The sequence below is a fragment of the Caretta caretta genome, chromosome 2, assembly GCF_965140235.1.
Source record: "Caretta caretta isolate rCarCar2 chromosome 2, rCarCar1.hap1, whole genome shotgun sequence".
Lineage (NCBI taxonomy): Eukaryota > Metazoa > Chordata > Testudines > Cheloniidae > Caretta > Caretta caretta.
The window spans coordinates 78,558,410-78,630,498 of record NC_134207.1 but is presented as its reverse complement, the minus strand read 5'-3'; positions in this window follow the sequence as shown (position 1 = coordinate 78,630,498).

Here is a 72,089-nt window from a genome sequence, read left to right as displayed (position 1 = left end):
CTTCAAGACTTTGCATACAATCTAGGTCAAACTAATGGGCCTGTAGTTTTTTAGATCACTTTTTTCCCTTTCTTAAATATAGATACTTTATTTGCACTTTTCCACTCTTAGGGTTAGACTACAAATTTAAGGATTCATTAAAAATCCTTGCTAGTGGGCTTGTAATTTCACTTACTTAATTATGTGTCCTAGAAAAAGATGTGGGGGAAGGGAATCATATTCTGTCAGCATAATTCTGTGCAGGAAAAACTTTTAGTGAACGAAATGATGAGTGAAGAAATGTCCTTATGGTTATTGCACTATGCTGGGGCTCAGGAGATCCAGGTTCAGGTTCCATTCATGCCACAGATTTCCTATGTGACCTTGGGAAAGTCACTTTTTCTCATGCCTCAGTTCCCCATCTGTTAAATGTTGGTATTACTTCCTTTCTTTCTCCCTTTGTCTACTTAGATATCAGAAAGCAGTGCTCGCAGCAGAAGCCAGTCTCTGGGCAACCTGTAGTAGGCTGCCTAATTGGTACACTGCTTGTTGGTAGGAAGCAGAAAAGTTTTTAACCCACGCAGCAACAGCTGTTTGGGGGATGCTCAAAGCATTTGCCCATGGTTGCATTAGCATTTGCACCTGTTTGTTCCCCATCCTGATCCTTCTCTGTTCCTGCCTCAGATACAGCCTTGCCCCTGCCTTGTCTCACTCCAGGTAACTCACTCTGACCTTCAGCTCCAATCCCTGACTTCTGACCCTTGGCTCTGGCATCTGACCTCTGACTCAGGTTCTGACCTGCAGCTCTGATTCCTGGCAATAGACTTCTTGTTCAACCACTAAGCATCACTACCCACTTCCCGGTCTCTGACATTAGATTGTAAACTCTTATGGGCACCCACTGTCCCTTACTACATCTATGTAAAGGACATAACATGATGGAGACTTGATCTAAGTTGGGGCATCTAGGGTACTATGGTCCTAGAAATAATAATAGTTTCTGGAGGAAAATAATAGAAGAAACTCCAAGCTGCACTATAAATACTCAATAGGCCTGATTCTTTTCCCTCACTGTTGTAGCCCAAAAGCAACTCCATTGAACTCAATAGAGTTATAGTGGTATAAAACTGGTATGAGAGAAGATTCAAGCCCAAAAAGTTTAAAGGTTGACACTTTTATGCTGGGGCATGCACAGAGTAAGCAGAACGAGCCTTGAAATGTATTTTAGAGAAGACAGTCATGAAATGAATAGCAAAGATTGGTTAAGAGTTTCTACAGCCGCTGAACCACAACACAGTTTAGTTTGGTTGCTCTTTTGATAAGAGCAGTGTATCTAGAGCATACTCTTGTGTACAATAAGTAAACCTCTCTGTTTCTTTTTCCATTAATGCAAATAACCCCTGGGGAAGAAAAGTTTTCTGGTGTTAATTAGGCTTATGTTCACCCAACTTTTGTTCCAGATATAGGTTTGAAGTTAAATGCTCTTTTATTTTTATGTGGTCGGTTTTTTAGTGGATTACATCTCCTTGCTCTATTACCCCCTCCAGAGCTGTTAAACTGAGGAATGAGTATTGTGGGGGATATGCAACATTCCTCTTTCCTAACATCTTCGACATTCCTCACTTGGCAATTTTCGTGCTATTTTCAGTAGAATTGTAATGAGGATAATCTAACTGCTCCCCTATGGTTCCAATATTTCTTGGAATTTAGATTATTTTAACATGTATTATCATGATGGATTGTTTGATTTGGGATGGGGGTAGTGTCTATTTTTGATCTGTGGATTTCTTAGCTTAATCATGACCAGCTGCCAATTACATTTGTGTGTAGGTTTTTTTTCTCTGCTGTAAGTAAATTTAGTGTTTGTGAAAGGTGCTGAGTTGATAAACCTGGACAGCAAAATTGTCTTCTTCATTACAGAAAAGATACAATATACTGCTAATGGTACACAGACCACTATCTCATCTGGTTAATCTCCCACATATCTGAAGGTGAAAGGAGATTTTTCTATCATATTCTATATTGTACAAAAACTGAATTCTCAGTTGTTAGTATATCCTTATAGCTAAGCGATAACTTTTTAACGCAGACCCATGGTCTTCATCCTAGAAGACTAATAGACACAACACAAAAGCCAGCATTACATACAGTTCCACTTTGTATTTAGCTGTGACACACCAAGTATGTTTTCCTGAGCTGAAGAAGAGCTCTAAGTAAGCTTGAAAGCTTGTCTCTCTCACCAACAGAAGTCAGTCCAATAAAAGATATTATTTCACCTACCTTCAGGGGTGAAAGTAACTTAAAGGACTTACCAGTACTCCAGAGTCCTGAGCAAGGGACATGGTCTCGACTGGAAGAGGCGTGTCTCAACCGGAAGAAGCGGGGCCTTTAAATACCAGGGCCCTTTAAATCAAGATTTAAAGGCCCCAGGGCTCTGGCTGTGGCTGGGAGCCCCGGGGCCTTTAAATCACCCCCGGAGCTACCAGCTGCAGAGGCGGCTGGGAGCCCCGGGGCTCAGGGGCGATTTAAAGGGCCCTGGGCTACGGCCGCCGCTACTGCAGTGGAGCTTCGGGCCCTTCAAATCACCGTCGGAGCCCTGCCGCCACTACCCCGGGGCTCCGGCAGCGGGGTTTGGGGGGGCGCTTTAAAGGGCCCTCAGCTCCCTGCAGTGGCTGGAGCCCCTGTCTCTTTAAATCACATCCCAGGGCTCCGGCAGCGGGGTGCTTTAAAGGGCTTGGGGCTCCGGCCACTGTGAGGAGCCTCAGGCCCTTTAAAGCGCCAGCCTGGGGAAGCCAGTCCAGTCCGGCACAGCGTTTTGGCTCTTGCCGGTATGCCGGGCCAGACCGGACCAGCTTACTTTCACCTCTGCCTGCCTTGTCTCTCTAATATCGTGGGACCTATACAAATACAACAACACTGCATACAGGATTACAGTTGGCATTGATTTTCTAAGCTGTGAGATCATTGAATGGACATGGAAATGTAGCCTTTCACCATAGAGGCTGCCCATAAGAGTCAGATTTGTGGCATATTGACAAAGCTGAGAGGAAGTATTTATAGAAGAGGGAAATAGCTGCACTATCTCAGATACTAAAATGTAGTTGAGTAAATGTTGGCAACCACTGAAGGCTGCCAAAAAACTCTGTCACTGCTGACCTGAGTTGGACGGAGCCAGAGAGTTATAGGTAATAAATATGGAGCTTTTCACCTCCCCCCCTTTGCTATGCAGTCCCCCAGCACAGTTTACATAAAGCTGATGGAGTTTAAACTGTCTAAGAACTGAGTGATCAGAAACCTATTACAAGATCAGATTCACTGATTTCTCTTTCTTGCTTGTTAAAAACAATGAAATATTTGAGCCACATAAAAAACAACTTTTACTTTATGAAATAGGTAATCTGGTATGTGAATTGTATGATAATCACTCTGGTATCCGGACTTCCCTTCTTTAGCAAACATAGTAAAAAGGAAACTATGCAGTTGTCTTTAAATTATGTGCTTCACATGTGAGAAATGATGGTACTCGAGAAAACCCTATTTTCCTCCTTGGCTCCCATCATAAGTTTTAAACCACTCTCTTAGTGAAGTATAATTTACTGTGGAAGGCAAGACATAAATATGATGCATGCCCCAGAATGCAACCCCCTTTTCACTTCTAGCCCTGAAGATAAAATATCTTTAATGTAAATTACAGGTTTCAGGAGTTTTGTGGTAAGAGACATCCTCTTGTTCCTTAAAGAGCCACTGTGAGGTCTGCCAAGTACAGCACAGTACTCTTTTACAATTGTCTCCTATTGTCCCTTGATTCTAATGCCTTCTTAGAAAGCGAATACAGAGAGTTGATTTTGTCCTTGCCTACATAACATGTATATGTTTTACTGATCTATATTAATCTTGTCCTCAGGCCTTATAATATTACTAGAGACCATTGATAAAAATACAGCTTTATTAAGCTAATAGTTTTGTACTGTCACCCATCATACTATCTGAGTTGGTTTTAATGTATTCATTCTCCTCTCTTTTCCTATATTCAAAAACATCTACAAAGATTTACACTGAACACTAACAAAGCCTTAGGTGGGGAATCCCCAGATACACTTCTGGAGTTTTAAGAGTCAAATATTCTGTAGCTCCCCATGTTGTACACAAAAATGTCACATTCCCACCAGTTCACACACTTATTATAGTTGCGTACAAAAATGGCATTTAAACACACAAGTAAAGGAGCTATGCCTAAGTTACCTAATTTGCATATGTAAGTATGTACTTTGTTTGTGTGCAATTTTGGAGGCCACTTTTGAAAATGTGATGCCGAATAGAGGACTATAATTTTAAAAGGCTTTTTGAGCAAAGGGAGTAGTGAAACAATTACTAAGAAATTAAAGTGTTTTAAAGCTGCCAAAGTAGCCATGAAGATTACCAGGGGATACAAATTCCAGGATGGCCACCTGTACTGGCAAAAGCCGGGAGCAAACAAATGTACTTCCACAGCCCTGCAAAAGCTGCCAGCTGTTATTTTATACTTTATCAACCTTGTTTTTGAGCAGGAGTAGATGACATGGTGGTAAAAACATATCATGTCCGTGCAAATGCTCATGGAGCTGCACTCATAGTAGTACAACAGAGGGAGATTCCACTGCAGGCCAAGGTAAAAGCTACATACACTGCTACAAGGGCACACAGTGTTTATTTTACAAAGCTTCACTTTGTCTTATCATAGAGGCTTTAGGAGGATGTCAGTGAAAGCTTCAGCACCTCTGAGAATGTTGTGTCCTATTAAGGGACATGTGTCTCAAGATCTTCTTTCTTCCCTCTTGTTTCCTTTCTCCTCCTGATGTATCCTATTTCTCTTGGATCTGGAAATGCAACATTTAGCCAAATCAAAAACCTTGTTAGAAACTACAGTGCCTGGAACAGTAGGTCCTTCTAATAACATGAATATTAGAGGGGGGGACTCCATTGTCCTTGGAGTCCCTGAACAATAGCACTGTGTTTTTTCTAATTATACACAGACTATGCTTAATTTTTTTATGTCGTACAAGTAGTTTTTTTCTCCTTTCATTGTTTTTTGTTCATTACTTATTGTTTGGTCTGTGTTTATCTGCATGCTAATTTATGTTTAATAAAAAAAGGTTCTCCCATCTTCCACCAAGGTATTTAATTGAAGTGAAGGTGACCAGCAGGTGGTTTGCATAAAAATTCATTAGCTTCTTTGATTGTTTTTGACACCTCTTTGAAAGAATGCTTCATTACCATGCAGATGGTCATAGTCCTTGTTTCCAGGCTAATTGTCACATAGCATAACATACAGGTCATAATATATAAATCTTGGAGAATATAGTAACTAATTCAGCTCATTCAGAATCATAATAATACATCTTCATAACAAGAGACTAGCAACCATCTAATAAAAAGATACACAATATTTTTCCATTGAAAGGATCTGGTGATAACTGAACAAGTAGAACCCACAAAATAAAATTAACGGAGGGAGGCTTTGTATTGTTTTGTGCAACTACCATTTGTGAAAAATGAAATGATAATCTCAATTCAGCTCCGAGTGGTCAATGAGCTCCAAAACAACACAACAATTTGTTTTAACATATACCTCTTTAGCAGCCTCTGTTGTAGCTGTGATATAAATAATATAGGTCTTTTGCCTATAAAGCCATCAACCCAGCATCATTCATGAGTGTCAAAAAGTAAGTCCCTTCTGTAGGCTAAGCCCTGGTCTACACTAGGACTTTAGATCGAATTTAGCAGCGTTAAATCTATTTAAACCTGCACCCGTCCACACAATGAAGCCCTTTATTTCGACTTAAAGGGCTCTTAAAATCGATTTCCTTACTCCACCCCTGACAAGTGGATTAGCGCTTAAATCGACGTTGCCGGCTCGAATTTGGGGTACTGTGGACACAATTCGATGGTATTGGCCTCCGGGAGCTATCCCAGAGTGCTCCATTCTGACCGCTCTGGACAGCGCTCTCAACTCAGATGCACTGGCCAGGTAGACAGGAAAAGAACCGCGAACTTTTGAATCTCATTTCCTGTTTGGCCAGCGTGGCAAGCTGCAGGTGACCATGCAGAGCTCATCAGCAGAGGTGACCATGATGGAGTCCCAGAATCGCAAAAGAGCTCCAGCATGGACTGAACGGGAGGTACGGGATCTGATCGCTGTTTGGGGAGAGGAATCCGTGCTATCAGAACTCCGTTCCAGTTTTCGAAATGCCAAAACCTTTCTGAAAATCTCCCAGGGCATGAAGGACAGAGGCCATAACAGGGACCCGAAGCAGTGCCGCGTGAAACTGAAGGAGCTGAGGCAAGCCTACCAGAAAACCAGAGAGGCGAACGGCCGCTCTGGGTCAGAGCCCCAAACATGCCGCTTCTATGATGAGCTGCATGCCATTTTAGGGGGTTCAGCCACCACTACCCCAGCCGTGTTGTTTGACTCCTTCAATGGAGATGGAGGCAATACAGAAGTAGGTTTTGGGGACGAAGAAGATGATGATGAGGAGGTTGTAGATAGCTCACAGCAAGCAAGCGGAGAAACCGGTTTTCCCGACAGCCAGGAACTGTTTCTCACCCTAGACCTGGAGCCAGTACCCCCCGAACCCACCCAAGGCTGCCTCCTGGACTCAGCAGGCGGAGAAGGGACCTCTGGTGAGTGTACCTTTTAAAATGCTATACATGGTTTAAAAGCAAGCATGTGAAAGGATTACTTTGCCCTGGCATTTGCGGTTCTGCCTTTGCAAAAGGTTTCTGGGGAGGGCAGCCTTATTTCGTCCTTCATGGTAGGACACTTTACCACTCCAGGCCAGCAACACGTACTGGGGAATCACTGTAGAACAAAGCATTGCAGTGTATGTTTGCTGGCATTCAACCAAAATCCGTTCACGCGGTGGGAGGAGGCAAAATGCGACCTTGTAACGAAAGCACATGTGCTATGTATGTAATGTTAACTTTCAAGGTTTACCCTGAAAGAGTGTAGCCACTGTTTTATAAAATGTGTCTTTTTAAATACCGCTGTCCCTTTTTTTTTCTCCACCAGCTGCATGTGTTTCAATGATCACAGGATCTTCTCCTTCCCAGAGGCTAGTGAAGCTTAGAAAGAAAAAAAAACGCACTCGCGATGAAATGTTCTCCGAGCTCATGCTGTCCTCCCACACTGACAGAGCACAGACGAATGCGTGGAGGCAAATAATGTCAGAGTGCAGGAAAGCACAAAATGACCGGGAGGAGAGGTGGAGGGCTGAAGAGAGTAAGTGGCGGGCTGAAGAGAGTAAGTGGCGGGCTGAAGACAGGGCTGAAGCTCAAAGGTGGCGGCAGCGTGATGAGAGGAGGCAGGATTCAATGCTGAGGCTGCTGCAGGACCAAACCAGTATGCTCCAGTGTATGGTTGAGCTGCAGCAAAGGCAGCTGGAGCACAGACTGCCACTGCAGCCCCTCTGTAACCAACCGCCCTCCTCCCCAAGTTCCATAGCCTCCACACCCAGACGCCCAAGAACACGGTGGGGAGGCCTCCGGCCAACCAGCCACTCCCCCACAGAGGATTGCCCAAAAAAAAGAAGGCTGTCATTCAATAAATTTTAAAGTTGTAAACTTTTAAAGTGCTGTGCTTAAAGTGCTGTGTGGCATTTTCCTTCCCTCCTCCACCACCCCTCCTGGGATACCTTGGTAGTCATCCCCCTATTTGTGTGATGAATGAATAACGAATGCATGACTGTGAAGCAGCAATGACTTTATTGGCTCTGCAAGCAATGATTAAAGGGAGGAGGGGAGGGTGGTTAGCTTACAGGGAAGTAGAGTGAACCAAGGGGCGGGGGGGTTCATCAAGGAGAAACAAACAGAACTTTTACACCGTAGCCTGGCCAGTCATGAAACTGTTTTTCAAAGCTTCTCTGATGCGTACCGCGCCCTCCTGTGCTCTTCTAACCGCCCTGGTGTCTGGCTGCGCGTAACCAGCAGCCAGGCGATTTGCCTCAACCTCCCACCCCGCCATAAACGTCTCCCCCTTACTCTCACAGATATTGTGGAGCACACAGCAAGCAGTAATAACAGTGGGAATATTGGTTTCGCTGAGGTCTAAGCGAGTCAATAAACTGCGCCAGCGCGCCTTTAAACATCCAAATGCACATTCTACCACCATTCTGCACTTGCTCAGCCTGTAGTTGAACAGCTCCTGACTACTGTCCAGGCTGCCTGTGTACGGCTTCATGAGCCATGGCATTAAGGGGTAGGCTGGGTCCCCAAGGATACATATAGGCATTTCAACATCCCCAACAGTTATTTTCTGGTCTGGGAATAAAGTCCCTTCCTGCAGCTTTTGAAACAGACCAGAGTTCCTGAAGATGCGAGCATCATGCACCTTTCCCGGCCATCCCACGTTGATGTTGGTGAAACGTCCCTTGTGATCCACCAGAGCTTGCAGCACTATTGAAAAGTACCCCTTGCGGTTTATGTACTCGGCGGCTTGGTGCTCCGGTGCCAAGATAGGGATATGGGTTCCATCTATAGCCCCACCACAGTTAGGGAATCCCATTGCAGCAAAGCCATCCACTATGACCTGCACATTTCCCAGGGTCACTACCCTTGATATCAGCAGATCTTTGATTGCGTGGGCTACTTGCATCACAGCAGCCCCCACAGTAGATTTGCCCACTCCAAATTGATTCCCAACTGACCGGTAGCTGTCTGGCGTTGCAAGCTTCCACAGGGCTATCGCCACTCGCTTCTCAACTGTGAGGGCTGCTCTCATCTTGGTATTCATGCGCTTCAGGACAGGGGAAAGCAAGTCACAAAGTTCCATGAAAGTGCCCTTACGCATGCGAAAGTTTCGTAGCCACTGGGAATCGTCCCAGACCTGCAACACTATGCGGTCCCACCAGTCTGTGCTTGTTTCCCGAGCCCAGAATCGGCGTTCCACAGCATGAACCTGCCCCATTAGCACCATGATGCATGCATTGTCAGGGCCCATGCTTTCAGAGAAATCTGTGTCCATGTCCTGATCACTCACGGGACCGCGCTGACGTCGCCTCCTCGCCCGGTATCGCGTTGCCATGTTCTGGTGCTGCATATACTGCTGAATAATGCGTGTGGTGGTTAATGTGCTCCTAATTGCCAAAGTGAGCTGAGCGGGCTCCATGCTTGCCGTGGTATGGCGTCCGCACAGAAAAAAGGCGCGGAACGATTGTCTGCCGTTGCTCTGACGGAGGGAGGGGCGACTGACGACACGGCTTACAGGGTTGGCTTCAGGGAGCTAAAATCAACAAAGGGGGTGCCTGTACATCAAGGAGTATTTCAGGCAGGACTGCACGGAGGGTTCCAATAAGAAATGGTGCACCTAAGTTATCGTTGTTATTGGAACAAGGAGGTTAGCCTGGCCTCTGATTGATACATGGCTAGATTTACCTCGCTGCACCTTCTCTGTGAGTGACTGCAGTGTGACCTAGAGGAATGAGTCCCCTAGACAGGGGAGGAGGCAAATGAGTACAAAACAAATCTGGTCTATTTCTTGTTTTGACCCACTCCATCTATCTTTTACATCTTTGGCTGGCAGCAGACGGTGCAGAAGGACTGCATGCCATCCACATCTCATGGCTGCTTGGCAGAAGATGGTACAGTACGCCTGCTAGCCATCCCCATCTCTTGCCTGCCTGGCAGAAGATGGTGCAATACGACTGCTAGCAATCCTCATCTCTTGCCTGCCTGGCAGAAGATGGTACAGTACGACTGCTAGCAGTCCGTATCGCCTGCCTGCTCACCATAAGACGGTTCAATAGGACTGACTGCAGGACTAAAGAGAATGACCTGGTCAAGTCACTCCAAATTTAGTCCCTGCGCCCATGTCTGCCCAGGCGCTCCCAGCCGACGCGGCCAGGAGCACCTCGGACACGATGAGGACGACTACCAGTCGTATTGCACCGTCTGCTGCCAGAAGGCAAGGGGTTGCTGCTACTGTGCAGCAAAGCCGTACCGCGTCTGCCAGCACCCAGGAGACATAGGGTGACGGTTACCTGAGCGGGCTCCATGCTTGCTGTGGTATGGCGTCTGCACAGGTAACTCAGGAAAAAAGGCGCGAAATGATTGTCTGCCCTTGCTTTCATGGAGGGAGGGAGGGAACGGGGGCCTGACGACACGTACCCAGAACCACCCGCGACAATGTTTTAGCCCCATCAGAGCGCTCCATTGTGACTGCTCTGGACAGCACTCTCAGATGCCCGATTGTTTGCCATTGCTCTGACGCTGGGAGGGGCGCTTACAGGGTTGGCTTCAGGGAGCTAAAATCAACAAAGGGGGTGGCTTTACATCAAGGAGTATTTCAGGCAGGACTTCACGGAGGGTTCCAATAAGAAATGGTGCACCTAAGTTATTGTCCTTATTGGAGCAAGAAGGTTAGCCTGGCCTCTGATTGATACATGGCTAGATTTACCTCGCTGCACCTTGACTGCAGTGTGATCTAGAAGAATGAGTCCCCTAGACAGGGGAGGGGGGGGAAGCAAATGAGTACAAAACAAATCTGGTCTATTTCTTGTTTTGACCCACTCCATCTATCTTTTACATCTTTGGCTGGCAGCAGACGGACTGCATGCCATCCACATCTCATGACTGCTCGGCAGAAGATGGTACAGCACGACTGCTAGCAGTCCGTATCGCCTGCCCGCTCACCATAAGACGGTTCAATAGGACTGACTGCAGGACTAAAGAGAATGACCTGGTCAAGTCACTCCAAATTTAGTCCCTGTGCCCATGTCTGCCCAGGCGCTCCTGATCGACCTCACAGAGGCGACCAGGAGCACCTCAGACATGACGATGACGGCTACCAGTCGTACTGTACCGTCTGCTGCCACAAGGCAAGGGGTTGCTGCTACTGTGTAGCAATGCCGTACCGCGTCTGCCAGCACCCAGGAGACATAGGGTGACGGTTACCTGAGCGGGCTCCATGCTTGCCATGGTATGGCGTCTGCACAGGTAACTCAGGAAAAAAGGCGCGAAATGATTGTCTGCCCTTGCTTTCACGGGGGGAGGGAGGGAACGGGAGGCTGACGATATGTACCCAGAACCACCCGCGACAATGTTTTAGCCCCATCAGGCATTGGGATCTCAACCCAGAATTCCAATGGGCAGCGGAGACTGCGGGAACTGTGGGATAGCTACCCACAGTGCAACGCTCCGGAAGTCGACGCTTGCCTCGGTACTGTGGAAGCGCTCCGCCGAGTTAATGCACTTAATGCACTTAGAGCATTTACTGTGGGGACACACACACTCGAATTTATAAAACCGATTTCTAAAAAACCGACTTCTATAAATTCGACCTTATTCCGTAGTGTAGACATACCCTTAGTCTGCTGGCTGGCTGTCTCTAGAGCATATATTCTCCATAACTTGCTTATCTGGAACTCTCTGTTGTGTGAAACAGTTTAAGGGTGTGATCCCGGTTCAGATAATGAGATTTAGTTCAACAAGATTGTGGGAGTTACAATATAAACATGTAGATTTAAAAAGAGAGATTGTGAAAGAGGAATTAGGCTGGCTGATGAGCATGCTGGATATACTTTGCTAACCATAGTCACTAGCCCTCTTCATATTAAACCAACAAAACAATACAAAGCAACAAACAAAAAGCCATCAGCATTTTTTGGAAAAGAAATTGGAAAGCCTTTGACAGCCTCACCAAAGGCTCTAAAGCAAACTAAGCAGTCATGAGGTAAGAGGAAAGGTCCTCTTATCTGGTTAAAAGATAGAAAAGAAAGGATAGGAATAAATGGTCAGTTTTCACAATGGCAAGAGGTAAAGAGCGATATCCCCCAGTGATCTGTTCTGGAACCAGTGCTGTTCAACATATTTGTAAATGGTCTGGAAAAAAATGGTAAATAGTAAGCTAGCAAAGTTTGCAGGTAATATAAAATGACTTGAGAGTTAAGTCAGAAGTGGACTGTAAAGAGTAACAAAGGGAGAACACAAAATTGGGTGACCGGGCAAGAAAATATCAAATACCACTATATAAATCCATGGTATGCCCACATCTTGAATATTGCATGCAGTTCTGGTGACCCCATCTCTCTCTTCCTCTCTCTCTCTCTCTTAGACATGAAGAAAATACAGAGAAGGGCAACAAAAATTATTAGGAGTATGGAACAGCTTCCATGGAGGAAAGATTTTTTTTTAAAAAAGACTGGACCTGTTCAACTTGGAAAAGGGACGACGAAGGCAGGAGATGAGAGAGGCCTATAACGTGGAGAAAGCGAATAAGGAAGTGTTATTTATCCCTTCACACAACACAAAAATGAGGGGTCAACCAATGAAAACCATGGGCAGCTGGTTCAAAACAAATAAAAGAAAGTACCTCTTCACACAATGCATAGTCAACCTGTGAAACTCATTGTCAGAGGATGTTGTGAAGACCAAAAGTATAAGTGGGTTCAAGAAAGAATTAGATAAGTTCATGGAGGAAAGATCCACCAATGGCTGTTAGCCAAGATGGCCAGGACTCAACTCCATGCTCTGGGTGTCCCCAAGCCTCTGACTGACAGATGCTGTGACTGGATGATGGGATGGAACACTTGAAATTGTCCTGTTCTGTTCATTTCCTTTGAAGCATCTGGCATTGTCCACTGTGAGAAGAGAGGATATTAGGTTAGATGGACCATTTGTCTGACCCAGAGTGGCCATTCTTATGTTCTTATTCTGTGAAGTTGTGTGTGTGTGAGAGAGAGACCAAGAGAATAAGAAAACACATGCATACGTTACATACACGCGCACACATTTTTTTCCTGTGAAAAAGTTCAGGTTCTCCAAACAATACCATTGATTTATGACATCATATCAGAATGATGTTATAGCTCAATATAGCTGGAGTTCTTGTAATGGTGGGTAATATCTTTAAACAGGCTTCCCCATGAAGGTCCTGCTGCAAAAATGAGAATGCTCTAAAAATAAAAACTTTGCTCTGCAAATTAGATAACTGCAATTTTCTTCTTTTTTTCTATTCTCAGAACTATACAATTGTCATGATGAAATCCCCAGCATGCTCTTCTGGGGGTGCACAATTCAAAAGATTTATACAAAGTTGTCATTTTTTTCTTTAAACTAAGACATGGCTTCAAATTAATGGCCCAATCCATCTGTGGTAAGGTGACTCATTCGACATCATTTCAGTAGTAACAGGTCCACTGCCACATGCATCACATCTCAAATTACCAGTTACAAGATAGAACACTTACAAATCAAGGCACCATTTAAAATGTAAGGGCAGTTATGGACCATGGCCATGATACAGTGACCAACAGGGTGGACCAATAGGACTGTACATGGGCTCAGGGGTCCACTTCTATGGATTGGGTTGCAGAATCAAGACCTTTTATTAGTAATATGACCAGGTGTTTTCTAAATAATAGTTGATAATGTTGCCGTCATAACAATGGTTACTTGTTACTATTGCTCTGCTACTAATTTATTACATTATCAAGTAATTTCACCTCTTCTATTTGTAAATTGTAAACAGTGGCAAAATTTTCAAAAGTACTTAGAAGCCAAAGTATCTTTTTCACAAGAGCTTTAGGAACCTGAGTGTCAGTCAAAGTAATGGAAATTGGATTCCTAAGTCAATTTTGAAAATGGGACTTAGGTGCTTTTTAGAGCTCAGTTTTCTTGAATTTATTTAACGTATTTATTAAGATTTAAAATAATAAAGATGCCTATCCAAGGCTGTAGACCTAATATAGCTCATTATATAATAAATACAATAAACTAGATCTCAGTAGCATTAAAATAATCAGTTCTACAGGAACTCCGCCAGCCAACCACTCACCACCTTCATCATCTAGGCTTCCCCAAGCAAGCCTGGAAAGTCACCAGATTCAGGCTATTTCAGACCAAGAGGCAAAGCAAATTTTCTTACAGAAAATACCGTATTGCCTTCCCCCTCTCTTTTATAAAGAGGGGGTCCATCTTGAATGTCTCTGCTGATTGCAGATGTGGCAGTATGGAATGGAAAGAGAGGTGATCCTTCAGTTAGGGCTTTATCGGTGATAACCACCACTATGAACTCCATCTACGGACCAATGGATAATCAATGCAGAGCCCAGCACTGGTGCCATATACTGCTAGCAATATGTGATCCTCTGCATTCTGTGCAAGCTTCGATCTTCAAATGTTTTTAAGGAGTAGTCCCATTTAACACACTGCAATAATCTAATCTTGAGGTAACAAAGCATGGATAATTGTGGCACCCTGCATCTGAAAGGAGAGGTCGCAACCTCCTGACTGGGTGTCTGCTATAATATGGTCAGCAAACAGTAGCTGGTGGACTAAAATCAACCCTAAATTGTGAACACTAGTAAGTAATGGTGGCCAGTGCTGGATTAAGGTATACGCTAATTAAGCTACATCTTAGAACCCTGCAATATGAGGGGCCTCTAAAAAGGAAAAAAAGAACTCCATTTCAAATTTTATCAAAATCGGTTGATCAATAAGGGAGATATGGGACAAAGAAGAGTCTCTAAATATAGACATTTTTCATCCAAATATGACAAAAATATACAGATCTGGTTACACAAACACCCTTACCCTTCACTAAGTGTTCATTATTGACAGGCAGGAGGCCAGGGCTGAGGAAAAAACAGATAATTGCACCTGTAAAATTTGTATTTCTACGAGTAAGTCTGCTCTCAGTCTCCTAAGGCAGCATTTTGTTGGCCAGATGCTACTGGCAAAATTCTAACCGGGCCTTCATAACTTATTTAAATAAATAAATAATCTCACTGCCCATCAAATCGGGAAAAATGTGAGGTCGGCGAAGGCAGTGTCGTGCAGCAATCCTGCCAAACTCATACTCGTATGTTAGTGTGTTCTTTCTTCTTTTGAACTGTACATAATGTACAATTGTGTATTTTAGTGCACACACCACTTTCTGCTTCATGCACTATCCGTGCTTCACATGATTGAGTTTGCAGGTGATCCTCTTACAGACTTGGGTCGACTGGATCTTGAGAAGGATAAATTTGTGTTGGCTTCCCTCCGTCAGTTTTGGCAACCTTCAGAGTAAATATCAGAGAGTGGAAAGGATAAAGGATAAATAGAGGGTTTTGAGAGAAGTGAAGGAAGATATACATATATATCCAAATATTCTGAGTACTTGGTGAGCAAGTTATTTCAAACTATGTGCAGCTATGATTTATAGGCTATTACAGCCCATAATATTCATTATGTTTGCTTGAATATAGGCTCACTCTCTCAATGCCTGTATAGAGATAACCAGTCTTTTTTCTGGTGAATTTTCTCTTTTGCGCATATAGCTTGTTGTCACTCTGTGTGTCCGAGGTGTTTACTTGCGATTAATTAGTGGTCCTGGGGGAGACGGAGGATAGAGAAGAGAATGCGAAGAAAGAAGTCTGCCCAGAAAAAAGCTGGGATTTTCTGCTTGGCGGGTTTGGCACACGCAAGATAATATTTTATTATAGGTAGTATGCTATGTAAAAATTCTCATATAGACATAAATCACATATCATCTGCATAATACATTGTATTTTTATAGTATGGGAAAAGAAAAATCCCGATAATTCATTATTTCACAGCAAAAATTAAATCAGAATAAACATTTGTAAACATATTTTATATATAGTCTGGATAAATGTATTTCCCTAATTAAATTAATCTAACTTTTTTCATTTATTCATATGAAAAGAAGGATAATTTTCCTTATTAATGGTGTAAAAACAATTATAAATCCTCCCTAAAATAACACAGGTTTTCAGCATATATTATGTGTTGTTGTGTAGATATATAATCTCAATATTAGGTAATTCAGCATAACCTATAAAAACAAAACAAATCAAATACAATCTGCAGACAATTTTTTGATGGTTTGCTTATGTGACATTATTTGATTAAAATATGACCATATAGATCATTGTTGCAACCACTCATATATTTGCAGCAAATCTTGTACAAAGGTTGTCAAATAAGGTGTCTATGAATAGGTTATGATTTGCTGGTTATGATTATGCTGTCTATATGCATGTCTCATTTTTGTATTTGAAGTTGTAAGTATTGGCTCAAATGTTGGCTCCTGGGGTACTGCCCACAAGGTAGCTAGCCTGCACTTCTTGGAGAGACTATTCAAGTTAAGTGGTTCATCAAGAAACACTGGGTTGACAATGGATCATAGGAGACACCCATCAACACTGAGTGGACTATCATGTAAATTTGCTGTCTGGAGTGTAGGTAATGGCTTCCTGCAATGACTGAGGGAAATTGGGCATGAACATATGACTTGCCTGTGTGACTCCAAACTTCATCTTGTTGCTGTAACCTTCCACAGTAAGAACAATGGGATGCCCTCCACATGGCAAAAGGTATAAAAGGCCCTGGAAACACCAGTTTGTCTTCAATCCTGCTTTTTATCTCTGGAGGAACTTTGCTAGAAACTGCAACTCTGAACAAAGGACTGAATGACCCATCCAAGCTGTGGATGTATTCCAGAGACTTGACTTTAGCCGGCAGTTTATTCCATCACTGCTACAAACCAAGAACTTTGCCATTACTGTATGTAATTGATTCCTTTAACCAATTTTAACTCTCATCTTTCTTTCTTTCTTTCTTTCTTTCTTTCTTTCTTTCTTTCTTTCTTTCTTTCTTCTATGAATAAACCTTTATATTTGGGTAAGAGCTAAGTTATATATTGACCTGGATGTGTGGCTGGACCTTTGGGATCAGAAGAACCTATTATTTGATGAGACTGGTTGTAAAGACCTACTCATCTCTGAATCCAGTGTTTTTGGTGGTGATATAAGAACTGGAATGCCTGAGGAAACTGCCTTTATGTTTTCTGGTTAGCCAGTGTGGTAAACAGGAGTTTACTTTTGTGGCTGGTTTGGTATATCTTATAAAAGAAAAACCACCAGTTTTGGGTTGTGTTTGCCCTATTTCTCAGCTGTTCATCCTGAATTTGGCATCCTCAGTTGTGACCCACTAAGGCACAGTTACAGCTTATTACCTGGGTGTAATTCATATCAATATAACTAATAGTTGAGCTTTAAGCTTGTTGGTTATCCACATCCTCTATCCTCTATTGCCTCTTGTAACCTCTATTGTCATTTTATATCCTCTAAGAGTCTCATTGCATATTCAGACTAGGAATTCCACAATTTAGATGCTCCAACAGAGAAGAAAAATTTCCTGAGAACTCTTCTAGTAAATTGTATTATTTACTGTATGATTTTATTTCATCTTGTATTGTTTACTTCTACTTTACTTACATACACAATTAGTTCAAAGAATTTGTCTAAAATTTATTTCTGTCATTATATCATCATTACAGAGAGGGCTGCTGAAAATGAAGATTATTATTCTATTTTCACAATTTCACCTTTGTATATATGCAAATATAACATTTTTGAGTTTATATATTCAATGTCCTTTCTGTGAAAATAATAAATTCATTTTTTATGGTATGGGTCCTCTTACCCTTGACATAGTTTAGGGCCTCAGAATGTCATAATCTGCCCCTGATGACGGCACACTCCTTCAGTCAAAGGGGTTGATGTTACCTCTGCTATCTCTTCTGGCTGTTTCCCCCAACCCAACACCATCACCTCATTCTTATCTGGGTTGAGCTTCAGCTAGCCATTCTTGCCCCAATCTCAGCTAGACCCTGGCTGAGGTGCTGAACTATATCATCCAAATCAGACAAGCGGGACATGGGCACATACATATTTTTAGTTGAAATTAGTTCACCAGACAACTTCTCTAATGAATTATTTAACTGCAACTCATTTGTGAGCATTTCCTTGTAAGGATTTGATATTCAAATGCAGAGCTGTTTTGAGTGTTTGGTACAGGTCTTGTGATGTGCTCCTGTTCCCTGACTGGCTGAGTGTAACTCTTGGAATCAAATTTCCAGAATGAATACATGCATTTATTAAGTCAAATTTGCTTTCTACAATTGTTTTCAATACTTGCTTAAAATTCACTGTTTTCATGAACATTCATGCCAACAGAATCATTCGCTAGAACAACCAGAGATAGGGAACACAAATGAGGCATGAATGCAATCACAGTGATTCATTTCAAAATGTAAATGAATATTTACAGATTTTTGTCTGTGTGCCATAATCAATCAACTGGACCTATTACCTTGAGAACAATGAATCAAATGACAGCTGTTTACAATACTTCATTCACAGAATGTCCCAGGCCTCTTTGTAAAGCAAGGGCCAGAGTTAAACACAGTCCCTGTACTTAGAGATGTGAAAATACTGCTCCCTGAGGACACAAATACCTTAAAGGAGACAGGATGGGGTGAAGAGAATTTATGCCCATGGCCCCATCCCCTATCAGTGGTCTCCGAAGTGGGGTACTCGCACCCCAGGGGGTGTGCCAGAGGATCCCAGGGGGCGTGTGGCAGGAGGAGTGCTGCTGGACGACAGTCTGCTGTTTTTTTCATCGGCGGCAGCTCTGCACGTCTGCAGCAGGTCTTCCCCTCTGGCAGCACGCCTGAGGCAGGTCTTCCCTCCTTCTTTCTTCGGTGGCACCGTGGGGGTGCGCGATCCAAAAACTTTGGAGACCACTGCTCTATGTGCATCAGCCCAGGGATTCGGAAGGGCAGACTGGAGAAAAAACTTACATACTGTCCTGACACCAGAGAATTCTGGGAGAGATGTAGCAGCACCTGTCCGTCATGAGGTGGGAATTGTCCCATATCCAGAGTTTCTAAACCATTTTCTCAGTACCAGTACAGCTCTACACCCACCCTACTCAAAGTTGTAGCTAAATGAAACAATGTAATCACTAATCTTTTAATGTGTTATGATTAATTTAATATGTTAATTAACGGAACATTTCCATATTTATAAGAGAGCGGTTATGCATGGATAATTAGCATGTTACTGATAATGACAAGCTGATATTTTCTTCCTAAGAACCATAAACAGCTTTTCCAGGTGACTAAAAAGAATTCACCTTCTTTCTGTTCATTACAAATATATCATGCTTGTATATTCTCCAACAGATATTCAACAGAAAGGCAGATTTTATTTGGGGGGCTACTCCAAATTAAATGACATTAACTTTTCTATAATACAAAATTATACTTGCTGAAAGCTGCGGCAGCCAATCTGATGGCTGGATGACTATCAATTATTAACTGACAAAATAATAACTATGTTCAATGACTGTACCAACTTTTTCAAAAGAGTGCTGTAAGATTTTCAATAAAAGCTTCAATTTTAGGAGTTGATTGGTTTCTCACTGTCTAAACTCCAAAATAGAACTATTCTATATCAAGTCAATAGCTTAATATAGCAGATAGTATTTATGCTATCCTAGTGCCAGCCATTTCTCCTTCATCACCCAGTACCCAGAATTGGCCATACCATTTTTTCAGGAATATCTTTAGAACAGTTTTTCACCACCCCTTCCCACCATGATCACACTATTATGAATAGGACAGTTTACATCAGTTTATATTGGTTTGCATATATGTTGGTGCCCAAGGAAAATAAATAATTTTCGTATTTATTGAGTGCTAAGATTCTCTTTTTTATTCCCAAATGCGGGATCTGAAGCTGCAAGGCTCATAGGCCTAAAAGGCTAGAGGATTTGAAGAAAGGTCTGAGCTGCAAATTATTAAAGAAAGGCAATCAACTGGTATATGATAACTGATGAGGAATAACATCACTTTTGGTATCCAGAAATGATATACTGTTGAACAGAATCAAACTAGTCATAGATGGAAAAACTGCCTAATGAGCAAGTTTCAGAGTAGCAGCCGCGTTAGTCTGTATCCGCAAAAAGAACAGGGGTACTTGTGGCACCTTAGAGACTAACAAATTTATTAGAGCATAAGCTTTCATGGGCTACAGCCCACTTCATCGGATGTATAGAATGGAACATATAGTAAGAAGATATATATATATATATATATATACATACAGAGAAGGTGGAAGTTGCCATAGAAACTGTAAGAGGCTTATTAATTAAGATAAGCTATTATCAAGCAGGCTTTAGACTGAAAAGATAGTATGTAGATGGCATCTTGACCTTGAAATAATTTATCAGAAAAGGTCTCTCCCAGCAGAGAAGTTTAGTCTTTAACTTAATAGATTTCACCAAAGCTTTAGATTACATTCACAGAGAGTCACCATGGAAAATCTTGAGACAATATAGGCTCTCCAGAAAGACTGTGTGTCACTCGTCATGATGCTATATGAAGGTTCAAAATGCTGTGCAAGGACAGAATATGGAGAGGTCAGTTGGTTTGATATCATCACTGGAGTGCAGGGTGGTTGCGTCTTAACACCCCTTCTTTTCTGCATTGTGATAGATTACATGATGGAAATAGCAAAATCAAAGGAAGATATAGGAGTTTTGTGGAGTAGAGGAAAACTTCAAGATCTTGATTTTGCATATGACACTGTTTTGTTGAATACAGATGACAATGCCATGAAAAAGACACTGTCATTTTCAAATATGAGATCACCAAAGTAGGATTAAGAATCAGCCAAAAGAAAAGGAAAGTCATGATCATTGACAGAGAAGTCAGTAAGTAATGGGGTGTGCACCCCACACCATTCCTGATAAGGTTAATGAGGGCCTAACACGCCAATTAGGTTACTTTGCATTGTCTGTGAAAGACAGGAACAAGGTAAATTGAGAGCAAAGGTCAGCTGGGGAAGGGCTGAGACACCACTCTAAAGCCAGGAAGTGGAGAGTAGAAGGGGGCTGCAGAGGAAAGAGCCCGCAGTCACTCCCTGGGAGGCGGGGAGCCATCAGGGAGAAGGATGAATTCCGGGAGGAAAGTAAGCCCTGAGATCCTGCCCTGGAGGAAGGAGTCAGGCAAGAAGTGGGTGAAGTAGCCATGAGGAGTACAGTAATCTCCAGTGGAAAACCCAGAAAAGGCAAAAGAAAATACAGAGGCTGGTAGGAGGAGGAGCCCAGGGAAACAGCAAGTGGGAAGGGGACTGAGTAGACTGGATTGCTGGTTATAGGGTCCCTGGGCTGGAACCAGGAGTAGTGGGTGGGCCCAGGTTCTTCTGCCAGGCACTGATACAGTGGCATAGAACTCAAGCTAGGGCTGAACACTATACAGAGTTGGCATTTGGACAGGACTTCATAACTCTGCAAGGGGTAGACTAAATGGTGACCTGACTGGAGGGCCCAGTTACCAGAAGAGAAACTATCACAGAGTGAGTAGCCCAGCACAAGAGGACACCTGATGCAGTGAGAGCCACTTTCCCAGACCTAGATATGAGGAGGTGCACTAGCAGTAAGTGGGAACCTATTATACAGCAATTATGGTGATTATGTGATTTGATAGTGAAGACTACAGCCTGGCTAATGAGTTTGTATATCTTGGAAAATCAATCAGTGCTGATTGCCAACTCCATAAGGAGGTAGAAGCAAGAACTGGGTAGGCAAGTGGAGCTTTTTTGATACTGGCAAATATTTGGCAAAATAAGGAGAATCACACAGGAACTAGGATAAAGATATACAGTGTCATTGTGATACTCACATTGTTGTAGACTTCTGAAACCTGGCAAATCCTAAAAGCCCACAAGAGGAAACAGACAATGCATTCTATCAGAGATGCTTGAAGAGAATACTTGAGGTCCACTGGTGGGATAAAGTAACTAATGTGGCTGTGCTACAAAGGACTGGGCAACAGACTATAGAGACAATGATTCAAGAAAGAAGGCCGGAGTGGTTTGGGCATGTTGTGTGGATGTAAAAAATCCCCATATTCCTAGACACTGAGAAAGATGTCACTGTCATGGAAGCAGACTCAATGGAGCAAGGAATGTGGCACCAGACACATAGAGGTGGAAACATTGGATTGCCTCGTGTCACAAGGCACAAGAACATCTTTTCAAAAGGCTATATCAGACTTATCTGAATTTCTTATATTTATTTTTGAACAACTGTCCTTAGGCCCTGATCGTGCATCTGGATCTGCTAGTATGGACTTTTGTTCCTGTCATTTAAATCAATGGAACTCAAAACAGGCCCAAGGGGCCACACTGGTAAATGAATATGCAAAGTCAGAGCTTTGAGCAAATCTGAGACAGAGAAGTGAAAGTGTTATCATAGCTGGTTACAGAATCATTCTCTATTCCCAGCCAGTAAAAGATTGTTTGAATGCATAACTCTTTAAAATTGTCTTTCTGTTAACAGATTATATTTACATTCAGATGTCCCGCACCTTAATATCATATTCTCCCAATAAAGCAGTTTAACACCCATTTTGGCCCTGGATAAAAATTTCTAGGAAGGTGGCATTATTGCTTATTTTGATCCATTCAGTTATTAAAAATCATGTTTTGATGCAATCTGCTTATAGTATCACTTCCCAAGGCTCTATCAATGGCCATCTTTGCTGTACAATATCTGGAGTGAAGGACTAGCTGTCTTATTTTCTCCGCTAGCTTTTCCACTGCTTCTATCACTATTTTATTTTTACTATGATGGTTTTGAAAAAGACTGAACTCCAGATGGCCACAACATTGCCTGCCTTTAGCACCAAAAAGGCCTTGGTCTAGTGTTCCATTGCTTCCCCAATGCAGTATCAATAACGTTAAGAGATTGCATTGGAGCAGGTCGCTGAAGCAGAATGCATTTCCCATTTTCACTACATCATTCCTGCAAGTGATATCTTTCAGAAGCAGTACTTCTAGGAAGATAAATAATGTACCTTTGTGCGGGTTATGTATTTTGAAAACTATTTAGGTAGCCAGACAGATTGAATATTTCAGCATCTGTCTATCCCTACTCCACAGAGACCAAACAACAACTGTGAATGAAAGGTTCCACATGTTTCTTTAATGCACAGTAGTACCAATTTCAGAGCAAATTTTCAGACAAGGGCAGAAACAATACACCACCTGTGCTTGAAAATTCTTGCACATCTGGTGACTGTGAACCTAGCTATTACTCATTCTGCATACACAAAGTGCCTGCGTAAGGGACTTTCAAGCACAGTGAATGTGCATATATTTTGTAGATATACCCATTACACCCATACACAAATGTGCCTTTAATGCCATTCTTAACTGTGAGAAGAAATCACTGCTACAATTAAAGGAGCTCCAAGTATGCAGGAGAGTCTTGTCCTTTAAAAAAAAGAATCAATTACCATCTTATAAACCTGTTTTCTGCCTGATAAAGTCTGTTAAATAATCCACCTTTCTAGTCTAATGGTGGTTGCCCATTGACACTGCAGTGATTATTAGTTCAACTTTTTATAGGCATCAGTCTAGGGAATATACAACACCAGTACTCCAAAGCTTATACTAATCTTATTCATTTCTGATTCCAATTCAAGGTTTTGATATTGATCTTTATGCCCCTATCTGATTTTCTTCCTACCTGCTCAGAAGACCTCTCTTTAACCCATGCTCCAAAATAACAGCAGGGACCAGCTGCTGTGATTGAGCTAATAGTCTCCAGATTTCAACATCTGGAGATTGGTAGAAGGGTCCTTAAAATTGAAATTGAAATCCACATCCCCATTGGTCTGATACAGCTTGAATATATTTCACTTTTAGGGCAGCATGAAAAGTTCCCCCCCTCCCCATTTTTTTAAATTCAAGCTTTTTGCCCTAGGGATGCGGGGAGAGGGTTTTTGTCTAGGTTGATGTTTGGGAGAGTGTAAGCTGTTATTTGTAGTTAAAATTGGTGAACCAATTGTGTTCGTGTTAAACAAACAAACAAACAAAAATCTCCAAACAACCTGAAGAAAAGTGCAGGGGGTGCTTTTTAGCAACAAAATAAATACTAAAATAATCTGTATGGAAGTCTGAGCAAAACTAAAAAGTAACATCCCTAACATACATGCAGTCCTATTCCTGCGGCTGATCTGAAAGAGCTGCCCAGCTTTTTATGTGTTACCTTGCCACATTGCCAAAATAAAGTTAAAGCACTCTGAAAAACTTGATAGCAAAAGAAAAAAAATCTTATGTAGTTTAGACTGCCAAAAGAATAGTCTGTTTTCTGCAGCAGCAGATGACATCTTGTTTGGTATGAACAACACAATTATTGAGTGTGGTAGTTATTTCCAGTATTGCTCCTACAAACCCCATGGATTTTTACTAAAAGAGGGTACAAAAGGAAAATTTACTTTAAATTAATGCATACACTATGTGACAAAAGAGAGTTTTAGACATGAAATCTCGAATATTATTATTGTGTTACAGGTTACTTAGAGCTTCTTGAATTAAAGTGCTGAGAACTCTATCCTGAGATACATAGTTATCAGCTTTATTGAACCTTGTTTTACACTGCAAAATACATCAGCCCATAACTGAGTGCTCCCTTAGGATCAGGAAATCAGGAAACTGCAATTGATGCATTTGTCTCACCACTCTTTGTGTTGTGTGGAGCTCTGACAGAGGACAGAATATGACCATAAGAGTTATTCATAATTATGGAGAGGAGGATAGTGATCCAAGAAATTATCAGCAGTGCAGAAGATTCAAAAACTAATGGGGCAAGATTTCTTTTCTTGTGGATGCTGTGGTGCAATTAAACTTCTTTTGTCTTGCAGAATAAAATAATAGAGATATAGGCCTGGAAGGGACTCAGGAGATAGCCTAGTCAAGCCCCTCATGCTAAGGTGACCAAATACACCTGGACCATCTCTGACAGGTGTTTGTTCTTAAAACCTTCCAATGATGGAATTCCACAACTTTCCTTGGTAACCTATTCCAATGCTTAACTATCCTCACACATTCTTGTCAATTGTTGGAAATGGCCCATCTTGATTATCACTACACAAGGTTTTTTTTTCTCTCCTGCTGGTAATAGCTCACCTTACCTGATCACGCTTGTTACAGTGTGTATGGTAACACTCATTGTTTCATGTTCTCTGTGTATATAAAATCATCCTTCCGTATTTTCCACTGCATGCATCCGATGAAGTGGGCTGTAGCCCACAAAAGCTTATGCGCAAGTAAATTTGTTAGTCGCTAAGGTGCCACAAGTACTCCTGTTCTTTTTATAGTTGGAATGTTTTTCCTAATATCTAACCTAAGTATCTTCTGCTTGTCCTACCTCCAGTGGAAATGGAGAACAACTCTCTTCGTAACAGCCCTTAATATATTTGAAGACTGAGTCTTCTTTTCTCAAGACTGCACATGCTCAGTTTTTTAGCCTTTCCTTGTATGTAGGTCAGGTTTTCTAAACTTCTTATCATTTTGTTGCTCTCTAGTTTTTCCACATCTTTCTTCAAGTGTGGTGCTCAAAACAGGACACTGTCTAGCCAAGGCCTTACCTGTGCTGAGAAGATTGGAACAATTACCTCCTATATCTTCCATGCAATACTCTTGTTAATACATCCCAGAATGATATTTGCCTTTTTCACAACTGCATCATATTGTTAACTCACTGATACTCAACATGTGATCCACTATGGCCCCTGGATCCTTTTTTAGCAGTGGAATAACAAGGGAGTTATTTCCCATTTTGTATTCGTGCATTTGATTTTTGTTTCCAAAGTGTACTACTTTGACCTTGTCTTTACTGGATTTCATTGTGGTGATTTCAAACCAAGTCTCAGAGGTCATTTTGAATTCTAATTCTGTAATCCAGAGTGCTGGTAGCCCTCCCAATTTACTGTAATCAAGAAATTTTATAAGAATACTCTCCTTTTCATTACCCAAGTCATTAATTAAAATATTGAATAGTAGTATCAGGACAAATCCTTGTGGCGCTCCAGTAGACATCCTCCTACTTTGAGAGAGAACCATTAATAACTAATCTTCTTGGACAGATTTTCAACAAGTTGTTCACTCACCTTCTAGTAATTTGATGTAGACTTCATTCCCTACTTTGATTCTGTGAATGTCATGTAGGACTGGATCAAAAGCCTTACTAAAATCAAATATATCACACTTACTGCTTTTCCCCTCTCCACTGGGCCAGTCTCCAGGCACCAGCTTTCCAAGCAGGTACTTGGGGCGGCATTGAGAATGGGGCGGCAGTCGGTGTCCTGCAGCGGCAATTTGGCGGTGACTGGTTGGGCCAGCAAAATTGGTAGAGCCGCCCCTGCCAGTCTCTGTCAAAAAGGGAAATTATGTTGGCTTGGCATGATTTGTTCTGGACAAATTCATGCTGGTTATTATTTATCCTCCACCCATCTCTAATTATCCTTTATGTGCTTACAAACTGATTGTTTCAATATCTTTTTGAATACCCAAGGATCTCACCTGTCTTCCATGAGTTCTCAAAAATAATTCGGTTTATTGTTCATGGCATTTGAAATAATGCCAAATAAATGCATTTGAAACAATCTAAATAAATTATTATGTGCTTGCTATCAAACTTCTTTTCTTTGTTTGGGCACTATGTGGTCTATAAATTGCCTTGCATACACTTCTGTATTGACAGCTATCCTATAATTAATAAAAGCCTGATTCTGTTCTCACTACAGTTTTACACTGGGGTAACTTTATAGATTTAGGAAAGGTACACTCATTTTATGAACCTCAGTATGTTTCATGAAAAATGATCAGCAAGTCGTTAGTTCAATGCAATGCTTCTTAACTTTTAAAAATCTCTTCTCAGGCCCAAGATGTTGTTAAGCAATTGAAAGGAAAGGCTTGGCAATGGTAGTCATATACCACCATTATATTTTGACAAAGGACTGCTTAGCACCTTTGGAAACTGCGGATGTTTTTCGGTGGCACACTATAGCTTTCCTGCATCTCCCAGAATCTTCACTGCTCATTTATACTACATGCCTGATAACTTTTTCAACTTACCCGAAGGGTACTTCTGTTAAGTAGAGACACTCCAAGGTAAAATCAGTCTTGCTAATGGTGGAAAGAATTGTGCCACCACAGTTAGTATTACCGGTTATTTAGCATAAACATATGTGTTCCCATTAAGGGCCATCCACATCCACCTACAGTGACTCACTTGTGTAAGAAGTTTTGTTTATAAATCTGAGACTAATTTCCCCAGTCTACTCTATGTGCCATGTGGCAAAACTGTACAAATGTCAGTGTGCAGCAGAACAATATATTTCTCCGAGAGCAGAACCTATGTCATTATGCAGTGTTTTGCTCAACAGAATAATAAATAGGATAGAATATGGAAAATAAAATCAGACCTGGGCACAAAGTTTTTATTACTTATTTCTAAGTTAAAACTTTGAAAGCGTTACAAATATTTTCTTTAGTGACATAAATTCAGCAATAGGAAGGAGATGTAATTAATTATAGCTTTTAATATCAACAATGATAATTAAGGATATACATGTTGATCTGCAGGTAAGAAGCTTTGTTTTCACTGCTCACGATGGTACACTGCATGTTTTAAATGTATTGGACTAAACTGGGATTTTCCCTATATCGATTCAGCAATGCCTGAAATGCAAGGCTTATTTGGCTAGCCTGGGGGGAGATTCTAGTTTGAAAGAGGGCACATCCAGCTGGTTAAGGGCATGAACATGGAATTCCATCTTGTGCTGTGAAAAAGTCCGGGGGTATATGCAAGAGCTGGCCAGAAAACAGGAATTTTAGGTTTTGACATTTGGTCTCATTGTGCATGGGGATCATATCACACCGAGCTGGGCCTTGAAGCTGAGTCTCCAAACTACTGGTGTGTGTGTGTCTCTCTCTCTCTCTCTGACACCTTCCTGATGAAAGTTTAATCAAAACCAATACTTTGTTGTTAAAAATTTAGGTTTCACAAATTGGCATTTTCTGACAACAACCCCCAAAAGCACTTAATTGAAAAATTCCCAACCAGCTCTAGAATATACACAGAATCCTCTCCTTTGTAAATAGTGAATAATGATGATCACATTGCTCCCAATACTTTAAGGCATCCAGCCTGCATCCTTCATGCTTAGATAAGGTGCTTCATCCAGTGCTATATCTCTACTCCCAACCAGCCTCCAGAATTGCCTTAGATTCAAAACCCAGCATTTAGTCCATTATGTTAAAGTGGTTATACTGACAGTGACATTTTACTACATAGGTTAACATTTTCATTGCCCATTTAAAAAAATACATTTGTATTTTCAAGTTGTGGTTAGCAGACCTGGATGGGGAATCATTTTCTGATTCTGGGAAAATATCTGAGATTTCTAAAAAATTTCCTGTCACAAACTGGGACTGAAAGTGAAAATCTTGAAAAGCTTTCTTGAACCAACAAACACGAAAAGAATGTCATATCTGGCGTTTTGATGCTTTTGAAAGGTCCTCGTTTCAATTTTCAACCATTTTTCTCTACGATTAGCTCAAATTTCAAAATGAAAAGTCATTTCAAACTAGACAACCAGAATTTATCATTTCAAAAATGCTGAAATGGAACATTTTGACAATAAAAAAAACTTCTTTTTCAAAAATGTTTCAAACTGAGAAATTAATCAAAACTGACCCGTTCTCATAAATAGTTTTGATTTTGACAAATTGACATTTTTCAATGGGAAAATGGTTTTCAAAAAAAATTCCTGACAAGCTCTCGTGGTTAGTTATTTGGCAGTGATCAGTATTTCCCACTTAGGGCAGGTACAAGATGACAGAGTATTCTGTACTGTGTTGCTATGAGTAATCTGTAAAATTTGGCTTGGAATAAGATACTGGAACTGGGATGAGAAGCCTGAGGCACGGAGACAGGGACTGAGTAGGTGAGGAGAATGGGATTGGGCCAAAGAGCCAGGAGTGAGGGAAGAAACTGGGCTGGGACAGATTGGAGAGGACATCGCTACAGGGGCATATTCCTCCCAGAGCCAGAGTCTCACGATTCCTCTGTCAGCAAACATCTGTGAAACCCCCTGGCACAGTGTATGTCTCTTTTCCCTCTTGTGCTAGTCCACATAGAGAATGACAACCTACTATTGCTGCTAGTTATTCCATTAGTTTAAGAGGCAGAGGTCTGTATGGTGAAGCTAAAGGTTCCAGCACTGCTGATGAGCCATTTGGATGATAATATGATTTCACACAATGGAATTTCAGGTTTTGGTTTTATTTTCAGGTTGTTTATCTAAAAAGTTAGGAAATTACACACACACACATACACACAAATATTACTTAAAAGATCACAATTAAAATTAGTAGATAGCAATTAAGGTAAAAACTTGCCTCAGCTCCTGATCTGTAAAAGGGGCATACTAATACCCCTCATACCTCCTCCAGGGGTGTTGTGAAGACAGATTAATTAATATTTGTGAAGCACTGAGATAGTATATTGATGAGCACCACAAAAACAACCATGAGGAAATTAATAACTCTGTCTTCATAGCAGGGTTTGAATTGTGTGCAGTAATTAAGGCCTGGGGCCACACATTGAACATCAAGGAGAAAACAAAATAATGAATAGCTGTTCATTAAGTGAGCACAGTCCATCTGCACACTGAATGAGACAGGTTTCCTTGTGGAACAAATAGTATGTGATCGTGCAGCTAACGTGTTTCATAATGCATACCCACAAGAGGGACAGATTAAGATTGCACAGGCAATCTTAATTCTGGCATTTCCTAACTTCTGAGTGTTTGACTTTGCATCCTTACTAATGTTCTCTTGATGTACTTCTTGTACATTAAGAGAACATTATTTAGAGCCAAATGACTGCTCTGTATTACTCTTAATGATGGTTCTATATTTTGAAATGTTAGTAGAATACAGTTGTTGGTTGGGGGGGGGGGAAGCTGGAGAGACACTATTAGATACATACAGAGAATCTTTTATCTTAGAGATCAAAGCAACTCACAATCTTTGACAAAAATATGAGATTCAAAAGAGGTAAGATTATAATGTACACTGTAAATGATAAACAGAATAATTGTTTGGCAGTTCGTGAAAGGGTAGACAGCTTTTCCATCAGAGTAAATGAGGAATTAGAAGTAACCCAGACACATATTTACAGTCTCTTAATATATCTTCAAAGGTAGAAGGCTGGAAGCTCCTGGAGCATTTCTTCCAGTGAAACATTACTCTCATGAGTAGCCCCACTGACATAAAAATTAGGTACAAGTAACTGACATACCCAGTTTTAGACTGATGAATAGGTATATCACCCCAACCCACTTACTTGGGGTGTCCTTTACACGGCTTTGCTGCTGTAGCCTCAAGTCTGTGTGCACTTGCAAGCTATCAGTCACACACAGGCTTTCACTAGCCTGAATTACACTGCAGGGTGACCCCTTGCACACTCCTAGTCCCAGGCTTTCTCCAGAAATGTATGTCTTATACTGCCTAGCTCTCTCCTGGACAATACAAGCTCATATAACATCCATTATTTTATTAATAGAAATTAAATGCACAAATCCTGTTATCCCAAGTGGAGTTTCCCAAACACTTCAACTCAAACACTGCTCTAGATAAAGCAAGTTGTCATAAATATAAAGGGAAGGGTAAACCCCTTTGAAATCCCTCCTGACCAGGGGAAAGCTCCTCTCACCTGTAAAGGGTTAAGAAGCTAAAGGTAACCTCGCTGGCACCTGACCAAAATGACCAATGAGGAGACAAGATACTTTCAAAAGCTGGGAGGAGGGAGAGAAACAAAGGGTCTGTGTGTCTGTCTATAGTCTGTCTTGGCCGGGGATAGACCAGGAATGGAGTCTTAGAACTTTTAGTAAGTAATCTAGCTAGGTACGTGTTAGATTATGATTTCTTTAAATAGCTGAGAAAAGAACTGTGCTGCATAGAATAACTATTTCTGTCTGTGTATCTTTTTTGTAACTTAAGGTTTTGTTACCCTAGAGGGGTTCTCTATGTTTTGAATCTAATTACCCTGTAAGATATCTACCATCCTGATTTTACAGGGGGGATTTCTTTATTTCTATTTACTACTATTTTTATTAAAAGTCTTCTTGTAAGAAAACTGAATGCTTTTTCATTGTTCTCAGATCCAAGGGTTTGGGTCTGTGGTCACCTATGCAAATTGGTGAGGCTTTTTTATCCAACATTTCCCAGGAAAGGGGGGGTGCAAGTGTTGGGAGGATTGTTCATTGTTCTTAAGATCCAAGGGTCTGGGTCTGTAGTCACCTAGGCAAATTGGTGAGGCTTTTTACCAAACCTTGTCCAGGAAGTGGGGTGCAAGGTTTTGGGAAGTATTTTGGGGGGAAAGACACGTCCAAACAGCTATTCCCCAGTAACCAGTATTAGTTTGGTGGTGGTAGCGGCCAATCCAAGGACAAAGGGTGGAATATTTTGTACCTTGGGGAAGTTTTGACCTAAGCTGGTAAAGATAAGCTTAGGAGGTTTTTCATGCAGGTCCCCACATCTGTACCCTAGAGTTCAGAGTGGGGAAGGAACCTTGACACAAGTTTATTAATTATAGTGATGGCCCTCTCATGGGGAGCATGGCCTAGTGGTCATGACTGCAACTTCTTCCTGCCAAGGCTCAGCTCGGCTCTTCTCTGCTCACCTCCAGATCTATTCCCCCCCCACCCTAAGCTAATTCCCTGCCTTTTAATTCCTCCAGCAGATGGAGCATTTGCTGAGGTGTGGAGGGGCAGGGCTGGCTGAGCCCAAAATAATCCTTAACCCCTTATTGCCCAGTGTGGGGTTTGTACATCCCATCAAAACTATAAAAAAAGATTTTTAAGTGAACAAAAATAATGAAGCATAAAAGACAGAACTAGTTACAAGAAAAAATAAACGTAAAACCCAATCAATGCCTAATTTAACAAACTAGGGTACATTCAAAGCAAAGTTTCTCTCACCACATGATTAATCAATTCTACTAGCTGACCTTCTTTCAGTCAGGATCCCTCTCACCCCAGTTCAGTGCTGCTTCTTTTGTTCTTCAGGTGTCTTGAATGCCTTGGGCAGAGAACCTTTGGGGTGTCTGCCCCTCCTTTTTATAGTCCTCTCCTTCCTTTGAGAAGCATCTCCAGCTGGGAATATAGCAAAGGGCAGACTGTGTGGATGGAAACTCTATGATGTTTCTTTGCTAAAATGTAGATTTTTTTGCCCATGTCTCTTTTCCTGCCAATGAATAGCTAATTAGCAGGTGATGGCACATTTGATCTTGTTTACACCTGGCTGAGGTGTCAGCTTTTCCTTTGTCTCTGAGGAGCTGGTTTCCCCAGACTTGGGCTATGTTTTAGTAATACCACACAGTGTAATCTTACAACTTTACATACAATGTTGCCACACATATTTTTACAGGACAATAATGATCAGCATATTGCGAGTTTTCAAATTATACCTCAGAAGGAATACTTTGTACAAAGATTATTACAATAGTGTGCATGGGGTGAATACAGGGATACAGACCATCACAGTAACATAATCAGGGAAGTCCTGTAATCAGGATATACTATAAAAATATAGAAATGGAGAAAAACAATCTTACTTGACCAAGTAGTTCCATTTTTATTTCTTTTTATACCTTCACTTTTATAGTATTTCCTGCTTATAGCAAAATCAAGGCTTAATTATATTTGATTCCCCTGACTTTGTTAATTATACAACGTTAACTCATGGTCTAATATGCTGTACATTAAATGGTCGTAATAATGATGACTGTAGCTCAAGTGGGTTGGAATTTAGGTTTGATTAAAAAGCTTGTAAAATAATTTCTTTGGCATCTCTGCTTCTGGTCCTCCCTGCAACCTGGGCTAGGAAAAAATAAAAAATGAAACAGAAACATCATCTGGACATTTCTGTAGCTCATAAAAGGTTCAGTGTTAGGTCACTTCTACAAATAGCTGAAGGTTCATGTGTGTGAGTGTGGAGTTTCACATTTAATGGAAATGGTCTGGTTATATTTTATTAATAATTACTATAAACTGATATAGTTGCTCATATGTATAAACAGAGAGAATCGTGGGGAAGATTCTGCATTGTGTTACTGTCATTTTGTGCATGTGTAATGCCACTGAAAGTAATGGACTCACACTGGCACAAAACTGGAGTAACAGTTGAGTCTGGCCCAGTGTGCCTGCTTTTCCCTACAATACTTCAGTATTGATAAAGATGCCAAAAATGGATAAGAGAATCCTTCAGAGATTTGGTTAGAAGAGAATTTGAAAAGGAAAATACATCACGACTACTCTCCCTCTGAGTTTTCTGCTCAGATAGCAGTTTTAAACTACAGCCAGATCTCCATAGGCTGCACTGAATCAACTGGCAGATGCCGTACAATTCCATAGGCTTCGAGGGAGTTGTTGTCTTATGCCATAGTGAATGTGTCAAAGTGACATCACTTAAGGTCTTCTTCTCCCACTGATGCATGGAGGGAGTGGGGATTGAATACTGAATTTATCTTTACTGTTCATTAATCTGTGTATAGATCCTAATGTTCTGAAATAATTTAGGTTCTGTCATAGTAGCAGGAGCTTTAGAATTTGCCACTACTTCCCTGGATGGCCAGGGACAAGCTGACTGACTGAATCTTAATGGTGACACCTGTCTTCCCAGTAGGAATACACATTTTATTCAGAAACTGATCTCACCAGAAAGTAATCTTGTTTGTGGCTTGTTTGAAATCGGCTGTTTAAACTTCTGTAATTAATTCAGCATACAAGGCAAAGATGACAGATGGTTACAATGAAGAAACTTTTGTCTAGTGGAGTAAAGTCAAACCACAGTTAGTAACAGATGTTTTCTGCAAAGCCAGATTAATTATATATACACACAATACAGTGGTCTGTGCATATCAGTGATTTTAGTGATGTGGTTTAAAAAAAAGTAATTATGATTGTAGGAAGTATCAGGCATGAAATTTCCAGTACAGATAGAGAAGTATTAATTTCATTCTACAAGACACTTCTAAGACCTCGTCTGGAAAACTGTGTACAAATGTGGTCACCCATGTTCAAGGGAGATGAATTAATTCATAGTGGAATGGGATCAGAGAAGGGCTACTATCAGGGGCATGGAGAGCCTATCTTAAGAGGGGAGACTAAAAGCTTGGCTTGTTTAATCTAACTAAATAAGAGCTGATAAGGGATATGCCTGATCTTTGTACATATATGGAGGGGAGGGTAAACATGAGAGAGGGTGAAGAGGTATTTAGTCTAAAGCAGTGGTTCTCAACCAGGGATACGAGATCTTCCAGGGGATACATCGGCTCATCTAGATATTTGCCTAGTTTTACAACAGGCTATATAAAAAGCACTATTAAAGTCAGAACAAACTAAAATTTCACACAGACAATGACTTGTTTATACTGCTCTATATTCTACACATTGAAATGTAAGTACAATATGTATATTCCAATTGATTTATTTTATAATTCTATGGTAAAAATTATAGCAATTTTGCAGTAACAGTGTGCTGTGACACATTTCTATTTTTATGTCTGATTTTGTAAGCAAGTAGTTTTTAAGTGAGGTGAAACTTGGGGATATACAAGCCAAATCAGCCTCCTGAAAGGGGTACAGTACTCTGGAGAGGTTGAGAGACTCTGGTCTAAAGGGCCATGTTGTAACAAGAACAAATGTCTATAAGATGGCCATGAATAAACTAGGCTGGAAATTAGATGAAGGTTCCTAACCCTCAGAGGAATAGGGTTCTGGAACAGCCCCCCAGTAGGAGTTGTGGGGGCAATCAATGTACTAGATTTAAGAGTGAGCTTGACAAATTTATGAATGGGATTGCATGATAGGGTTGTTTTTACTGGCAGCCCTGGGGGGGTTTCCTTACAATTTATGTCTTTTATTCCTAAAATGTCATGCTTCACAGCATCAGCCGATTACCTATAGAGGTCAGGAAGAGATATTTTTCCCCAGTGTATTCTGGTGTGTTGCTTGTGGGGGGTTGTTTGGTTTTTGAGGCAGGAAGTTGGGATGGGAGAGTTTGTTTATTTGGCTTTTTTTGTCTCCTTCCTCTGAAGCATGGGAGATGGCCCACAGCTGGAGATGTGACACTGGATTGGGTGGGCCAGGGCTGTGAGATGGTACTGAGGATTTTCTTTTGAGTGCTTGTCTGGCTGGTACTTTCTCATGTGCTCTGGGTCAAACTGATTGTCATATGTGGATTAGGAAAGAATTCCCCCCCACGCCAGATTGGCAGTGACCTTAGGGGATTTTTGCCCTCCTCTGCAATGTAAATGCAGGTCACTTGTCAGATCATCTGGGTACAGGGAGTCCCCTGTATACATTGGGGTTGCGTTCTTCAAAAGGGAGATGGCTACCAAAATGATGTATACCGGCGAATTTTTTCCCATAAGAAATAATGGAATAAGGGGGGGGATGCATTCACAACTTCACCACACTTACCTATGACAATGCTGTTTTCGCCTAAACAGTCTACCTTTTTACAATGACAGGATATATAATACACATTGTACATATAAAACATTGAATAAAATAATGTAGAGCCCTACTAACACTGTTCAGATAGAACATTTTAATACAGTAAATACAGTACAGCAATACAGTATAAAACATTGTCAATTATGCTAAACTTAGGAAGGGGTGGTGGCTGGGTTTTCTTGGGCTGGCTTTTCCCTGGATGGCTTTTTGGTTGCAGGAGTCTTAAAAGAGGATTTTATCTATGTCTGTCTCCTGCATGAATATTTGAACGATAGATTTCCCTGTAGCAAGCCACTGCATCATTGAGATCCCTGGAGACTTTGGCAGACTGTTCACGAAAAGAAACATCACTCTGTATGATTTCCATCATCTCATCCAGCAATCCAAAGAAACAGGAGAGATTCTTTGCTGTCAGACTCCTGGCTTCCTGCCCTACGTCATCATAATCATCATCATCGCTTTCTTCAGATATCCATTGTTGGTCCCTGTCAATCAGTTCCTCATTTGTCAGTTGCTCAGCGTGAGACTCAAATAACTCCTGTACATCCTCTTCCACCTCCTTGAAGCCAACATCCTTCGCCAGCTTGACAATTTCTTGCTTGAGAGCAGGAACAGCATCAAATCTGATGAAGCTGTGAAGAGCATCTGGCCATGCACGGTGCCAAATGCCATTAATACATTGCAAAGTGACCTCTTCCCACAATGCATCAATGTTTTCTATGCCGTTCAAGATGTTGTAGGACTTCCAAAACTCCTATACACTGGGCTGTCCTTCACCTGCTGTCTCCTTAATCAGCATGGAGAACATCCCCCATAGGTAATAAGCCTTGAATGTCCCGATCCATGCAAATGACAGATATGCAGAACAGGACCAATGTAAATCGGAATACATTCCCCTAGTGATGAGTGACGGATATCCAAAACAACAGATAAGGAGGAGATGTATCCTGGGGACCCCCTGAATAGTTCACTTGGTCAATTCACTGTCTTTGCAGGAGTCTCAGGCTTTGGTGTACCTCAGTGCCACCTATTCTCTGCCTGTGGCACACGGTTGCTCAATCATTTGAGGGTTGTAATATTTTGTCTCACTTTGGTTGTTGGGTTTAACGTGCAAGTGGCTGGGTAGTGTTGGTGGTCTATGATATACAGAAGATCAGATTAGATGATCTGGTGGTCCCTTCTGGCCTTGAACTCTATGATTCTATGAAATTAGTGAACACATTCCTATGCAGTGTGAGATAATTGCTGAGAGCAAGCACTTCTCTGAGGAGAGAACTGAGTTAGAGTTTAAAAGTGACCAAGATAGCTATAACTTTATTGTTGAACATAAAATCTGATAGGCTGCTGAAAGGAATGCAGGTGATAGCCCCATAGCAATAATTTGCTTTCCCTTTTTCCACACCCACACAATAAGAACGGCCATACTGTGTCAGACCAAAGGTCCATCTAGCCCAGTATCCTGTCTTCCAACAGTGGCCAATGCCAGCTGCTTTAGAGGGAATGATTAGAACAGGTAATCATTAAGTGATCCTTCTTTGTCATCCATTCCCAGCTTCTGGCAAACAGAAGCTAGAGACACCATTCCTGCCATCCTGGCTAATAGCCATTGATGGACCTATCCTCCATGAACTTATCAGATTCTTTTTTGAACCCTTGGCTTTCACAGCATCTTCTGGCAAAGAGTTCCACAGGTTGACTGTGCGTTGTGTGAACAAATACTTTGTTTGTTTGTTTGTTTTGTTTTAAACCTGCTGCCTGTTAATTTCATTTGGTGCCCCCCTAGTTCTTTTGTTATGAGAAGGAGTAAACAACACTTCCTTATTTACTTTCTCCACACCAGTCATGATTTTATAGATGTCTATCATATCCCCCCTTAGTAGTCTCTTTTTCAAGCTGAAAAATTCCAGTCTTATTAATCACTCCTCAAATGGAAGCTATTCCAGACCCCTAATTATTTTTGTTGCCCTTTTCTGATCCTTTTCCAATTCCAATATATCTTTTTTGAGATGGGGCAACCAGATCTGCACGCATTATTCAAGATGTGGATGTGCTGTGGATTTATATAGAGGCAATATGATATTTTCTGTCTTATTATCTAACCCTTTCTTAATGATTCCCATCATTCTGTTAGCTGTTTTGACTCCCGCTGCACATTGAGTGGATGTTTCCATACCATGTATAAATAATTGTCTTAAACCTAAACCCTCATAATCCCACAGACTAAACATTCCAGAGAAGAACCGTGCTGGGCCATCAGCTGTGGAGGGATTGGACATTGTCCCAGAATGCCATGGCAAACTTGTCTGCGTTAAACTCAGATCTGTAATTACAATAATCACATTCCATTTCATATTGCAACCAACCCCATCTACTCTATGATGCGCTGCTGTGATTGCCATGGCTAACCAGTCCCCTCTAGATGTTTGGTAGCAGACTCAATTTATAATAAACACAGAAGTAAGCAATGTAGGCACTCCAAGCACTAATCTCTTCCAGCTGTTGCCCTTGCTGGGCTCCATAAACACTCCAACATTTTGAGTAATAGAAGATTCCTTGCTAGGGTTGCCAGAAACTATAAGATACAAATATCCTGGGCACAATTGCTTTAAATTAGAATAACAATGAAAATCAAAAATAGTTTCTAATGGTTAAGAAGAAGAAGGGTTTCTTCAGGTATGTTAGCAACAAGAAGAAAGTCAAGGAAAGTGTGGGCCCCTTACTGAATGAGGGAGGCAACCTCGTGACAGAGGATGTGGAAAAAGCTAATGTACTCAATGCTTTTTTTGCCTCTGTCTTCACAAACAAGGTCAGCTCCCAGAGTACTGCACTGGGCAGCACAGCATGGGGAGGAGGTGACCAGCCCTCTGTGGAGAAAGAAGTGGTTTGGGACTATTTAGAAAAGCTGGACGAGAACAAGTCCATGGGGCCGGATGCGTTCATCCGAGAGTGCTAAAGGAGTTGGCGGATGTGATTGCAGAGCCATTGGCCATTATCTTTGAAAACTCATGGCGATCGGGGGAGGTCCCAGATGACTGGAAAAAGGCTAATGTAGTGCCTATCTTTAAAAAAGGGAAGAAGGAGGATCCTGGGAACTACAGGCCAGTCAGCCTCACCTCAGTCCCTGGAAAAATCATGGATCAGGTCCTCAAGGAATCAATTCTGAAGCACTTAGAGGAGAGGAATGTTATCAGGAACAGTCAGCATGGATTCACCAAGGGCAAGTCATGCCTGACTAATCTAATTGCCTTCTATGACGAAATAACTGGCTCTGTGGATGAAGGGAAAGCAGTGGATGTGTTGTTCCTTGACTTTAGCAAAGCTTTTGACACAGTCTCCCACAGTATTCTTGCCAGCAAGTTAAAGAAGTATGGGCTGGATGAATGGACTATAAGGTGGATAGAAAGCTGGCTAGATTGTCGGGCTTAACGGGTAGTGATCAATGGCTCTAAGTCTAGTTGGCAGCCGGTATCAAGTGGAGTGCCCCAGGGGTCGGTCCTGGGGCCAGTTTTGTTCAATATCTTCATAAATGATCTGGAGGATGGTGTGGATTGCACCCTCAGCAAGTTTGCAGATGACACTAAACTGGGAGGAGTGGTGGATACACTGGAGGGTAGGGATAGGATACAGAGGGACCTAGACAAATTGGAGGATTGGGCCAAAAGAAATCTGATGAGGTTCAACAAGGACAAGTGCAGAGTCCTGCACTTAGGACGGAAGAATCCAATGCACTGCTACAGACTAGGGACCGTATGGCTTGGCAGCAGTTCTGCAGAAAAGGACCTAGGGGTGACAGTGGACGAGAAGTTGGATATGAGTTAACAGTGTGCCTTTGTTGCCAAGAAGGCCAATGGCATTTTGGGATGTATAAGTAGGGGCATTGGCAGCAGATCGAGGGACGTGATCATTCCCCTCTATTCGACATTGGTGAGGCCTCATCTTGAGTACTGTGTCCAGTTTTGGGCCCCACACTACAAGAAGGATGTGGAAAAATTGGAAAGAGTCCAGAGGAGGGCAACAAAAATTATTAGGGGACTGGAACACATGACTTATGAGGAGAGGCTGAGGGAACTGGGGATGTTTAGTCTTCGGAAGAGAAGAATGAGGGGGGATTTGATAGCTGCTTTCAACTACCTGAAAGGGGGTTCCAAAGAGGATGGATGTAGACTGTTCTCAGTGGTAGCTGATGACAGAACAAGGAGTAATGGTCTCAAGTTGCAGTGGGGGAGATTTAGGTTGGATATTAGGAAAAACTTTTTCACTAGGAGGGTGGTGAAACACTGGAATGCGTTACCTAGGGAGGTGGTGGAATCTCCTTCCCTTGAAGTTTTTAAGGTCGGGCTTGACAAAGCCCTGGCTGGGATGATTTAGTCGGGGATCGGTCCTGCTTTGAGCAGGGGGTTGGACTAGATGACCTCCTGAGATCCCTTCCAATCCTGATATTCTATGATTCTATTCTATAATTCTATGAAGAGCGGTCCAGTAAAAGGCAGAACAGACAACTCTGTGAAACCCTTCCACACCTTCCGCTCTGTATCCTCCTTTCTACAGCTACTTCCGGCTCCCTGACAACAACAGTATTCATCATAGTTTTCCAGTCGCAGCTCTCAGGCTGTTTGCTGCCCAGCCTTCCCTCTGCAGCCAACTCCTAAGCTGCTGCCTCTAACCTGCTGTCCTGCTCTATGCAAACTTTGGCTCCCCCCTGAAGTTGGTTTCCTCTCACCTCAGGACATTTTCTTTCTCTTGTACACTGTGGATTAGGGAGCCCTCTACTGGATGTTTGACTAAGAAACATATTGCCCTCCATTGGCTATGTTCCTTCCCACTAGAGCACTGTTTCCTAAACTTGGGATGCCGCTTGTTCAGGGAAAGCCCCTGGCGGGCCCAGCTGATTTGTTTACCTGCCGCGTCCGCAGGTTCAGCAGATCGCAGCTCCCACTGGCCATGGTTTGCCGTGCCCGGCCAATGGGGGCTGCGGGAAGTGGCAGCCAGTACGTCCCTCGTCCCGTGCCACTTCCCACAGCCCCCATTGGCTGAGCACAGCGAACCACGGCCAGTGGGAGCCGCGATCGGCCGAACCTGCGGATGCGGCAGGTAAACAAACCAGCTGGGCCCGCCAGGGGCTTTCCCTGCACAAGCGGCATCCCAAGTTTGAGAAACACTGCTCTAGAGCAATTGTTGTCAAACTTTTTTTTCCTTGGACCACTGGAAAATTGCTGAGAGTCTTGGTGGACCACTTAATGATCTTTCAAAATGTTGTTTGTACTGTTAGCTAGCTATTGTAAAGTGCTTTGGATAAAAGCGCTATCTAAAAAAAAGCTTAATAATTGTTTTTTTGTTCTGCAAATAAGCACACAACTCATATTTTAATATCAGTAGTCTTACCTTTCTAATGCGATGGATGTGCCCTCTCTCCCCCACCACGGCAGCCCCCGAGGTGGGGCTGGGAAGGAAGGGGGTTTCTCCCCTGCCACAGCAGCCACGGAATTGAGGCTGGGAAGGAGGGCCGTCTCTCCCCGGCAGCTGCAGCCCTGGAGCTGGGGAAAGTCGCCTCTTTCTCTGGCTGCCACAGCCCTGCATGTCCCAAATTCCCCCCACCCCGTCTTCTTACCCCATTGCCCCCTCCCACCTACTCCCTATGCCCCCCAAGGCCACCACCTTACTTTAAATGTGCATTTTGTCCAGGGTCCAGACACCTAATTACTGGAGCCATGCCTGTGTGGCTCCACTAATTAGGTGGGTGGCCCTTCATTGTCTCGTGTGCGGCCACCCAGGCGTGCACCTTAGAGGAGCTTGCAGACCACTGGTGGTCTGCGGACCACAGTTTGAGAACATCTGCTCTAGAGCTCATCCAGAATGAAGGAGAAAGACCTCCATAACACACCAACAGGTCCCTTACTAGGCACCAGTATTTTTATCAGTCTACACACATAGACACTGCACATACCCATTTGTGTTTTTGGAAAAACAGAGGTGAATAATTTGATTACTATTCTGATGCTTTGAAATCTGAAGTGCTCACTTGAGCTACAGATAGAATTCATCCTACTAATTAAGAGAAATGTTTTGGGGGAAAGTACTTCATCAAAAATTCTTTTGATGATCATAAGGCTTTAAGTAAAGCACTCCTTAAAAATAATTGTCAAAATTTGAGTTTTCCAAAAAAAATATAATTATAGGTTTGAGAAAAGGTCTTTGAATATTGTGGGTTATTTATTTATTACAGAATTAAAGCTCAGCTGTTAACAAGGAGTAACATTATTTGCTTTTGAATATTTTGTTACATGTACTGTATTTAATACAGTTCCTTGTGGTTAGATTTTCTCATCCTGGGCTTGATCCTGCAAGGCACTGTGCCTTCTTGTAAAGTACTGAGTACCCTGACTCTCAGCAGAAGGTAAAGTGTCAAGTATTTCACAGTATCAAGCTCTAAGTGTCCTAAATATATGAAGTTATATATAAAAAGAACCTACGTTGAGGATCCAAAATCTCATACTCAAGAGCTAGGAAAGGCCAGAAGTGAAGATGAACCTGCAGTTGCTCCATCCATAAAATGATACTAGGAATACTTGTCTGCATTTGAAGGTGGGGTAGAAAGCATTGCTCAAAAATGAGGGTTGTAAAATGCACAAAATTATCAATCTAAGTCAGCAGAAGAGCTGAGACAAGAATGCATAGTCGCCTGGCTCCCAGTCCGGCACAATGTTCCTTACACTAAACATTGTGATGTTGCTGGTGGTTTGTCTGTACCCTGCCTGGAGCGCTAGCTCTGTGCCTACCTTGCAATGGGCTCAATGGGGCCTGTGAGCCACTGTCAGTACAAATGGAGTTAGTGGGATCAGGAAGCATATTCAGTGCAGATAGAGTGTGAGTCGGGTAGTGAGCATGTCCAGTACTGATAGGGCATTTACTGATTTTAGCAGTAAGCCTCAAACACCTCTGACACATGAAAATAAGAATTTTTACTGGCTTAAAACTTGACAAAATCTGGGTGGATTTTCACGTTGACAGGAATAGGCACCTCTCTGACAACAATTTACAGTTTCGCCCAATTTAAAAGCCCTGCTTGAACACACAGGGGATAGAGTTTGCCAGAGAATGAGCAGGATTTTTGTTTAACATTAGCAAAACTGTTTTCCTTTAGCTTTGGTCTTGGAAATCTTTGTACTGTTTTTTCCTGAAACTTTCCAAAAGGTGTCAGACTAAAAAAGAGCTGAAGCACGGGAAAAAAAGCAGACCAGACCAGACAAAGCAGTAAGTTTGTCAAATAAATAAGTGCTGAAAATGGAAGGTAACTTCAATTACAAGTGCCCCAGCCTGCTCTGCCTGTAATCAATTAAAATAGGATTTGGGAAAAGAAGTCACTTGGGCCTGATGCTACATTTCTTAATCAGAAAAATCTACCCTTGAAGTCAATGTGTCATTTTCCTGAATAAAGAGTGCAGGATCAAACCCTTAGTGAGACACAAAGAGCCAAATTCTACACTTGGATTTAACTCCATTAGGCCAGAATCTACTCACTAGTTTCACAACAGTGCAATTCCATTGAAATCAGTGGCATTATTCCTGATTTAGTGCAAGATTCTGTCTCTAGCTTTAGGTGTTGGAGAAAAGAATTAGGAGGCATACATTTTCCCTATTCTTCCCTATGTTTACTACCTACCAGGCAGGCCACAAAACAGGGAGAAGAGCAACATTGTGTTTTGCTGCCAGTCCCCATATTGTGCAGGTAAGTGGATGGGGAGTGGACAGGCAGGCGCAGAGTCTAATTTCTGTTAACACCCCTCCCATCCTCTCCATGTATAAGTCATCAGAGTTCAGATAGCATCAAGAGTGTAGTAATCTGTTATCAATCTATATCAGTAGCAGAATACTTCCTCCCTGGAGCAAGGGGAGAACTAGGTTGCTGTGAATTACAACTCTCTTCCTGGTCTCTTGCTGGGGCACCACAGTTAATCATCAACCCTTACTATGTGCTAAGAATCAACTCTCAGTCTAACCCAGGTGAAGCGAGATCAGAATCAGACCCATGGTCTTTAAGTATTAAATGCATATTGGGCCTCTCCCAAAGCCAACTGAAGTCAATAGAAAGACTGATTGACTTCAGCAGGTCATGGATCAAGCCCATAATGACCATTAGTGGGTCACACTCTATTCTATACACACTGTGCGAGCCCAGGGTAACTCCATTGGTGTCAGTTACTCCAGATTTATACTAGAGTAACTGAGAACAGAATCTGGCCCTTGAAGTATGTCATTTAACTAGACTACACGGCTAATACATCTGAGGTTTTAGGTAGGTAAATTGTGGAAAACCCAAGGCTATCACCTCAGTAAACTCATCATAACTCTACATTTAGTTTCATTAGATGACCCAGGAATAAGAAGGTGTGGATCATTGTTTGTAAGAGATAAAAGGGGTTTTTGTTGCTTTTTTTGTTACTTACAGAAAACATTAACTTGATGTTTACAGCAAAATGTAATGAAATTCTCAATGACTGATTTTAGTTTAAATTGATGTACTTAAACTTTCAGTTAAAGATTTTCACCTTAAACTGACAAGCATAAACTTTAAACATGTATATTAAAAAGGAGTGACTCTATGACTAGAACATTTATTGTACAATTTCAGGCGGGACTGAGTTTTTTTTGTATGTTTTCTGTAAAGTGATTAAAAACCTCTGAATTTTTCATTCAGTTGGTGTTTGTGTCACTTCAGAATGTGGTAAATCATATTATGATTATATGTGTTGCGGTTGCAACCAAAGACCTCAAATGAGATTGGGACCCTATTGTGCTAGGCATTTTACAAATTTATAGGCCCTGCTATAATATCCTTTGCAATCAATGGGAAGATTCCTATTGTCATCAGTTGTTTTTGAATCAGACCCATAGTGAAGGATATTTCCTGTCCTGAAGCTCTTACAGTCTTGACAATGGTTAAGCTGCTGGTTGTGGTAAGATCAGAAGCGCAACAAGGGGGAACCTCTGCGGCTCAGGTCCCTCTTTGCCCTTGAGTGGGTCAAATTTGAAAGGCATTGTGACCCCATGCACCAGGTTGCAACTCCTCTCAATCAAATTTGGCCTTACTGCCAGAGGGAGGGACAGCCAGGCCACATTTGAGTGGCACTGCAACCCCATGTACCAAGTTGCAACCCCACTTTTGCAGTCCTTCTGGTGCCCCTGGGCACCAGGTACCCTCAGGGAGTAATGAAGCAGGAGGAAGCTCCCAGTCCCCAGAAGAATGAGAAGATTGGATCGTGGATTTTGGCACTTCCTAGGGAAGTGGAAATCCAGAAGGAGGATGGGGTCTGGGACTCCAGGAAATACCTGGCCTCTGGTGGGGATGAAACTCTTCAGCCTGACCACCTCTCTGAGGAAGAGCTTGGGGCTGAGTGTGGGGTGGGGAGACCATGGGCTGGATGCTCAGGAGAGAGTACAGAACTGGATGTGGAGCAATGTGGGGGGAAGAGCATGGGGCTGGGTGTGGGACAGAAGGAGGGGGGTATAAAGTGTATGAAGCTGGGTGTAGGGTGAAGAGCACAGAACAGGGTGTTAGAGTAGTGAGACAGGGAGTATGGGGAGGGATGGGCGCAGGGAAAAGGAGGGAGAGCTCTGGACCCTCTCCTTAGGAAAATTCCAGTTGAGCCTCTGGATAAGACCACTGCCAATTGTGCTGATCAATATTATCTCATGGTTTGCTTGTACTCCCCTGTCTGACTGTCTGTATTCATCAGCTATCTCTTATCTTATACTTAGATTGCAAACTCTTTGGGGCAAGGAATGTCCTTCTTCTGTAGTTGTTCAACACCTCACACAATGAGGTCTCCAGAGACTTCAGCTGGTAGCACAGCAAAATCAGGGACTACTACACTGAGGGGAGAGAGGAAAATGGGGTCCAGCTGGGGATACTTCCCCTCCCCCCAGTACTTCCTAGACCCGGAACAGGAAAGTCCCGCTCTGGAGGCACTAGGATCCAGGATGTGTCTTCCCTCCCTACTGCCATGTGGACTTGGGAAACAGCAACAACGAGAAGCCAACCAGAGACTGCAGCCAGGAGGGGCAGAAGTAGCGAAAGTAGGGTTCTTTAGTCCTTTGGAGAATTTTCTCCACTTTCGACTGGACTTTCTCTGCCCTGTACTGATTGGCTACTTGCTCCAACAATTTCCTTCCCTCATAGTCTCATCTCCTCTGAATTATTCCTCTTAGCTTCTTCTTCTTCCCTTTCTATCTCCCCCACCACCCCTTCCTTTCCGTGTCTCCTCTCCCTTCCCTTTAACTGAGCCCCTTCTAACTAAACCAGAAGAAAAGAAAAGAAAAGAAAAGAAAAGATACTAACATGATGTTTGCTGCTATCACACTGTATACTCCTTTTGTGTATTATATATCTTTCCTCATCAGGTGTCTATTTAGTCTCTCCGCTCTTCAGTGCAGGGATTGTCTACTACTCTGTGTGTACAGCACCTAACACTATGGAGTCTAAATAATAATAATACAAAAATAGATGAGGGATCACAGAGAGGTAAAGGAATTTGCCCAAGATCATACAGTAGTTCAATGACAGAGATTAGCCTACAACCTAGATCAGTGGCTCTCAACTTTTCCGGACTATTGTACCTCTTTCAGGAGTCTGATTTGTCTTGTGTACCACCAAGTTTCACCTCACTTAAAAACTACTGCTTACAAATCAGACATACACATATATCAGACATACAAAGATATACAAAAGTGTCACAGTGCACTATCACTGAAAAATTGTTTGCTTTCTCATGTATACCATATAATTATCAAAAAAATCAATTGAAATATACATATTATACTTACATTCCAGTTTATAGTATATAGAGCAGTCTAAACAAGTCACTGTCTGTATGAAATTTTAGTTTGTACTGAATTCATTCGTGCTTTTTATGTAGCCTGTTGTAAAAGTAGGCAAATATCTAGATGAGTCGATGTACCCCTTGGAAGACCTCTACATACCCACGGGGTAAAACATACCCCTGGTTGAGAACCACTGACCTAGATCCCCTGATGTTCTGTCCTGTGCTCTAACCACTAGATCACACTGTATTCCAAATGTTTTTGAAAGCTTCCAATGCCCTTTGTTATAAGATATATTGGGGTGTAAATGTGCATTCAGATTTCTGCAAAGTGCTTCTTATGCTCCCATGGAAAACAATATTTGATGTGCGGGGGTTTGATAAAAAGTAGTTATTATATATCAGCAGAAGTATAATGCCCGTGACAACAAATTAAGACATGATATTAATACAATTTAATAATTAAAAGTGTTGAACTGTTAATTTGCAGCACTATTTCATATTTACATTTAAGTATAGTACTTTCAAAATCACACAAACTATACTGCCTTATCCCTCAATGAAATATTTTTCAGGGAAATCACATGCAACATACATCTCCCTGCATGCCCAGCCAGCTGTTCTGCCCAGCATAGAAGGGGAGGGAGCACTTGAGGGGATGGTTGCAGACATGACAGGTGTATAGGGTCTGTGACTATAGCTGGCCACTGCTTAAGAATCTCAGGGAGGGTTTCAGAATTCCAGAAGTTTATACTTCATTGGCTTAAATTGGTGCCTAGCTTTGATTTTACCACAGAATTCATATACTTGCCCAAATCTCATATGTAATCAGATATCACCACAATCAATACACCCATATTCTTTTCTAATTCTGGTTCATCAGGTCAGATTCTTCTATATGGTGTCCATTGTCAAAAGAGAATTACGATGAATCTGCATCTAAAGCATTCTGTCTAACATGAGTTACTAGATCCTCATCAGTCAATCAGCATTATGGATCTCTCTCTCTCTCTCTCTCTTTTTGCTAATAATATGCATACTGTACCTTAGGATAGCTGCTAAAATTTGATGATATTAAGTTTCTTAAGTTAATTATAACTGGGACATTCTCATCTTTTATTAAGGAATAGAAAGATGAAGTCATAATTTGTCCCAAAACATGAATCTGTAAATACTTAGCATTGTTTTTTGTATTAATTCAGTGACTCATTTTTCTTCTCCAAGATATATTTTCAATATTTATAGCAGTGACAATGGAGACCACAATCACGTTTGTTCGTGGCAAACTTCAGATCAATTGTCAGAGTTTACAAATAGACAGATATTGCTATTTTCCTTAAAAAGCAAGAAATCTATTGTGAATAATGAGAGAGTTATGTGTAATATTTTTATACCGATCATAAGCCCCTCAGGTTTTCTGTTTGATATTAACCTGATTGCTTGGAGTTAAATCAAAAGAGACTGTTAAGGGGAAAGCAAACAGGAAACAAAATAATGGCAAAGATAAGACATTATAGGTAGACAGCTAAGGATTTAAAATAACAATATCAGTGCCATCAGTTGGGAAGAAGCTAGGCTGGCATGGTTTACTCTTCCCAAGGCTGAAAGCCTAGGATCAAAGGGGATCCTCAACCTTGAAGATTCTGGCTTGAAGAAGGAGGCAAGGCTGCCAAGGGAGTGTGAGTGAGAGCTGACAGGCATGCAACTAGACAACCAGAGACAGAGAGAGCAAGACACAAGCAGGACAATCTGCTTCTCCCAGACACAAAAGGGAATAAGATGGATTTACCTAATTAATGGATAGAGAGGTTAACCTTAGGTAAAGAAATAAGGTATGGGATTCTTTGTTGCATTAATCCATTTTCCTGAATGACAGGATTCAGAGTAACAGCCGTGTTAGTCTGTATTCGCAAAAAGAAAAGGTGTACTTGTGGCATAAATTGGTTAGTCTCTAAGGTGCCACAAATACTCCTTTTCATTTTCCTGAATGCTTTGTTTTGGAGATGCTGTTTTTCAGTTATTTTAATTAGTTGCTGTCACAGTCCTGGAGAAAAAGGACTTGCAGTCACTCCTGTCACATTAACATAGTTGGTAAATAGGGGACTACAACCCAGCGATACAGTCTAAGAGTATGTCTACATTGCAATTAGATACCCATGGGTGGCTCGTGCCAGCTGACTTGGACTCGTGGGCCTCAGGCTAATGGGCTGTTTAACTGAGGTGTAGACGTTCAGCTTGGGTTTCAGTCCTAGACTGCAGGCTCCAGCCCAATCCCATATGTCTACATTGCCATTAAACAGACTCTTAGCTCAAGCCCTGTGAACCTGAGTCAGCTGGAATGGGCCACCTGCCAGTTTTTAATTGCAGTGTAGACATACCCTATGAGTGGACCACATGGTTCCACCCAGAGTGAGGTTCACAAAGCCAGACCTGTCACCTCAGGGATGCACTTGAGGGGGAACTAAAAGGCAATCTAAGGCACAGCTCACCCTATTACCATGACACCCATCTCTGTAGGGTTTCAAAACTCATCTGATTTTTCTTCCTTTCTTGTGCACTTCAGTTCTAATGTTGTTCTGGTACCTTAAAATTACAGCTGTCTGAAATACTAAGGTGCCTTTTGTTACTGTATTGCAATGTGAACCAATAGAATTTACACTGCAGGGCAGAAAATTCCCTCAGACTAGGTGGAATTTTGAGAGTCCAGGACAGTTCTTGGTCCTTTGCATTTTATTGTTGTTTGTGTAATTGTTGCATTAAGTCTCCACATGATTAAACTTAGGAGCCTGTCTTGTGTATTTACAATTAAACCACTTTAGCTCAGACATATCCATTTAAGAAGTCTGGAACCACCATCTGTCCTGAGACTTTTTGATGTCTAAAATCAATCATTAACTGCATAGCTCTGTGGATTCAAATAATTTCCCCATTACCTTTTGTTTACCTGGACAGAGATCAGTATCCACTTAGGAGCCTATCCATCCACAGATCCTTTTAAAGATTAGAAAACAGTGCCACTTTTATATGTTCTTCAAAATCTAATGACCCGATCATGTAGTCCCTAGACAAGCAGGGACTGCTTTTTTTTTCAGCTTCAAAAGAGATTTGACTGCAGGGACTGACCCTTTGTTAACAATTTATTATGGGTTAATTTAACCTGTATGCACTAAGCTTTCATGAGGACATTTCTATCACCACTATAGCCCACAGTGGGGCTGGGTAGAAAGGCAAGGGTGGTACAGCCAAATGGTGCTTATCTGTACCAGCTTCATATAGACTGTAGAGAAGAGAGAGCTGGCAGGAGCAGGGTCTATACAATTTGTACTTATTTGAATCCAGTGGCCCGTAACACATGGCAAACCTGCATTTCATCTCTACAGCCTGCTCATAGTTTGGCAAATGATCCCCATCCTCTTAACCCCATGGAATACCCAAAGCCTGATAACATAATCTTTGCGTGGCCCAGGGTGAGTGAAGGAAGGGGCATGACTTGCTTGCTACAACAATACTGACCTAGGGGAAAAAAACATAGAAAAGTTACACATTATTATGGTGCCTCTTCTAGTATAAAATGTCTTCTCTGTAGTAATATGGCTTGCAGGACTCCTCCGGTTGACAGTTCTCACACTACTACACCATTCATGCAATGAAGTTCATGCCATATATATTACTGGATGATAGTGTTATCGTAACGTAGGATGACCAGACAGCAAAGGTGAAAAATCGGGACAGGGGGTCGGGAGTAATAGGCGCCTATATAAGAAAAAGACTGAAAAATTGGCACTGTCCCTATAAAATCAGGACATCCGGTCACCCTATAGTAACATCAACTGGTGGCGCCATCACACAGTCTTCCAAGTTATTTTTCTTAGCATGTTCCCTCTCTGCAAGACGTGTTGTAGTAGTAATGCAAGGTTCTGTGTTGAAGAGGCAGTGGTCTTTCAAGAGGAAGGTGTGTGAGCAGCAGGAGGGTGTGTTCTCTGCCTCCTTCTTTGATTACCATCAGTTATTGAGGCAGAGCTGCACTCTGGAAACCAGGTGTTGGTGTTTGTCACTGAACGTAGTATGTGAGAACCTGGATATCTGCTGCATGCTAGTGTTACAAGAGGACACTGTTGTCAGAAGAAGGGCAACAACAAAATACCCATGGAAGCATTTTTATAAGGCACTCAAAGGTTGCGGTTCAGCACAAAACATCGAGGAAGGGAAGGTTGTGCTATTAAATTAACCAACATCCCAAACCTGTCTTCCCTTTCAACATTTGTAGTCCGCCAGTAATTTGGGAATTTACAGCCTCAGGGAATAATAATTTATTTAAAAATAAAACTGGTGGGAGCTTAATCCTTGAAGCCCCTCAAAGAAAATATAAATAAGCAGGCTTTACTATGCAATTAGAAATGGTATCTTCATCACTGGAATGCCAGTAGCTGAACAAGTTCTTCAGTCTGGTCCTGAAAAGAAAACCTTAATCTCAAATGGCCAGAAGAACATTCCAGCCTAAATAATGGATGCTCTGAAAACATTAGGAGACGCTGGGGATGCAAGTCAACAACAAACCAGATAAAGTCCGAAGTTTGGCAATGAAGCCTTTTTATTTTGTGAAATTTAAAAGGTATGTTTGCTGCAAAATAAAGCATGTCTCTTTTAACAGCATGTGCATACGGTGCTGTATTTACTTGTGTAGAGAATTTTATCTTAAAGCCCTCCAACTGCCTTGCAAAAGAATAGTAATATTTTCAAAAGTCCCACTTCCTGCTGGTTTTATTGCTGAGTGCCTACAAGAAGCACAGTGTGAATATTGTTAGTGGCTTCCCTTAACAGCGTTAAATTAAAGTCTGATAAAAAACATCAGGAAAAATGTGAAATCCCCTGCCACTATTAATAAAATGTCAGGTAAATCTAAACAGCTACACTCAGACTTATTTTCCACAATGTGCAGAACTTCAGATAAGGAGCTTACAATATTTTCCAAAGTTTGGTAAGTAGTCGTAAAAAACCTGTCAATCTTTAATGCTTTGGGGCCAGATTGTGACTGATGAAACTGCACAGAGGTGAGAGGGAGCAAAGATTTCACACCCTTCTCCATCTCTTATTTTTCCTTCATAGTCTGAGAAGAACGTCCCTTCCCCGAAAGTGGTGGGGGAGAAAAAGGGGTACCATAATCCTGACCTCTTCCATATTAAACCACCATCCTCAAGGATTGTATAGGCTGCATACTCACTGAGCACACTGAGGGCATAGAAAGAATTGTCTCCATGAGCCACATTTCCTTCTAAAGCTCACCATAGAAGAATGCATTTTTGTGTTAACCCACAAAGTCAGGTTGTACATTAAAAGATGTGTGATCATGGGGGACTTAAAACGGGGTGACATATGCGGAAGGTCTCATTCTGTCAGACCTAAAATATCCACAGAATATGTAAATATTATAGATGACAATTTCCTAACTCAAAAAAGTATTTCATCCAACCCAGGAATTTTATGTTAGACCTCATTTTGACATGAAGAAGAATTGAGCACAGAACTAAAAATTAGTGTAGCTTGGTACCTTATTTCTGTACATAATTACTGTTCTTATGAAAGGATTTATTTTAAGACCATTCTGCTCATCAATAAGATACTACATGGATAATTTGCATCCAAGAGTTTTAAAAGAGCTGGCCTAGGAGAACACTTTGGATTGTTAATGTTGTTTTTCAATAAGTCTTAGAATGATGAGGAGGTTACAGAACATTAGTATAAAATTAATGTTGTGGCAATATTTTAAAAAGGTAAACAGGATACCCAGGTAATTACATGTCCATCAGCCAGACATCAATCCTGGGACATATAATAGAAGTGCTAATATGGGATTCAATTAATAGAGAATTAAAGGAAGTTAATTATAATTATAATGAAAGCTAATCAACATGGATTTATGGAAAACAGATCCCACCAAGCTAACTTGATATCTTTGTTTTAATGCAATTACAAGTTTGGTAGATAAAGGCAATAGAGTTGAGGGAATATACCTACACTTCTGTAAGGCATTTTAATTGATACTGTATGACATTTTGATTAAAAAACTAGAACAATACAAAATTAACATGGCATATATTAAATGGATTTAAAAGTGGCTAACTGATAGGTCTCAAAATGTAATTGTAAATGGAGAATCATCTTTGAGCAAGTGTGTTTCAGGTGGACTCCCCTAAGGGTTCATTTCTTGTCTGTACACTATTTAATATTTTTATCAATGACCTGAAAGAAAACATAAAATGATCACTGATAAAGTTTGAAGATGACACAGAGAATGGGGAAGTGGTAAATAATGAAGAGGACAGGTCACTAATACAGAATGATCTGGTTTGATCTGTAAACTGGGTGCAAGCAAATAAGGTGCATTTTAATATGGCCTGCTGTAAAGTACTATCTCTAGGGAAAAAATGTACATACAGAATGGAGGTCTATATTCTGGGAAACAATGACTCTGAAAAAGTTTTGGGGTCATGATGGATAATCAGTTGAACATGAGTTCCCAGTGCAATGCTATGGCCCAAAGGGCTAAAGCAGTCCTTGGGTGTATAAACAGGATCAAGTAGGAATAAGAATATATATTATTTCTATATTTGGCACTGGTATGATTGATGCTGGAATACTGTTTCCAACTGTGGTATCCACATTCAAGAAGAATGTAGATAAATTGGAGACCGTTCAGAGAAGAGCCACGAGAATGATTAAAGGCATAGAAAATATACCATATAGTAAAAGAGTCAAGAAGCTCAATCTATTTAGTTTAACAAAGAGAAAATTAAGGAGTGAATTGATCACAGTTTATAAATGCTGACATGGGAAATAAATATTTAATAATGCACTCTTCAATCTAGCAGAGAAAGGCATAACAAGATCAAATGGCTGGATGCTGAAGCTAGACAAATTTAGACGTGAGATAAGGCATACATTTTTGACAGTGGAACAATTTACCAAGGATCGTGGTGAATTTTCCATCACTGGCAATTTTATTGAAGGGCCGAAATCCATATGCTGTTTATGTAACAACCTGATATATAGACTGGGTCAGCTCTTTTTACAGGCCCAAAGTCCAGAGTTTGGTCAAGAGGCCAGAGCCTGGCAAATAGTGAGCAATATTAGCTAAGGAGCAGAACAAACAAAAGACAACCTTGTTATTGCTGATATAAGCTTGGTCAGCAAAATTCCAGATGGAAAATTATAATTGGTGGCTTTATCTAAATGTTGCAAACAAACCTAAGGAATGAAAGGGGCTCTGTTTTTTCTGTAGAAGATGTGCCTTCCTACAAATCAACCTTGAGTTTATGGAAGAGGTTCACACATGCCAGTATGAGATATCACATCCTCCCTTTGATAGATGCACACCCCTCTCCCAAGCCATCACTATTGCTTGTTTTAGAAACACAAATGAGCAACTAAAAGCAAGTTGTTGCCATGTACTTTTCATGTGTCTCTTTGCTTTAACCCCTAGGTATGTACCTGTGGACAATCAAAGGAGCTACTTCATTCCTGTGGACCCCAAATCAGAATTCAACATATATATTTTATACTAACACATTTGAGACATTGTTTAAAAAAAAACACCTGTGTACTAATTGTATCTTACTTGTTAACCTGAAACCATGGGCGGAGACATTGTGTAATCTTTGACTATTGGCTACTGTGCTTATCTTGTCTTGCTGCTAGACCTATCCAGAGGTTTGGGGCTGCCTACCCTGTCATTTCCCTCTGCCCACGGAAAATCCATATAATCCACTGTAATCAATTGATTGGCAGTATCTCTGAGCCTAATAAGCAAGGTGACACTCCGCCAGCGCTGTGTATAATAAACCCACGTGCTTGATTCTACGCGGTGTCCATATTCTGTTCCTTCATTTATAATCATGTTTTTCTAAAAGATATGTTATAGTTCAAACAGGACTATGTTACATACGATGTCAGTCTATCTGATCACAGTGGTCCTTTTCTTGTTTTATAATTTATGAATTGCATATATAGAACTACATAACAGGAACTTAAGTAGTTTGACATGGTCTCTAGCCAAGGGAATCGGAATTGTATGGAGTACAGTTCGCTACTTCTGTTTACTGTCTATGGATCTGACATAATGCAGGGGTGGTGACACATATCTTCTAATTGTGAGTTATTATGGGCCATCATGAATAATGCTTTTAGGCAAAAGGATGTTGCCTTGTGTCATCATATAAATATACTGTGATATAGCATGTATAAACTCTGATTCAGTAATTAACTTGCATTAATATTGTACTTGTGTATTGGATTCTGTATTCAATGGTTATTCTAGCCAGGAAATCTGAGAGTGATGCTGCTTTTTATTACTGTTTCTGGCATATTGCATCATATTAAGTTAGCTCAATAAAAGTAATGTCATAAAAATGTTATAGTTATGTACTGTACCACACACCTGTGATTTAAAGAACCAGTGGCAGATGCAGGATTTTAAAAGGAGTCCTGTGGCATAACCTTAGGGGAAAGTGATAGTATTGTTGACAGCTGATGTTGCTGGTTCCATAACCAGATACTAAGTGTAGAACTATAGTTATTACTCTGAATAATGAAAGAACTATGATAATTTTCCTAGACCCTGCTTATACTGTGTAAATCACCTGTGAGTCTGCCTGGAACCCCCTCACCTGGGATTGAAAATAGTTTGGCCGCTAGAGTTGGAAGATCCAAACCATCTTCAACATTCATTACAAAAAGGGTGATAGACCTCCAAAGGTATTAAGGGTGACTTATCCTCAGAGCATTTGCATTAACCTTCTCTGAACATTGCTTTGCCTGGCATCACTTTTGCTAGTCAAGAATAAGAATTCAGAAGAAAACTATACCCCACACTCTTTCCCTTCAGTTGACACTCAAGCTTGTAATTTAGCAGTGTGAACTTTTAAATTACCTTTTCATGGATAAGTCTATTAACTAGATCTCTCTTCTGCTTAACAATTTTGTCCAGTGTCCCAAATGAGGCATGATATCCTTTTATTCACTTGGTAATATATATCACCACCTACATGCAAATACCCCAGGATAGTTCCCCTGGTATGCTGGATTTCTTGGCCACTCTTTTTGGTATTATCAAAGAAGGTATTCCCCTCACCTTTCATGTTTACAATCATTAAGGTGACTGAAGTTTCAAACATAGGATTAAATCAGGTTTCTTAAAAGGAAAGGAAACGTAGGCTCAAGTCCCAGGTGTATTTATTAGCAATAGTTTTACAGTATTGTATCTGTGCATATTTGGTGATCTACCATTTATACCAGGAAAAAAATAAATAGTATCTGAAAACCGGGAGAGTTTGTTTCCTATTAATAATTAAACAAACACAAACAAACACACAAACAAAAAACAAGACTGTTTAATATCTTGATTCAGCTTCAGCAATTGACTTTGCAGTGTGCATTTTCCTAGTGCTCCAAATCTTTATTTCAGCAAGTTTTATGTGTAGTATGCACTTCTAACACGCTGATCCCATAATATGCATTCAGTTACCTTGGAGGTCCAGAACATCCCTGCCTAGGAAATCTCCTTGAAATACAGAGAAGCAGATTTACTTGATGCAAGCAAGTAACATTTTTCCTTAATTAACTTCATACTTGCCCTTTGTACTGATTTAGCCACTGATCCTGAAAACACCTGCACGAGTAACTGTACATGATTGAGTAGTTCCAACGAAGCCCCTGTTTGCAGGCCTAGTCTTTCAATATATGCTCCTGATTGTCCTCCTGTTCCACTGACTTCAGTGGAGTTACTTCTGACATATATTGGTGTACGCGAGGGTAGAATCAGGGCCTGTAGCCTTAAAATTCTCTCTCTCTTTTAGGAGACGTCCTTTTCAGGAGGGGTATTCCTGAGTACCTTTTACCACCGCCTTGTTTAACTTCAAAATAAAAGTAATTTTAAAGGGCCAAGACTGTGACTATAACATACAGATATGAAGGGGACTTTGAAACCCAAGAATTGTACTTCATTTTCCTTTCATTGAGTAGGGAAATCTGTTGACACAACAGAAATATGGACCTTTTCACAGAATAGCTTGATACCTCTTTGACTTTCAACCCCAAATACAACCCCTATGATTCCAGCTTTTGACCTGACCCTAGCAGGCACTTCTCAGCATATCATAGGGTTAGGCCACTTACAGTTCTGGGAACCAAAGAAAGTTCAGTATTATTACAGCACAGGTGATTTGAATTTTTAATGCCTGGTCTGTATCTGTCTGAGCCCACAGCACCTTTGATTGACACCTGTGAAAGCAATGGCCTGCCTTATATCAGATCCATAGACAGTAAACAGGAGTAGTGCACTATACTCAATACAATTCCTATTCCTTTGGCTAGAGACCACATCAAACTACTTAAGTTCCTGAGAAAGTAAGTATTGTTTTTGAAGCTGCAGATTCAGCACAGGTGGCAGAGCAGCAGACCGAGGGCAGCAGCAGCAGATGAAATACAGTGTTGAATCTCTAAATAATAAAATATTTTTAACAGAAAAAAAAAGTATTTTTGCTGATGGAGCAGGGGAGGAGGAGGTGATGGGCCAGGGAAGAGCTGAATGGGAAATTCAGCCCATATAGTGACAGGTCATGTGAGAAAACTCCCTTTCAAAAGGAGTTTTTATCATTCCCTAGTGATGTCAGGATGAATGAAGCCCAATTCTGTAGTTCAATTCATCCAGGCAGAGAAAAGGGGGATGGGAGAAGAAACGGAAATGTGGGGGGACAAATATAATTGAGGTCCTTATTCCAGAAAATATCCCTATTCAGCAAAGAACTTCAGCATGTGCTTAAGTCCCATTGAAGCTGTGCTTAAAGATTGACACACACGTAGGTGCTTTCCTGAATGCATCCGATGAACTGAGCTGTAGCTCACGAAAGCTTATGCTCAAATAAATTTGTTAGTCTCTAAGGTGCCACAAGTCCTCCTTTTCTTTTTGCGAATACAGACTAACACGGCTGCTACTCTGGAACCTGTCATTATGCAAGGCACTGAATTTAGCCGTATGGAGTAGAAATCTATCAACTTCATAAGGTATTTTCCACTGAAGGCATCCGATGAGTGAGCTGTAGCTCACGAAAGCTTATGCTCAAATAAATTTGTTAGTCTCTAGGGTGCCACAAGTCCTCCTTTTCTTTTTCCTGAACTAAGATTCTGCTTACTACAATAGACAGAATTGCATATTTACACATTAATATAAACATGGCTGAACTACTGGACCTAATTCAACCCTAATGTATATTCCATTCAGGTCCATTGACATCAGTATGGTTGCAGAGTCAGATGTAAGTCAGAAATCAGTTTGTCCTATTATGTCGTGTTCAGAAATCTGCTAAAGAAAAGTTTCATAGGCACCGAAATCTGTAGTATATACTTAAGCTCCTTCATCTTCAGTTTAACCCGATTTTTACCGAAAAAAATTCCCAGGTTTTACAAAAAGTATTGGTCATTTTTTTCTGATGTTCACCCTACTTTTGTATCATACAAATATATAAAAATAACTTGTTTTGTTAGGAAAATATAATACGTTGCATGAGATATATGTTTTAAGATAATACCTTAGACTGTGTGTATATTCAAAGGTGCCTGTTGAAGTCAGGCTATGTATTAGTGTTGAAGATGCACACAATAAACAGACAGGCACACACAGAAGCTCTGAGGTGCGTGTGCATCTGACCATACTGATGAATCTCACGCCTCCCAGGTGCACATTTTAAGCTGTTAGCAGATAACTGTTTAAAGATTTGACACACTAACATGGGAAGAAAATGAAAATCTCTATCCGAATTTGTTTCAGATCATAAGGAAGTACTTGAAAGTTTTAAAAAAACAAAACAGGAGAAAAGGATGAAGTTGAGTGTATGCACTGCAAACAGTGTGGCCCAATTATTACATGTAAATATTTATAGGCTAATAGTTCTAAGTCTGCAACAGTAAACTGTTTATTCAAATGAAAAGTTTTATTTGGGAAGTAGAGAGATATTGTTTTCTTAAACTCAGAGGTGGCATTGTGTTTCGAGTTCTGCTTTAATTCTGCAGCAAATCACATTGAGGAATGGAATTCAAAGCATTAATCTACTGAATCCTGTTTTCCCCTGTCTTTCTATCCACCAAAATAAACCCCAATATTTACCCATACAAATTATTAATAGTTTTTTTGCACTGATTTTCGTCTGTTTTTGTTGGGCTGGTAATAAACATTGATAAATTCCCAGGAAAAATTCAATAAAATAAAAACTGAAAATGAAGTGCCCTATATATACTGTACCTTTAAAAATTATAACATTTCCAGTTATGCAGTTAGAAACATTGGGCAGTCAGAGAGATTACATTCCAATATCCTGTTAAATAAAAAGAAATTAAGCTGGATGGAATTTCAAGAGACAGATATTAGATTGATGCCCATTTGCTTGTCTTTGTTTTATGTTTGCTAATAAAATTAATTAATATAAAACTTACTTTTTGCAAACTCTTTACACTTGCATGTAAAACTGCTGTCTGTACATCTGGCAAGCAGATTTTGGTAGGCAGATGATTTTTATGAATACATTAAACCCTTAACATCTTTAGAGGTTTATTACATGGAATGGCTTCAAAGGCTTCAGCAATGTACATCTTGTTTGAATTTGCTATGGAATGGCAGTGCCTGTTTTATCTGCTTTTACCAAAAATCCATCTGATCCCTGACAGATTCAAGAAGCTGCAGATGCACAAAACCTTATTCCATGGTAAGGCAATATGATCCCTGAAAATTATTTTTGACGCAGCTATGAGACACCATGACAAAATGAGATTTTCCCTTAATATTAGTGGCATTGTTCACCTGCGTAATTTGAACTGCAGTTTAAAACTGACACTTATAATAATAAACAAGCAGTTACAAAGGATTAAAAAATGATTTCCCAAACAAAACATATTGAATTCAATATATTTTCATTTGGTTTAATAGCTAGGGATGTTTATAAAGGACAGTTTCGAGGTTTTCCTAGGCTCTAAGGACATAGTGAGGGTTGCGGGGGTTGGCAGGTAGAGAAAAGGGATAAAATTCATATCCTACAAAATATGGCTAACTGGAGATACTTTTGTTCCCAGCAAATCAGAATTTTGTTCCAGCTGAGCTATCCTCAGTGCAGGAACAGGGGTAGGGAAGCAAGCCACCTTTCAAAATACTGGTGTGAAGCATGCGTCTCTCCCCAGCCCTTTTATCTATTGAAACCTGGAGGAAAACTCTGAAATTTTGACATTGTCAGGGCTAGTAAACCGGTACCGGTCCATCTACGGAGACCTGCATGGCTTATATAAAAAGAGAAATAATTCCAAAACCAAACAGGCTGCCTCTCAGATATTTCCCATCTGTACATTGCATCATCTATCATATTCTGGAAATGTGTGCTAATTTGTAGGGCCTGATTGATCAGTGGTCACTGTTTTTGCCTCCCTACAGACGGTCAGGAAAGGTTCAACTGTGTGCTAGTTTGTCAATACCTAGTTCTCTGGGAAATTTATAGTGCAGCTAGAGATTTTTGAGAATTTTTAGATTCTTTAAACTCAGTGAAACTTCTAACAAGTCTTACAAGCCACTTATCCTCAGTTAAACAATGTGGGTGCCCTAGTGTGACATGATTTTGGGGATTTTGTGGCTCTGTTCATAGAGTCATAGAAATTTTAGGCCTGAAGAGATCATTATGATCTCCTGTACAACATAGCCCATAGACTTTCATCCAATAATTCCCACTGAAAGCACAATTACTTGCGAATGAAATAAAGCATATATTTGTAGAAAGCTATCCAAAACTTATTTAAAGACTTCCAGTGATGCAGAATCCTTGGTAAGATGTTATCATTATTAATTATACTATGTTAAACATTTTAACTTATTTCCAGTTTAAATTTGTCTAGCATCAACTTCTATGCCATTGTCTACTAAGTTAAAGAGCCTCTAGTATCAAACATGATCTTGGCTTGTGACTGAGAAACAGAGAATAAAAAAAAATAATGAATTCATAGCTTTTGTTTAATACATTTGGGGGTAAAACCTGCTCATCTGCATTACCACTGTGTCAACGATTTCAAACAAGGGCTTGAAAATCAGATGCAAAGGTGGGAAACCTTGATCATTCTTAAAGAAAGGTTAAGTATAAAACTTTTCATCAAGATTGATTTTTGGATTCTGCTGCACTTTGAGTTAATTAACCAAAGGCAGAAACAGCTCAAAGATGCATATTAATATTAATACCCTATCAGAGATTACTTCCCTCCAATCAACACATCTGAGCTGAACCAGAGAGACCTTTCCTAAAATGTGTGAGATGACCTTCAGGGCCTTTTGTGGCACATTTTCTAACACTATCAACAGAGAAAAGGAATGCCTTCCAGGCTGATAGAGGAGCAGCAGCCTCCATGTGTTATTTCATGCCTGTTTTTTCAAGATTATCTCCTTGTCCATTAGGAGTGCTTTACACTTTTGTACTAAGTCTAACTACATGGTAGTAATGGCCTAAACTTTGGCTGGTATAAAAATAGAATGTGACCTTTGATAATGAATACAGCTGTGATCTGAAGTTGCTCCCATTACAGCCAAATTCCATTATAACAATGAAACTGGAGCACACCACACACATTTTTTTTTAAATTAAGCAAGACACAGTGAATGGGAATCTAATGTAAAATTAATACTCACCAGTACTGCCTAAGAGGCATTGTAAAGCCTCAGGAATCTTTTGTATCCTTTATGTTTATATAAATTCACAACAACCTGAGATTTGTTCACCTCCATTCACTGTTGAAGGCTTTTCTCTAGAGTGTTGAAGGAATTTTGTGATTTTAGAGCTAAGATAACTTAAACTTGAATAATAGAATATCAGGGTTGAAAGGGACCTCATCTAGTCCAACCCCCTGCTCAAAATAGGACCAATCCCCAACTAAATCAAGATAATAATGATGCTCTTTTAAATATCATGACAAGCAAACTATGTATTCTTTTCTCCCTTTCTAACAAGTCCTGTAGTTTCAGTGGTACTAAGGTTTTGCACATCTCTGATAATAAAATTAAAGCAGAGGAAATTAAAAATGTATACTTTCAGTCAATCATTGAATTTATATTTAAAACATAATTTCTTGTTACTTTCATGGTAACTTTGAATCTACCTATATTTAAACAATCTTGGTAGCACTGTAGATTCTAGCTAGAAGCCCTACAGAGAGAACCTGTGAGAAATATAGAATATCTTTATCAATGTTATTGTTTTCCTTATTCTAATAATTTCCTTCTTCAGTATTAGAAGAAATCAGCCACACTGTGCCCTTGAATGGTAAAACCCATGGGAGAAGTCTGCGAGATACAGCTTGAGAAGTTTCCAAAGGATGAACCTTCCAGGAGAAGATTTGAGGTGAGAAGGAGAAGGCAGAGAAAATGCCCCCCAAAACTTGTAAAACCCAGGAATCTTTGGGGAAAAGGAAGCTTTAATTCCATGGTGTCCCAGCATCTGCTGAGATGCTGCCCAGCCCTTCCACTTATGCTGGCGTCACAGCAAACTGATGAGCCACATTAGCTTTTCTCTCCATGTGGAGGCAATACATTTGCCACTCCCTCCCTCTCAAGGTGGGTGCAAGAGCAGAGAGGAAGTTAATGCAGCTAAGAGGCATGACTATCTGCCAGGATTGAAGGGAGAAAAGCATGTAGCACTCGGCACCAGCACAGGGTCAGAGGAAAGGGAATCTGTGTTGTCTTTGCATGGCCATTGGTTCAGTTGCTTCCCTGGTCCTGTTTACTTTTGCTTTCAGCTTCTTTGTGTGACTCTGCAGATGGGAGAGCAGAGCCCTAGATTATTGACAGGTATTAGCAGCAGTGTACATGTCATGTTTTTTTCCTGTAATCGGGTTTTGTGTAAGAAATGGTATTTGTTCCAGGTAAAGGAATACATTTTTAAACTTCTGGCACAGACAATTATTTGAATTAGTTCTTTCTCAGTTGGAGGATGAAATGGTGTTTGATGCAGCATAAACGTATGTAGTAGAAGGCACAGCTCAAAGAAAAAGATATTTCTGTGTCAGGCTTTTATTTGTGTCCCAAGAGGTCATAATTTTTTTTTAATTTTCACCATTAAAACAAACAAACGCCCAAACATTGGTGTATTTATTAGAAATTCAACATTACTGCTAATTGTCTTTGTATTAATGTTAGTCCCTTTTAAATTCAGTCTTTATTTTTAGTAACAGAATACACAGGCAAAAATCTGAGTTAAAATCTGCTAAACCATCTACAGCTGCCAAAAAAAAAAAAAACCACTTTGTTCTTGTCTTCTTTGTATTCACACTTCATTGTACAATTTATGATTTAATCTTTTATTCCCTTGTTAGCTTACAGTAGTTTTCTGACCTCTTCTGGCTCACAAGTTCTATAAGGTCACCTTTTCAAATGAGAATGAATCTCTTTTCAAAACAACCCACTTTACTTGAAAAATCATGCCCGCAGCATGGTGCTAGATGTCACTCTGCTGCTGTTCTAGCTTCTGGAACTGATTCTGCTATCACACCGTTTTTACACTGGTGCAACTACACTGACATCAATAAAGTTACCCCTGGCTTATGTGTGGACAATGAGAGCAGAAGCAGAGCTGATTTATTCTGGAAGAGATGTAAAACTGAGAACCGCTTATGATATTTTTCGCAAAAATTTTAACAAGAGTCTTGCCCAATTCTGGTTTGGGTGATCATACTGGGACTGATTCTCTGCCATAGAACTAAACTAATGAGGTGGTAAATCAGGCCCAGAGTTTAAAAACAACAACAGTATTTTCTTATCCTTTCTGAATGCAGGATAAATGTTCATGTTGCTAATCATACCAGGAGATCAACAAATTGATGTCCAGTAGCCTCTGACAACATTCCTTTTGTTCATCAGTAACATGTAACAGGAGCACTATGTGAGTGTACTATTCACTGGCTCACTGATCTGGACTTGGCTATTTGAATGTTGCTTATCATCTCTTGTCTTATGAAAGAAGAAAAATGCAGAATAGAAAGATTGTTGTGAAAAATATCCCGCAAAATGGAAAAGAAAAACAAATCAGACATAAGTTCCTTCTGTGACCAAGTAAAGAGATAGAATCAGAGATAAGTATTAGCAACACGGAAAATGTATAAGTACTTTTCCGCGAGTTTGCTGTACCTCTGTATGAAAATTCTCAAAATATATTAAGGTTTCAAATCAGACAACCCCCATGAAGGACTAAGAAAGTATCTTCACACTGAATGGAGTGACAATAAGAAGAGATCTGACAGAGACATGCTGATGCTGCATGTTACAATTACCAGGAGCTGTTATCAGGACTTTTTCTGTGCAGTCCCCAGATTGCTTGATCAATAGGGGAAACACTGTGCTGTGCGTTAGTATTATGACTAATGACATTGATTTCTCAGAGTGACAGCCAGAAAGATACAAAGACAAACTGAAGCATATGTAACGTCTACTTTCCGGTAATGGCAGCATTTTGAACTATGACAGCTTTTGATCTAGTATCAAATAAAACAGCCTCCTGAATTATCCCCCTCTTTGAAGTAAACCACAGCTTCAAATGATGATGGGCCTGCAGCATGTGCAAGTCAATGGGATTAAAGGAATATCTCTAAACTGTTTGGACACCTAAACTTCATTTTGTTCACTCAAATAAAAATCATTTCATGATACACAAATTTCTTCAATTTCCAAGGGAAAGTCAGCAGAATGACACCTTCTCCCCACTTCCCAAAATTACCACAGGCCAGATCTTCAGATAGTGTAAATCAGCACAGCTGTATTCAGTGCAGAGGATCCAATCCCAACTCTGCTCAGGCCCAGCGTTGACCATTCCAGCTTCTACCATGTCAGGAAGTATAGCTGCCCAGAAGTCAAAGCTACCACAGCTAGGATATCTTGCCCTGTTGATGAAAGACCTGAAAAACTTGAGATGGACCTGACTTCAGTGCAAGGCCTTTCCACTTGACTATTTGGGATTCCTTTTTTTCTCCAGTTCTTTTTCTTAATGCCTTTTATGCCATTTTAATAAGTCCATTTAATGCCCATCAGATTTGGCCAGATCTGTTTTCATTATTGTTTCTTAACTTCTGAAAGGCACTCAGTTATGCTGGGATAGGCAGTATACAAATACAGCCTGCTACATCTAAAAGTTCTTTTGTAGAGTCTGATTTCTTAAGTACAATGGGTGAACTCACAGCACAGGAGGCTAGAGAGGTGCTAAGGTAGCTTTAAGCCAACTTTGCACTATTCTAGGCTGCTTTATGGGCTGGAACAGCACTTGGCACCATTTAGCCCTGGTCTACACTGGGGGGGGGGGCGGAAATTGATCTAAGTTACGCAACTTCTAAGTCGACATACTTAGATCAACTCACTGTGGTGTCTTCAGGGCGGTGAGTCCACTGCTGCCACTCCCCCATCGACTCTGCCTGCGCCTCTCGTGGCACTGGAGTATAGGAGTCAATGGGAGAGCGCTCGGGGGTCGATTTATCGTGTCTAGACTAGACGCGATAAATCGATCCCCACTGGATTGATTGCTGCCCACTGATCCAGCGGGTAGTGAAGTCATACCCTTAGAAAGTCCTAGGGGCTTGTCTTGAAAGTATGTCTACACTAGCAGTGGTATGTAGAGTACAAGCTAGCACAGGTGTACATAGCAGTGTAGATGGTGAGGCGTGGTTTAGGAGATTAAGGTAGAGTGTCCTACATGCCTGAACTCCCAGGGTTCTTACCCCAAATGGCTCTCTCCACACCCAAGCAGTACCTCTCGCATCTACACTGCTGTTTTTAGCTGCCAGACCCTTTCACTACTGCATGTTCTACAGGGAGTGTGGACGCAGCCTGTTTTTCACTGTAGCATGTAGTTACAGGTACCATACATGTCGCCACAAGTGTAGAGAAGTCTAAGTTACAGCAAACTCCTTGGACTGCCCTCTGGGTTGCAGCACTAACTGGAATCTCTGCAGCACTGCATGATGTAGCTGTGCCACTGACATGAACCTCCAGCCCCACCCCTAGGATGACCCCATACCAAACCAAGGAATGTGAGAGGGTCTTTGGAGGACAGATTGTAGCTGTCTGCCTCAGTTCCTGAACTAGGGGAATCCTCCCGCTGTTGTTACCAAAGCCTTTCCAGTCCCTTTAAGCCACTGCAGCCTGCTTATCTGAGATAAAGGGGTAAAAATGAGGATAAGAAACTCACTCAGCATTCCCTAGCAAGAGGGTTTATTGCTTATACCAGTATAACTGAGTTCCTTTTTAAACAACTTGATATTTATTTTATTGTTACTTATTTAAAGTCAATAGTCCCAAGAGAGCTCCTCCCTTCTATTCTGGCATAATACACTGAATCACTCTGCACTCAGCTTCTGATCCAAAGCCCATTGCAATCACTGGGGTGCTTCCATTGACTGCAATGGACTTTGGTCAGGTCCTCAGGCAATATCCCGAAGAGAAACCTGAGTGAATAAATAGATCCTGTGACATCATGTGAAGGTTCAGTCAGACAAGTTCCAGAGCTATCGGCTCTCCAGGGGGAATATCCTGTCCACTCTCAAAAATCTGGAACTCTGAACCTGAGAATCACAGCGAATGCTACCTGCCAGACTGGCACCCAAAGAGATATCTCAAGGATGCATAATACTCAAGACCATAAATGGTTTGCTCAGTCAAAGCCAACTCCCTGAATTGTAATTTGAAATTAAACTGATGCCAATGCGTTCTGTGAAGCCTGGATGTAATATTCCCTTTTGTGAAAAGCCAGAAGGTAAGAGGAGAGCTGTTTTCTCTGCTAGCTGAATCTTTCCCATTGCTTATTACTTAGATAACTCTAAGGTGTGCTCTTAGGCACATACTGGACTTTGTAGAAAACATGACAAATAAAATCTTATGAAGTTTTAAAAGGTTATTAATCTGCTATATTGATAACCTTATGTTTTAATGGAGCACAGATTTCTTTCTAGGACAGCTTTAGCTAATAGATTTGGAGGAGTAGCATGGTTCAATGTAAAGACTAAAAGCAGTATTATAGTATTGATTCATTAAATGTCTTTGATTTGCTTCAAAAATGTGTTAAGGACAAGAACACAACATCACATGCATGACTCGCTAATTATATAATGACTGATATAGCAAATGGCCATTTGATCGCCTACCATTGTTGCATCAGCTTCTAGTGATAGGAAAAAAAGAGTCACAAAAATATCTTCTTTTCTCACTGTGCACCAGGGTTTCATGCAACCCTTTGTGAGAAACTGCACAAGCTGAAACTCACAGAGTTCCCTCTCCTGTACTTACATGCCCTCACCCCATGTGGATAGGGCCTTCAGTTATGTGGTTAAAAATTACTGGGTCAGATTCACCAATATATTCTGGCAGGTGTGTGCCACTTTGTCAAAGCCTGGCTGTGGAAACCCAGTTTAATGGGCCAATTAAATTGGGTTTATGGGTGTTTTGTACCATTTTGGGAATGCACACTAGCAGAGTGTGCCAATGTATCTGCCTCATCATATACTATATAGAAGGGCTGATCTTCAATTGGTATAAATCATTGTAACTCCATCCATTTCCATGGAACTTCACTGATTTGCATCAGCCAGAATCTGGCATGATTCATGTGTTCACAAAAATAAACTGCTCAGATTCACGAATGGCATCCAATACCAACTAAAATCCCAGCAAGTCAATCTCTTTGTTTTTATTTGAATTTTTTACCGATAATTAGTGGGTGAGAAAGATAAAACCTCTATTCCTGTTATCCTGTATCTCTTATTTTATATTTTTTTTTCTTTTGGTTTCTCAAACTGTTGACACTGAATTCTATGGCAGAACTCAGTTTATTTATCTTCAGCTTCCTTTAACAATTACATTTCCATCAGTGGTTGCACATTTGTTTGCTCGCACAGGCAGACTATTTATTTTTACTGTACTCTTGCACTTAAATATTTTAATCTGTGTGGTATTAAAACCAAGGACATGAACCCTGGATGCTATGACTCACCCTCATAAATTGCTGTTTTGAATCTTCTACTGCCAGTGTTTACATACTGTTTGTGAATATTCTGTTCCCTTCTCTGAGTAAGAGAGTTCTGCATTTTATTTGTGAAGATGTGAATCTGGATAGTCAAAAGATTTTTGGGCTAGATGAGTTGGACTGAACACCAATGCAGTAGGAGTAAAAGGGGGTAAGAACTCCTTCCATGGGCTACCCAAACCTTGGATCCAATTTACTTATTTGATATTCGTACAGCATAGCTCCTAGGAACCACAGTCATGCGTCAGAACCCCAGTGTGCTAAGTGCTGTATAAATACAGGATAAAAACAACAGTCCCTGACCCAATGAGCTTACAGTTTAAGTATAAGAAAAGATATGCCACATGGATACAGACAGACAAGGGAGTACAAGGAAACAAAGAAACAATATTGGTCAACATGTAAGGCAATGGTCTCAGTACACCAGCAGCCTAACCACTGCCAAGTGGTTTGTAGGTCTCATGGCAAAGGAGAATTTAAAGGAAGGTTTTGAAGTTGGACAATGAGTTAGTCTTGTGGATGTCTGTGGGGAGCTTCTCCCAGGCATGAGGGGAAACCCTGGAGAAAGCATGAAAATGCTTGCTTGAAAATTTAACAAATGAAAAACAGATGTTGACATCAGGGGCTGATCAGAGGTGGATGTCGACTTTTCGATACAGAATGAGAGATGACAGGTAGAGTTGGGATAGGCCATTAAGGGCCTTGTAAACGAAGACAAGTAACTTATGTTTTATATGATAGAGAAGGGAGAACCAGTGAAGGCATGTAAAGAGAGGAGTGGCATGTCAAAGTGACAGGAGAGGAAAATGATCTTTACAGAAGCATTCTGAGATTGCATTTTCCAAAGCCAGAGAAAAGGATGTTGCAATAATTGAGTTGTGTGGTGATGAGCACCTAGACAAGAGTTTTAACTATGTGGATGGATAGGAAAGGTTGTGAGATGATATGCAAAAAGAATCTGCAAGAATTAGACATAGTTTTGTTGTGAGGAACTAGAGAGAAGTCCAAGATGACATCCAGGGTACAAGCCTGAGTGACAGTCACAATGGTGGTGTTGTCCACAGTGACTGAGAAAGGATATACTGGGATGAGCTTGGGTCACAATCTCTCCCAAATCAGTTCCTGGGATGTTGCAGCTCACACACCACCACATCTCAGGGCTGTGTCTAAAGTCCAAATCTAAACCTCTGTAATTGTGTTTATTTTCCATAAACACCACACCAACACACTTTCTTTGTCAGTGAACCACTTCAATAATGCTTAGTTTGGGTTTCTCCTGATATTCCATAATCCAGAAACTGAATAATGTGAGAAGACCAGATTTAATTTTAATTCTGCACCCTAAATGACTCTCCTAGGCACTGAAAAATAAACACTTAAAATGAGTACTAAACAACATGCATGGTCCGAGTGAAAAATATGACACTTCTCTCTGAGCTCCTGCACTTCTTTACCCACAACACCATCCAAAACCTCAAACCTTTTTGTTATTATTATTACTATTAATTTACTTGTGTAAATTAAGATTAATAGAATTGGGCAAAATGTGCATGTTTTCAAAGCTGTGGGAATGTTAGAGTTCATCCTGAAAATTTAGCATATCAAACATGAGCTCTTTTCTTCACCACTTCAGCACAAGGACTCTCCAAATTTTTTACTCAGGGAAGTTAAGTGTTCAGATAGAAGTCTGAAGGGTGTGTCTATGCAGCAATTAGACACCCACAGTTGGCCTGTGCCAGCTGATTTGGGCTCTCTGGGCTTGAGCTAAGGGACTGTTTAATTGAGGTGTAGATGTTTGGGACCCTTTGGGACCCTCCCACCTCGCAGGTTCTAAAGCCCAGGCTCCAGGCCGAGCCTGAACGTCTCCACTCCAATTAAACATCTCCTTATAGCCTGATCCTCATGAGCCCAAGCGAGCTGGCACAGGCCAACTGTGGGTTTTGAACTGCAGTGTAGACATACCCTCACTTTCCACCTGCTAGGATCTCTCACTGCTTGCAAAGGAGAGGTACTGTGGAGTGTTTAATGGTGAAATGGAGGAAGAGACCTACTTACAAAGAGAAGAGCAAGAAAGCTTTGCTACTTTATGTCGACCATGTGATATCAGGACTAGTTACAGCAAGAGAGTGAAGTTGGCATATATTGCTTCAGCTACAAGTGATCTCCCCACCATGGGACAGAGTTGCTGTCAGTGCTGTAGTCTGCTACATCTTAATCTGCTGGAAATATTTCTGTGTCCAATACTTGATTGAGTGTCATGGTGAAGCTGTTAGAAGAGGAAGGGAAGGGAAGGATATTGTGACTGTTTGGTCCTCAGGCCATACGCAGACTACAACTTTGTGTTTTTTGACCCTCACCTATATCTATATTTCCCTCACACCTGCACATGCATACTCATAAAGGTCAGCTCCTGAGCTTATTACATTAAATATTGTAAAATGCCAGCAGCTACAGTGCTAAAAGTGCTGGATCTCATATGATCTTTGAGCAGGGGGTTGGACTAGATGTCCTCCTGAGGTCCCTTCCAACCCTGATATTCTATGATTCTATGATTTCTGCCAATTGTATTAACCTTGAAGTTTGCAACAGTAAATGATGTGAAGTTTTCGGGTTTTTTTCACACCTTAAGTGCACAGTAAGCTTATATATCACCTTAAACTAATATACAGAAAGAGTACATGGTCCAGGAGGAAGCAGAACTCTTTGAACGCTGAACTCTATCCCGAAGAAAAGTTCACTGTTAGCAATATTAAGGGCCAGGATCTGATCCCCAATTTTTTTAAAAAAATTATTCTTCCTAATAATCAACAAACTTTATCCACCTGTGTTGCTGATTATCCAGACGTAAACCAAGTAAAGCAGAGTGCATTCATTCTACCATAATTTACTCCATCTGTTTAAAACTAAGATGTATAGTCTGGTACACCAATTATGCCACATTTTGTCAACAGAAACCCTATTATTTTAATGGATTATTATAAATAGCATTTAAAGACCATCTGAGAAAAATTATTTCCTAATCTACCTTACCTGCATAGACAGCCTGACTTTTAATAGCCTTCCTTGGATTCTGGAAACATTAACATAATACTCTACATTTTTCCCCTTAATATGAAAAGGAATAAAAAATGTTTTCAAATTTTGAGAGTCATATTTTGTTGGTATTATAAAGACACATTGTTATTGTATTGAATAAACCATACCCAACATCAAAACACCTTGGCATTTTTGATCTTCTAAGTAAGTCAATAAGATTATTCTGTTTAACACCACAGAAATATCATCTTTTCACTTGTACATTGCACAAGGTTCTAATGGTTGAAGGACTCAGTATTTAGTTTATATCATAATAATGGCTGATAAACAAGCACATGAAATCCTCACACTGAGTTGCACTCCCTGTAGAAAGAAATACAATGTACAGCCTGTGGCATGGACTTAAAAGGATTAAGTATCCACAAGTCTACATTTCAGTAGTTTTCAGCTTATTAATTCTCCTTCATACTGAGTGTACGTCTTGTGAGAGGGAGGTGCCAAGTAGGTCAGATTCAGGCTTATAAAATATGGCCAATAGTTAATCACTTAAGAATTTAACAAAATAATACTTACAATCTGTCCTGTCAGTGAAAGGGGGAAGAATTTAGTCACCCAGAGCTGTCATTCTACATTCTACCAAAGACCATGTACCATAACAATCCCTTAGGGATCCTACCCTTCCATCAGCCCAGGTAACCGTCTTCTGCACACAACCCTTTATTCTTTGCCAACACAGCAAACTACTATATCAGACACACACACCTACTAGTGTTTGGGGAAAAAATAATCTGGTAAAGGGGTGTATGCATCAGGACCAAAGTTGAGGTATAGTTAAGGTTGTGGTGCATAGTCTAGGGTGTAGGGACATTGTGGCAATGTTAAGAGGTGTGCTTGTTCGTGGGACAGGTAAAAGTATTCATGTTAGGTGGCTTAACTTTATAGCTTCTTGCTTTTGTGGGTTTGAGTCAGGCATGATGCATCTCTAACCACTTCACAACTACATTTTTCTGTGTATTAATATTATTTATATATACTTCCAAGCCATTTGGCTAATAGTTGGGATAAGGAAAATGTCTCAATATGTTACATAATAGACCACTTGGCGCCATTATGGTCTATATGGGGTCAGTAATACCCATTCTGAAAGTCACTGAATAAATATTTATATGATAAAGCCTCATTGCTCCTTGGAGTCTATCAATAATTCATATTTTAGATGGTCTTAAATACATGATAAACCATAATGGCTCCAATGGACCAGTCAGCTCTCATAAACCTCTAGGACGGATTTTTTTTACTCTTCTAAAATCTCCATTACTATTCCATAGCAACGGAAATATGCATTTAAACAGCTATATATAAGCAATACTATAGAAATTCATGGTTAGCACAAACACTCCTTCGTGGCTCGGTACAAGTTGCTCTGTAAGTCAGGGAGTATGTGTTGCTATGTTTTTATATAATGTCATAAATGTACAGGGTGCCTAACAATGAACTTTATTCATAACAATGATTATTATTTATTTTTTGTATTGCAGTGGTGCCTAGAGGCCCCACTGTGGTAAGCGCTATATTACATAGCAAAACGGAGTCTACACACAAACGTTGTTCTGCTTTAACTATACCAATATAGTCAAAGCAGTACAGCCCTCCTAGTGTGGACACAGGATATTGGTATAAAAATTGTTGTATATCTTACTGCTATGTGGGAATCAAAATCACATTTTTTAAAAAGTTACCCCCTAATCAAAATAGTTATACTGATACAGACCAGGTCTGAAAGACAGCTCTTGCTCTGCTTATAAACTAGCTAGATAAGACAGACATGGGTGGGGGCAGAGGGAGAGAAGCACAGGGAGGTGGTGAAGTAACTTGTCCACGGTTACACGGCAGGTCAATAACAACAACAATGAATAATTAATAGGTAGGGGAAAGATCTCAGGTAATTGCATGACATATGTACGGTACCACTTGTGCTATGTT